The 72,089-nt window shown below is 46.8% G+C and overlaps 2 protein-coding genes across 2 annotated transcripts; both read left to right on the top strand.

The window, feature by feature from the left end:
* The first annotated feature begins 26,939 nt into the window (after positions 1–26,939).
* LOC144607914 (guanylin-like) lies at positions 26,940–45,656 on the top strand. Its single transcript, XM_078425042.1, has 4 exons — positions 26,940–27,005; positions 27,643–27,829; positions 31,758–31,842; positions 45,575–45,656. Exons 1-4 carry the CDS (start codon positions 26,940–26,942, stop codon positions 45,654–45,656), a joined length of 420 nt encoding a protein of 139 aa, XP_078281168.1.
* Positions 45,657–57,231: 11,575 nt separating this feature from the next.
* On the top strand, positions 57,232–70,070 carry fbxo2 (F-box protein 2). The gene is made up of 6 exons (XM_078425175.1): positions 57,232–57,278; positions 60,753–61,036; positions 66,369–66,495; positions 68,175–68,270; positions 68,791–68,926; positions 69,855–70,070. Exons 2-6 carry the CDS (start codon positions 60,787–60,789, stop codon positions 69,987–69,989), a joined length of 744 nt encoding a protein of 247 aa, XP_078281301.1. The 5' UTR covers positions 57,232–57,278; positions 60,753–60,786; the 3' UTR covers positions 69,990–70,070.
* The last annotated feature ends 2,019 nt before the right edge of the window (positions 70,071–72,089 follow it).

Genomic DNA, 72,089 nt, shown 5'->3' with positions numbered 1-72,089 from the left:
ACGAATGGCCATTCATCATAGCCGACGTCAGACAAGCGATCCTGGGCGCAGATTTTCTCTGGGCTTTTTCACTGGTCCCTGATGTCCGCGGTAACGACCTCCGACCCTCCGCCGGAGATGAGCACGTCGCTCCGACAATCGCCTCCCCGCCCAGCCCTACTGTCCAGGCCGTCGTCGCTGCCCCTGACTCGTATGCTGAGATCCTGGCGGAGTTTCCAGAGCTGCTCATTCAACGTTTTGACACGTCTTCGGCCAAGCACGGCGTGGTCCATCACATCCGCACCGAAGGCCCTCCCGTTTTCGCTCGGGCCAGGAGACTACCGGCAGACAAACTGGTGGTGGCACGGGCAGAGTTCAGGAAGATGGAGGAAATGGGAATTGTCCGTCAGTCTGACAGCCCGTGGGCCTCGCCGTTACATATGGTCTCCAAGGCATCTGGGGGGTGGAGACCATGTGGCGATTATCGGCGTCTCAATGCTGTCACCACGGCTGATCGCTACCCCATACCGCACCTACAGGACTTTTCGTCTGGGCTGGAAGGAGCGGTGGTGTTCTCCAAAATCGATTTGGTGCGAGGATACCACCAGATCCCGGTGCGACCGGAGGACATACAGAAAACTGCAACGATCACTCCGTTCGGGTTGTTTGAATGGTTGCGTATGCCTTTCGGTTTAAAGAACGCGGCACAGGCTTTCCAACGACTGATGGACCGCGTGGGCCGGGGTTTACCCTTTTTGTTTATTTATTTAGACGACATCCTGGTCGCCAGCCCCTCAGTGCAGGAACACCAGGCCCACTTGCGGACCGTGTTCCAGCGGCTCCAAGACCACGGGCTCATTATCCAACCCTCCAAGTGTCAATTCGGCCTCCCTTCTCTTGATTTTCTAGGGCACAGAATTACCCCTGCCGGCGCCTCCCCTTTGCCCGAGAAGGTGCAGGCTATCCGGGCATTTCCCAGGCCCACCACAGTAAAAGGGCTACAGGAGTTCGTAGGCATGGTTAATTTCTACCATAGGTTCGTTCCGGCAGCTGCGCGAGTCATGCGCCCGCTTTTCCAGTGCCTTGCGGGAAAACCGGTAGAGTTGATATGGTCCCCGGCCGCAGAGTCGGCTTTTACAGCAGCTAAGGCAGCCTTGGCAGACGCCACCATGTTGGTCCACCCGAGCCCCTCCGCCCCCACGGCCCTGACGGTTGACGCCTCTGACGTGGCGGTGGGCGGGGTTCTGGAGCAACAACTAAATTCGGCCGAGCTGAAGTATAGCGCATTTGACCGAGAGCTTCTGGCTCTCTATTTAGCTGTTCATCATTTCAGGTACTTCCTTGAGGGCCGCCCATTTGTGGCCTTTACGGACCACAAACCGTTAACATTTGCTTTTGTTAAATTGTCTGACCCATGGTCGGCCCGCCAGCAGCGGCACCTGACTGCTATCTCCGAATTCACCACCGATGTCCGTCATGTCGCGGGTAAGCTTAATGCCGTTGCTGACGCCCTGTCTAGACCTGCTTTTCCCCCTATTTCGGCGGTGGACTGCGAAGTGGATCCCCAGGAGCTTGCGGAGGCACAGCTTCTAGCAGATACCGTTTCGACATACCAGTCCACCACTTCGGGATTGAAGTTGGCCCAGGTAGCTTGTGGGTCAGAAGGCACAAAAGTCTGGTGCGATGTTTCTCTTCCCCGTCCCAGGCCGGTAGTACCGCCCTCCCTTCAGCGCCGGGTTTTCGATGCCATTCATGGGCTGGCGCACCCATCCATCCGCTCCACCTCTGCCTTGGTAGCAGCTCGGTTTGTCTGGCATGGCCTACGGAAACAGGTAGCGGGTTGGGCGCGTTCCTGCGTTCCCTGTCAGACCGCTAAAGTCCAGCGCCATGTCCAGCCCCCCGTACGGGATTTCGAGGTCCCAGCGGCTCGTTTTTTCCACATTCACGTGGATTTGGTCGGGCCTTTGCCTTCCTCCCGGGGCTACACCCACCTCCTCACGGTGGTGGATCGGTTCACCCGGTGGCCAGAGGCTTTCCCATTGTCTGATATTTCGTCAGCGTCTTGTGCTAGGACTTTGGCCCTTCATTGGGTAGCTCGTTTTGGGGTCCCGGCAGTTATTACCACTGACAGAGGGCCACAGTTCACTTCGTCCCTCTGGGCCGCGCTCGCAGAACTGTACGGTTTCAAGTTACAACCCACTACTGCATATCACCCCCAGGCAAATGGACTCGTAGAAAGGTTCCACCGTCAACTTAAGGCGTCCCTCAGTGCAAGGCTTGAAGGCCCGGACTGGGTAGACCAGCTCCCTTGGGTTCTTTTGGGCATCCGGACTGCTCCTAAGCTAGATCTCGGTGCGTCGTCCGCGGAGCTAGTATATGGCTCGACACTTCGAGTACCCGGAGATTTGTTTCCGGATCTTTCAGACCAGCTGCCCACAGCCCCATCAGTGTTAGCATCTCTCCGGGAACGGGTGGGCTCCCTGGCTCCAGTTCCGACTTCACGTCATGGGTGTCCCATGGTACATGAACCGCCTTCCCTGAAGGACTGCGAGTTTGTTTTTCTGCGAAAAGATTCCCATCGCGCCCCGTTGCAGAGGGTCTATCAAGGGCCGTTCCGGGTTTTGCGTAAAGGAACGGCTACCTTCACCTTAGACATGTGCGGCAAGAGTGAGCTCGTCTCGGTGTCCCGGCTCAAACCTGCACATTTGGATCCGGATCAACCAGTCCTGGTCGGTCAAACCCCTAGGAGAGGCCGACCTCCGTTAGTTCCGCTCAGTCCAGGACCCCCCGTTCCGACAGTTCCTCCAGGACCCCCCGTTCCGACAGTTCCTCCAGGACCCCCCGTTCCGACAGTTCCTCCAGGACCCCCCGTTCCGGTAGTTCCTCCAGGACCTCCCGTTCCGGCTGTTCCGCCAAGTCCGGAACCCCCGGCTCCTGTGGTTCAGGCTGTCCCTCTCCGTACTCGTTATGGTCGCGAAATCCGGCTCCCTGCTAGGTTCCGCACCTCGGGTTCTGGGGGGGGTCATGTAGCGACCATAGAGAATGGTCCAGGTCGTCGAACCCTCGGATTGGCCAGCGAGGTCACGTGTGAACGCGACCATGGGGATTGGTCCAGGGAGCGACATCGCTGATTGGCCAGCGTGGTCATGTGCGCTTTTGGCGCCCGAAATAAGCAGTTCGGTGAAGTCTTCGAAGAAGACAGTAAGTTTTTGATGGTTGTCCTTTACCTTGTTGTTTAACTCTGTATTCGAATATTGCGGCTGCAATAAACTTCTACAACCAACAAGTTTCCGGACTCGCCATATCACCATCTTTGTTCTCTCCATCCCTCCCCATTCCAGCAACTTAAAACATGTTTGTTTTCTCACTTTTCAGTTCTTGAATTGTCTCCGTCTCCGTCTCCATAGACACAAGCCGACCCACTGAGTATTTTCAACGCTCTTTTCATTTCAAGTTTCTCACATCTGTGTTTGTTATCGTTTTCAATCTCTAAAAACAAAATGAGGGCTTGAGGGTTTACTGAAGGGCACATTTAAAAGACACTTGGATAGTATCATATCATATCATATCATATATCTACAGCCGGAAATAGGCCTTTTCGGCCCTCCAAGTCCGTGCCGCCCAGTGATCCACGTACATTAACACTATCCTACACCCACTAGGGCAATTTTTACATTTACCCAGCCAATTAACCTACATACCTGTACGTCTTTGGAGTGTGGGAGGAAACCGAAGATCTCGGAGAAAACCCACGCAGGTCACGGGGAGAACGTACAAACTCCTTACAGTGCAGCACCCGTAGTCAGGATCGAACCTGTGTCTCCGGCGCTGCATTCGCTGTAAAGCAGCAACTCTACCGCTGCGCTACCGTGCCGCCCTTATGGAGAGGAAAGGTTTAGAGGAAAGGTTTAGAGGGACACGGGCCAAATGCATACTAATGGGACTAGCTGATGCTGTTGCATCATAACAAGAGGAGTTGAGTATAGGAGCAAAGAGGACCTTCTGCAGTTGTACAGGGCCCTAGTGAGACCGCACCTGGAGCACTGTGTGCAGTTTTGGTCTCCAAATTTGAGGAAGGATATTCTTGCTATTGAGGGCGTGCAGTGTAGGTTTACTAGGTTAACTCCCGGAATGGCAGGACTGTCATATGTTGAAAGACTGGAGCGACTAGGTTTGTATACACTGGAATTTAGAAGGATGAGAGGGGATCTTATCGAAACGTATAAGATTATTAAGGGGTTGGACACGTTAGAGGCAGGAAACATGTTCCCAATGTTGGGGGAGTCCAGTACCAGGGGCCACAGTTTAAGAATAAGGGGTAGGCCATTTAGAACAGAGATGAGGAAAAACTTTTTTAGTCAGAGAGTTGTGAATCTGTGGAATTCTCTGCCTCAGAGGGCAGTGGAGGCCAATTCTCTGAATGCATTCAAGAGAGAGCTAGATAGAGCTCTTAAGGATAGCGGAGTCAGGGGGTATGGGGAGAAGGCAGGAACGGGGTACTGAATGAGAATGATCAGCCATGATCACATTGAATGGCGGTGCTGGCTCGAAGGGCCGAATGGCCTACTCCTGCACCTATTGTCTATTGTCTATTGTCTATCTTGGTTGGCATGGATGAGTTGGGCTGAAGGGTCTGTTTTCGTGCTGCGTGACTCTATGACAGAGTGCACACACCCAGGGAGAGAATCTTGCGAGTTTTCTATCATAAAGAGGAGGCAGAGGGAACTCAAGCTCTGTATAAGTATCTCCGAGAGAGATTGGGGACAACTCCAGCCAATGTACAGATATTTCTTGCTGAAAGAAGAACTGGGATTTCAAAAAACGATGTGAAGGTTTTTCCCTTCATTCTATAATATTATCATCGTACGTGGATGAGAGGAGACAGGCTGAAGGTTAGAAAAAGTGAGAGGAAGGAGAGTCCACTGGTGTCTATAACCAGAGATAGCCACAAATTGCTGGAGTAACTCAGCGGGACAGGCAGCGTCTCTGGAGGGAAGGAATGGGTGACGTTTCGGGTCGACACCTTTCTTCAGACTTCCCAACCCGAAACGTCACCCATTCCTTCTCTCCAGAGATGCTGCCTGTCCCATTGAGTTACTCCAGCATTTTGTGTCTATCTCCGGTTTGAACCAGCATTTGGCGGACGCTTCCTGCACGGAGTCTATAACCGCTCCACTCAGAATCCTTACTGAGATATGTTTGACACTTACAGTTTAATGGGAGCAGGTTCACAAGGCCAAGAGTTGGTCAGGATAGGACTAACTTTAACAAGAGTTCTTTTGTCCAACAAGTTCTGTAAGCAGAGGAAAGGTCTATAAATGCTGCACTTGTTTTTAACTTGCAATGAAATCTGACCTCAGTGTAAATGGTAAGTGCCAGGGCCCGATCACAGGCGTTTCTGTTTGAAAGTCAACTAACTCTTTGAAAAGGGCTTCCGGGTGACTACTGGGTGGCAGGATTCCTTTACTCTATAAGCTGCAGGGCAAAGAGAGAGATTGTCCTATAGTCCTTCAGCCCATTAATAGGCTCTTACTTGAGGAAGCCAGACGCTACTGTGGACACAGCTTAGGCATTTCCAATCTATCTCCGCGCAGGTGATCTCGGGTGCTTGAGAAACGTGTAATGATGAATGGTACAGCATAGACACAGGCCCTGAGGATCACCATGTTGATAAGACCATCACATATCCATCCATACCAATCCCGTTTACCAGCACTTGGTTTGCGGCAATACCAGTGCTCATCTTAAACCTCGTGAGGGTATCTGCCTCCACCACACTCTTTGGCAGTGTGGGCCAGTTGTTGGCCATCATCTGGGTGAAAGAATTCTTGCTCAGATCTGCTCTAGACCTGGTTTGATAGTAGGATGCAGGGGTTGATTGGTGGGAGGTTGTTTCTTAGACTGGAGTTCAGTGGGCTGAGGAACGGCAAATTAAGTTTAATTTAGATAAAGGGAAGATTTTAGATTGTTTTTTAGATTTAGAGATACAGCGCGGAAACAGGCCCTTCGGCCACCGGGTCCGCGCCGCCCAGCGATCCCCGCACACTAACACTATCCTACACACACTAGGGACAATTTTTACATTTGCCCAGCCAATTAACCTACATACCTGTACGTCTTTGGAGTGTGGGAGGAAACCGAAGATCTCGGAGGAAACCCACGCAGGTCACGGGGAGAACGTACAATCTCCGTACAGACAGCGCCCGTAGTCAGGATCGAACCTGAGTGCTGCATTCGCTATAAGGCAGCAACTCTACCGCTGCGCACCGTGACGCCCATATGATGGTGCATATTGGGCAGTCAAACCAGGGTGGGATGTTCATAGTGAACAGTAGAGCCCGAGGGAGCATTGTTATACAGAGGGATATTGGAGTACAAGTAAGTAGGCCCCTGAAAGTAGAGTCACAGGTCGTGGTCTAGATGGTGAAGAAGGCTATTGGCATGCTGGTCTAAATCATTCAGGGCATTGAGTATAGAAGTTGGGATGTCATGTTACACCTATGCAAGACATTGATGCGGCCACACTTGGAGTACTGTGTGCAGTTTCGATTACCTGCTATAGGAAAGATGGCATTAAACTAGAAAGGGTGCAGAAAAAGATTTCCAAGGACGTTGCCAGGACTCAGGAGGCTGAGTTACGGGGAGATATTGGGCATGATTAGACTTTATTCCTTGGAGCCCAGGAGGCTGAGGAATGATGATTTAAAGGAATATAAAACCAGGTGGAGCATGGGTGGAATGCACAGAGCCTTTCTTCCAGCTTTGGGGAATCTAGAACGACAGGGCAGAGGTTTAAGGTGAGAGGAGAATGATTTAATACCTGAGGGGCAACTTTTTCACACAAGGGGTGATATATATGTGGAACGAACTGCCAGGAGATGTGGCTAAGGCTGATACAATAACAAGATTTAAAAGATGTTTAAACAGATATATGGATTGGAAAGGCTGAGAGAGATATGGGTCAAATGTCGGCAAATGGGATTAGCTTGGATGGGCATCTTATCAGCGTGAACAAACTGGGCAAAAGGGCCTATTTCCATGTTGTATGACAATGATTCTCAATGTCTTACTCCTAATCTAATACCTACGCCCTCTGGCCTTTGATACCTCTGCCACGGGGAACATTTACCCCCACCTGTGCCTCTCACAAATCTGTAAACCTCTTATCATCCCCCCTCAGCCACCTCCATCCAAGGCAAAGAAACCCAGACCATCCAGTCTGACCCTTCACTGAAGCAGTCCATCATGGGCAACATGCTGGTGAACCTTTCCCACACCATTTCCAGCGCAATCACACCCTTCCTACATTGTGGCGATCCAAACTTTAGGCGTACACACCAGCTTCCTTCTGTTCTGCAGCACTCATGGTACAGGCCCTACTCCCAGGCATCAAAACGCACACCTCACACTTATCAGGATTAGATTCCATCGACTCGACTTTCCAACTAATCATGGAACTTGGAAAAGTACAGCACAGGAACAGGCCCTTCGGCCCACGATGTTTGTGCCGAACATGATGCCAAGTTAAGTTGATCTCATCAGCCTGTACATGATCCATATCCCTCTACTCCCTCCACCTCCTTCTGCCTATCTGAAAACCTCTTAAATGCCACTATTGTATCTGCCTCCACCACCACCACCACTGGCAATACATTCCCAGTCCCTGCTACCCCCCTGCACATCTCCATTACACTTTCTCCCTCTCACCTATAGCTACGCCTTCTAGGCTATCTTTCTACGCCTCTCATAATTTTATATACTTCTATCAAGTCTCCCTTCAACCACTGCCATTCCAGAAAACAGCAATCCAAGTCCGTCCAACTTTGCCCTGTAGCTGAAACCGTGTAATCCAGGTAGCATTCTGGTAAACCTCCTCTGCACCATCTCCAAACCCTCCATATCTCTCCTGCAACGGAGCAACCCAGAACTGCCGCAATTCTCCACAAAATGCTGGAGTAACTCAGCAGGGCAGGCAGCATCTCGGGAGAGAAGGAATGGGTGGCGTTTCGGGTCGACCCGATACGTCACCCATTCCTTCTCTCCCGAGATGCTGCCTGACCTGCTGAGTTACTCCAGCATTTTGTGAATAAATACCTTCGATTTGTACCAGCATCTGCAGTTATCTTCTTATACTACTTGCAATACTCCAAATAATCCATAACATTATCGCAAGGCGGGTGAAAACCCAGGCTGCATTGCGCAGTGGAGTAGTCCTTTGCCCCGTTCCAATATACGTACACAATGGACAGTGAACTGATTTGAGCAAGTTGCAGAAATATAATAAGTGAAAGGGGGTCCTATAATCGAGGGGCACGGTGGCGCAGCGGTAGAGTTGCTGCTCGACAAAGGGGCAAACAAAAACACAGCAGAAGGCAAACAGAAAGAATTACAGGGTGTGATGCAGGCTTAAAAAAATGCAGTTTGGCTGCTTAGTGACTTATGAATTAGCAATTAAGGCTGAGAGTGTAAATTTACTTCGGCTCTCCTTCAAGCAGATGCGAGACTAATTATTCTTGCCGGAAGACAGCAGAGAGCACGTGAGGATCCATCAAAGTACATCAAAGACATTATTTAATTTGTCTCAGCGAGAATCACAACAGATTGACACGTATAAATTAGTCAAGCACATTATAATAATCATGTCAGCATCTCTTCGATCCATGATTATGTAGAATGCAGGTTGCCAGTATTCAACTCTATGTAGATAGACACAAAATGCTGGAGTAACTCAGCGGGACAGGCAGCATCTCTGGAGAGAAGGAATGGGTGATGCTTCAGGTCGAGACCCTTGTTGTCATGCTGCCAGTCCCACTGAATTACTGCAGCATTTTGTGTCTACCTTCGGTTTTATCCAGCATCTGCAGTTCCTTCCCACACATTTCAACTCCATGCAGAGCGGGTCTCCCAATCAAAGGCAGAAAGGTCGACACAAAATGCTGGAGTAACTCAGCGGGACTGGCAGCATCTCCAGAGGGAAGCAATGGGTGACGTTTCGGATCGAGACCCTTCTTCAGTCTGAATGAAGAAGGGTCTCGACCCGAAAAATCACCCATTCCTTCTATCCAGTGTAAGATTTGAGAAGTTTTCCCTCATTCTGCAAGCAACACCAAACCAAAGAGCTGCAGTTTGGACATTTTAAACAGGAGACTGGGGCTGGTAGCGGAGAAAGGCTGCGGTCAGTTTACCAGGGGATGTCACAATCTGTGGGTCCTAAAATGGCCGCAGGACCTCGTGACCAGCCACAAAAGCAAAAACCTTACAGCCCAGTCTCTAGGTTTCTGCAAAGCCACGGCCAGAACAATGGATGGGTATTGGCCATGCAGAAACCTGCGAAACCAGTTCAAAGTCCAGACACTGGGGCGCTGACATCAGCATACTCACAATGCCCCAAGCCGACCTACACAGTTAATCTCGTTAAGGGGGCACAATAGCCCATAGAAACCTACCTGGCAGGAGATGGGAAACCAGTTAAACCATCACCTCGCAACGAAATACCAATTAACACCGTCTGGCCATCCCTGGTACCCCCGGACATAAGCGCAGATCAAAGGGAAAACTCAATACATCTTTTAAACAGAGATCCCAAGATCTGGTGGGAGATAGGACGGGTCAGAATAGTATAACTGGCCACGACTTTTGGGTTTTAAACTCAAGTCAAACGGATGCAGGAGGAAGAAAAGACAGGCAAGAAGAAGCGAAGTGCAAGAGAGAGGAACCGGCACGCAACTCGAGAAGAAATACTGCAAGAAAACCTGCAAGGAACGCAAGAAACGGAAGGAAGAAACTCAGAGGACAAGCACGACCCTCACGGAAAGCAGCGGAGAAGCAGCACGAACAGCCAGTAACCCCAGTAAATAGCCCCATGGTGAGCATGTACCCCGATCCTGCATATCCTGGACATAGTTAGTGTAGAGGGGAGGGTGGTTTGAATAAACGTGGGTGTGTAAAGGAATATGTGTTGGTCAAGTTTGCGATGTGTCGTACGTTCCCCATCTTACAGTCGTGTATATGTCTTGTAGAACTGTGCGTTTTAGAATTCAGAGTAAAAGATATTCATGTATATGTCTTGTAGAACTGTGCGTTTTATGATTCATAGTCAAAAGTATTCATGTAATTCGGTATGTGTCTTATAGATATGTCTTATAGAACTGTATAAGTATTCATGGACAATAGTCCCCAGCGCTCAATAAAAGCCTTTTCCATTTAAACCCTGGTCTTCAAATCTGGTCTGGTTGAGTTTTTTTCTGCACTATCAACGCTCCTGCATCTAAGTCCAGTGTCTAGAACCGTAGGGGGTGAGTGGGTCGAACCACTCACGGGGAACCAATGTGCGCGGCCTGGTCAAGGGATCAGAGCAAGGCACAGGGACCTTCGAAAGCTCGGCGCAGAAACCCCTTACACCAGAGATGCTGCCTGGCCAACTGAGTTTACTCCAGCATTTTGTGGTCTATGTTCTGTGTAGACCAGCATCTGCAGTTCCTTCCTACACAAAGGCAGAAAGGTCATTGCCTTGAAGCACTAGTTCTGTTTCTCACCCGGCTCTGCTGATTCCTGCACTCCTTGAATTCTGCTTGCCACATCACTCCAGCACCAACAACCACACCTTCCGCTGTCTGGTCCCTAAAGTGTGGACTTCCCTCCCTGACCTTTTCCACCATCTTCCGCCGCCAGTCCTTGAAAACTGGAATTTGTGTACCGCTTCGCTTCTTGACGTCGGTCTCTACCTCCTTTGTCTTGATGACATTGTGTCGAAAGGCAGACACAAAATGCTGGAGTAACTCAGCAGGTCAGGCAGCATCTCAGGAGAGAAGGAATGGGTGACGTTTCGGGTCGAGACCCTTCTTCAGGCTGACATCAGGGGAGGGGGCGGGGCAAAGATAGGATGTAGTTGGAGACAGGAAGACAATGGGAGAACTGGGAAGGGGAGGGCAAAGAGAGGGACAGAGGAACTATCTGAAGATAGGTTGTTGTTTCGACGCCGGGACACGAGGTTCTCGATCTCCTTCCTGTGCTCCGTCTCATCATTATTTGATATCCGGCCCACCGTGGTGGTGTCGTCTGCGAATTTGAAAATGGTATTAGACTTGAACATGGTTGCACGGTCGTGGGTGTACAAGGAGTGAAGACGGGGGTTGAGAACGCATCCTTGCGCTAGCACCAGTGTCGAGGATTATCGCAGAGGATGATTTGTCCCCTATCCTCACTGATTGGGGTCTGTCCGCCAGAAAGCCTAGGATCCAGTTGCAGAGATAAATGCTGACTCCAAGTCCCTTGAGTATGGTGACGAGCTTGGATGGTATAATAGTGTTAAAGGCAGTGCTGTGGTCTATGAATGGGAGTCTGACGCACGGTGGGTGTCTCTCTTATCCAGGCGCTCCCGGAATGAGTGTCGGGCCGGGGCGATGGCATCATCCATGGGCACGTTATGGCGGTAGGTGAACTGCATTGGGTCAAGGCCGCTGGGTAGGCTGGATTTAACGTGTTCCATAACTAGCCTCTCAAAACATTTTGTGATGGTGGATGTCAAGGCCACTGGGCGGTAGTCGTCGAGGCATGAGATCACTTCTCTCCACAGATGCTGCCTGTCCGACTGAATGTGCCCAGCATTCTCTGCTTCAATAGACAATAGACAATAGACAATAGACAATAGGTGCAGGAGTAGGCCATTCAGCCCTTCGAGCCAGCACCGCCATTCAATGCGATCATGGCTGATCACTCTCAATCAGTACCCCGTTCCTGCCTTCTCCCCAAACCCCCTCACTCCGCTATCCTTAAGAGCTCTATCCAGCTCTCTCTTGAAAGCATCCAACGAACTGGCCTCCACTGCCTTCTGAGGCAGAGAATTCCACACCTTCACCACTCTCTGACTGAAAAAGTTCTTCCTCATCTCCGTTCTAAATGGCCTACCCCTTATTCTTAAACTGTGGCCCCTTGTTCTGGACTCCCCCAACATTGGGAACATGTTTCCTGCCTCTAATGTGTCCAATCCCCTAATTATCTTATATGTTTCAACTTCCTTTTACAACTTCCAACATGTGTGGTTTGTTGAATTTCACAGACCCAAGCCCACCCCACACCACAGGTTAATCATCTCTAGAACCTTTGACAACCCTAAGCCGACTCAAAGCAAAGATGAACGAGTGTCGTCACTGACAGAATGCATAAGACCCAGGGTCTACAGTGGCTTTCATCCGTCTGAAAAACTACATGAGTGATGATGATTGAGGGGCATCTCCAAATCTCCCTTGAAATGGTTCCACTGCCTCTACCTCTACCCCCAGCAGCATGCTCCCCCGTGTAAAAAACATCTCTCTTAACCATTGCCCCACTCACCTTAAAGCTATGCCCTCTAATGATATTTCCATTCTGGGAAAAATATTCTGACTGTCTACCCTATCTATGCCAGTCACAATCTTATATACTTTCATCAGGTCACCGCTCAATCTCCACAGTTCCAGAGAAAATAATCCAAATCTGTCCAACCTCATCCTATAGCTAATTAACTCCTAATCCAGGCATCATTCTGGTAAACCTTACCCTTTCCAAAGATAGACACAAAATGCTGAAGTAACTCACTGGATCTGGCAGAACCTCTGGAGAAAATTGATAGGTGATGTTGGGATGCGACTCTTCATCAGACCCTTGAGGAAATCTGGAAAAGAGTTCCGACTTGAAACGTCACCCATCCATTTTCTCCAGCGATGCTGCCCGACCCGCTGAGTTACTCCAGTACGTTGTATCTATCTGTAGGAGAGACCATGCTGATTAGTTCTTAGTTTTAGTTTAGTTTTAGAGAGATACAGCGCGGAAACAGGCCCTTCGGCCCACTGGGTCCGTGCCGACCAGCGATCCCCGCACATTAACACTATCCTACACCCACTAGGGACAATTTTTACGTTTACCAAGCCAATTAACCTACAAACCTGTACGTCTTTGGAGTGTGGGAGGAAACCGAAGATCTCAGAGAGAACCCACGCAGGTCACGGGGAGAACGTACAAACTCCGTACAGATAGCACCTGTAGTCAGGATCGAACCCGGGTCTCCGGCGCTGCATTCGCTGTAAGGCAGCAACTCTACCACTGCACCACCATGACTGCCCAATTCTGAATATTAGTGTGAAAAGTCCCAATACATTGAAATGAGAACACTCATGCCTTGTCAATTGCCTCTTCATCCCAGTCTGAACGATGCCAAAAATGCTCCACATGACAGGTTATGAAGACAAGTCTAGCAGACACTGTCAGATTCATGGTGCATGAATACACAGAGGGATGATGTTATAATTTCAGCTTCTCTGCTTGTTGCTCTACCCACACTTGCAACATGAATAGTTGTGGCGTACGCTTATTTTCGATGTCTGCCTGGAGAATGGTTCGACTAACATGGTTTATCCTCATGAGCAGACTTTTATATCTTACCTAGTTCTCAATTAGGCCAGGAACTTGAATAATAAAATAACCAGGCCTCTCCCATGGTCAACTTCGCCATGGGTTCGAATCTGGCACCAATATTGGCATTAGGCATCGAAGACTATTTAGCGTCTGAATGTGGGCATGAACGAAGGTCCTTGCCAGGTTTGGGCAACGTGACTTGGCTATCGCCACTTTTTGTGGACGAAGGAATTCATGTCTGCAGATGACCTTGAGTTCAAAGTGGACGCACATTGAGGCTGACCTGGACATCTGGATCTCAGACTGTGCTCAGGTCAAGGCTATCAGGTGGCATCTCTATCCTGGGGACAACTGCAATCTAGCCACGGACAAGCCACTGAAGAAGAGTAGTGCTAAAGAAACCATTGAGCCATCGAACCACTGAATGTAGGACTGTGGAAGGTTACAGGGCTGCCATTGAGGGAGCTGAGACGGGAAGACCTCACCCCGTAACACCTGCGCATCCAAGGAACCCAGGGCCATTTTCCATGGATATCTAGACCCAGGGTTTGTCGGCTCAATATTAGGGATAAGAGCAGAAAATACAATAAATATTCAGCAGGCCCGACATCATCAGTGGAGGGCGATTGCCTTTCCAGTCAATGACCCTTTCCCAAAAATCTTAAAAAGTTAAAGCAGGCGGAGTGGTTCTGCTGCCCCGCAGTTCCAGAGACTTGGGTTCGATCCTGACCCCTGGTGCTGACTTGTGTGGAGTTTGCACTCTCTCCCTGTTTACGTGACTAGGTGGATTTCGTCAGGCTGCTCCAGTTTCCTCCAACACCCCAAAGGCAGGCGAGTCAGGTGGATTAACTGCCTGCTGTAACGTCACGGGGTGACCAAGCAGCCTTCGTGGGGGAGGGGTGCGTCATTGACCAGAGTCGGACTGGGGCTGAAGGGAGGCAGGTCACAGATTCACTCTGCCCGATAGTCTTGGTTTGCTCGCAACGGCCACTCAACCTATCAGTTTGTCTTCCCTTAAAAACCACTGATTCCCCGTTATGTATTTGGTGTTTGGCACCCATTTATTTTGTCAACGCATGTACCCATAATGCACAGAGAGAGGAGCCATTCATCGCTGAAGTTATCTTCTGGTTGTACACACAGTGTGGACATCAATCACACTCAGTTATTTTCCAAACAATTTTCATTGGGAATGAGCTATTTAGCCTGGCCAGATTATCAGGTCACCGCACACACTGCACATGTTTACACCAAGGGAGGAAATGTATTTGGACAGTTTTCTGCTCAGAGGTCGATCTTGGATTTGGGGGGGGTATCACTCCTTCTGGAAGCTGAGTCTGCATCCCTCCACTGCACCTTCACTGCCCCCCCCCACCCCCCACCCCCATCCCCCACCCCCACCCCCCACCCTTTAGCTCTCCGCTGCCCCCTTCTGCCCCATTCCCACCCCATGTCTGGTCCCACCCTACCTGGTGGTCACCATGACTTGAGACTTCACTCCTCCATTAGAACGACCCCCAACTTTACTACTCTAACTGTGTGATTCTGATACTTCCATCACCTACATTAGCGCACAACGGTAACGCCACCCATCTGTGATTGTAACATTTCCACATTTCCTCCCCCACCCCCCCACCACCCACCGGCCTCCACCTACCTTCACCCCACTCATCCCTTGTCCCTTGATACTGATAGTTGGGCATGGGTAAGGAAAACCTTCCGAAGCTATGAAGACACAAGAGTAAAGCTGGAATGACACAAGTGGCTGCAGATGCTGGAATTTTGAGCAAAACACAAAGTGCTCGGAAGACCTCAACAGGTCAGGCAGCATCTGCGGAGGATGAGGACAGGCGACGTTTCGGGTTTGGGCCGGGAACCTTCTACAGACCAGCAGGTTGTGGCGATGGGGGAGTTCACCAGCATTGGGTATTGGGGATGGGGTGGTGGCGGGTGGTCACATTTGCAGGAGCTGGCAGAGTTTCCCGATCACTGAGGGGGCAGGGTAATGTTTCACTGCAGGGCTGCTGAATTTGAGGAGTAAGTCTCCGTTATGGAGAGAGAGGGTCACGATTGCAGGGTGAGATGGGGTTGTGGTAACAGGTGTCAGGGGTTGTGGGTAGAAGGCAAGAGAATGGGGTTGAGAGGGAGAGATAGATCAGCCATGAATGAACGGCAGAGTAGACATGATGGGCCGAATGGCCTCATCCTGCTCCTGAACTTGGTTGGGGACATGATGGGGAGATAATGGCCCAGCCCAATTCTGTGAGTCAAGGAACAGCCATCTTCTCTGCGACCCTTCGAATAATTTGCCTGTTAATCCAGTGGATGTGCACATGAGCTTGTGAATGGTTTTGACCCAGACGGGCAACTGGTGTGTTAATCCGCTGGATGATCGTGCTCTCTGTCGTGAGGTCCAAGACCCCGGGTCAGGTGGGCACCTGAAGACTTTCTCTGTCTAAGCAGCCAGTGGCTCTCCCTTGAGGCGAATGCCAGCAGAAAGAACAAGTGCAGCCCAAGCCCCCCCTTCCTTGCAATTTGTGTCCCGATCTCGGCCAAAGCAGTGGAGCTCGTTGGCTTGGGTTCACAGCCTTAAATATGCAATCAATGATTATCGTAACTCTTCATGTGGCTCAGCCACTCCCTCTTTTCCTGGATATCTTCGGCTGCAACTTAAGGTCACCCTGGTGGAAGAGCTGGCGTGCGGTTTCGAAATGAACCACAACTCCTTTAGTTTGGGCTTTCAGCTCACGGGCTATAAATGACACCCGTCCCCAGTTTCTAATCAGATGTTTGCTGTGCTCCTGTTTCTGCTGTTGGTTTTGTCACACCATCAGCCGTTGCCTTTTTTGAAAGTCAGGCACACCCAGGCAACTGTGAAAACAAACGAGTTCAATGTCCCGAGCCTTGCCCTGATTCGTGGTCTGCGGGACACGTCTGGGAGAAATTCTTCAGGCTTCTCCTTTGCGTTTACGTGAGGCGCAGGTCTTTCCACTCACAGGAACAGCTCAAAGCTTATTTCAAGGGGACTAGAATATAAAACAGGAATGTAATGCTGAGGCACTGGTCAGACCGCATTTGGAGTAATGTGAGCGGTTTTGGGCCCCATGTCTGAGGCGGATGTGCTGGCATTGGAGAGGGTCCAGAGGAAGGTTTATGAGAATGATCCCAGGAATGAGTGCGTTAACATATGATGAGCGTTTGACAGCACTGGGCCTGTGCTCGCTGGAGTTCAGAAGGATGAGGGGGGACCTGATTGAAACTTACCGGATAGCGAAAGGCTTGGACAGAGGGGATGTGGAGAGGATGTTTGCAGTAGTGGGAGAGTCTAGGACTAGAGGTCACAGCCTGAGAATTAAAGGACGTTCCTTTGCGGAAGGGGATGAGGAGGAATTTCTTTAGTCGGAGGGTGGTGAATCAGTGGAATTCTTTACCACGGAATGCTGCGGAAGCCAAGTCCGTGGATATATTTAAGGTGGAGGGAGATAGATTCTTGATTAGTACGGGTGTCAGAGGTTCTGGGGAGAAGGCAGGAGAATGGGGTTAGGAGGGAGAGATAGGTCAGCCATGATTGAATGGCGGAGCAGACTAGATGGGCCGGATGGCCTAATTCTGCTCCTATCACTGATGACCTTATGACTTCAGGAACCCATTGTACATCGATGCTCCTAAAGGTTCTGCTATTTACTGTATAATTTCCTCGGACATTTGACTTTCCAAAGTGCAACACCTGACACTTGTCCGGATTAAACTTTGTTCGACCCCAACTTTCATTTTTGCCTGTGTGTAGTTTGCACATTCTCTCTGGGTTTGCTTTGGGTACTCCAGTTTCTTTCCGCACTGTAAATTATTTCCAATGTACAGGTGATGCCAGAACTTGGGGGGTGGGTGGGGGGGAGAGTTGTGGGGAGAATAGATCGCAAGGAAAATTAGTGGGGAATGGGATCGCACTGTGAGTTGGAATAAACTCAAGGGTGCAAAAAGCCTCCTTTTATGTTGTCGAAATGGAAAACACTATAAAGTTTCATCCAACGTCTGTTAATCGCGCCGATCACTCTGTTTACAAACATATTTGTACAGGGCGTCTCCACTGTGTTGGCTTGGACTTGGTCAGAGGGAGAGAGCCCAGTCTAAGGATGGTATCGAAAGCCATGCAACATTGATTAAACTGAAGCCAACTGGGTCTGCCCTGAGAATGTGGTGATGATCCATTTCTGCTCGGTAGTTCCTGGCATCAAGCAGTACCAATTATTACCCGACAGCAGCAAGTTTCAAATAAGCTTCTCCCGAGACAGACAAACCGACGAAATCCAATGCCAATCAAGAACTGCCATATAAACAATAATTACTGTTAAAAATAACGGCAAACTTGTTTTTAAACAGGGAGGAGATGCAGGGAGAGTGCCCTGGACTGGCACCAGGATGATCCAGGAATGTGCTGGCTCGCACCTGTGGTTCTGAGAATCCCTTCAGACTTATCTTAGACATTCCTCGTTCAAGTGGGGAGTCACGGGTGGCGCAGCGGTAGAGTTGCTGCCATTACAGCGCTTACAGCTCCAGAGACCCGGGTTCGATCCTTGTGCTTGTCTGTACGTTCTCCCCGTGACCTGCGTGGGTTTACTCCGAGATCATCGGTCTCCTCCCACACTCCAAGGACGTACAGGGTTTGTAGGTTAATTGGCTTGGTATAAGTGTAAAATTGTCCCTCGTGAGTGCCGGATAGTGTTCGTGTGGGGATCGCTGGTGCCTAAGGGCCTGTTTCCACGCTGTATCTCTAAACTAAATTAAACTAAATAAGTAAAGCCCATCTCACCGAAGATGTTAACCCACCCAATAACCTACTCATCGAAGCTCAGTCAGCAACCATTTTGTGGAGTCTGGTTCCTTGCCGTGGGTTTTCCCATCACACCTTGGGCCAGGATTGTGCTGAACCTGTGTCCTTTCTGCATAATGACTCTTGTTTTTTTGTGTCTCTAGTTTGTGCAAGTATAAAGCAAAGAAAGTTATAAGGAGAAGCCGGATTGTTTTCTCTGCAGCGTCGGAAGCAGAGGGGAGACCTGACATACGTTTATAAAATCATGAGAGGTATAGATAGGGTAGACAATCAGAACCTTTTCCTCAGCATGGAAATGTCAAAGGCCAGTGGGCATTGCTTTAAGGTGTGAGGGGCAAAGTTTAAATGTGCGGGACAGGTTTTTGACACTGAGGGTGGTGGGTGCCTGGAACACACTGCCAGAGGTGGTGGTGGAGGAAGGTACGATCATGGCATTCACAGGCACATCAATATGCGTGGGAATAGAGGGATATGTATCACGTGCAGGCGGAGGAGATCGGTTTAATTGGACATGCTGTTCAGCGCTGCTGTTGTGGGTCGAACGGTCTGTTCCTGAGCTGTGTTGTTCTCGGTTCCATTGTTCTAAAGTTTAATGGACAATGGAAAAACAAAATGATCCAAAGACCTGACACAACCTCAACCATCTAGCATGGAGTGGTCTGGAGAAACATTGGCTACTAACTGGATAGCATACTCATGCAGGGATGAATACGAAGGGACACAGAGAGAGGGAAAATAAGCTTGTCCGCTAGGCCACAACGAGGTAGGTTGGAAGATCGGGAGGTTCACCACTAGCATGTGAGAAGTCCGATCATGGATAACATTTCCCCTGATGCTTTTGGATGATAAACGTTACCAACTGGCTCCCTATTCTCCCAGAAGCAAGCAGACAAACCTGAAGGATGGGCAGTCATTGTCCATCTCTGCTATTGATTTCGAGACAGAGAAACAGCCAGGCTCCCTGATCCAAAGATAGACACAAAAAGCTGGAGTAACTCAGTGGGACAGGCAGCATCTCTGGAGAGAAGGAATGGGCGACTTTTCTTTAGACTGATGTCAGGGGAGTGGGCGGTACAGAGATAAAATGTAGTCGGAGACAGTAAGACTGGTGGGAGAACTGGGAAGGAGGAGGATAGGGAAAGCAAGGGCTACTTGAAGTTAGAGAAGTCGATGTTCATACCGCCAGGGCCGTCTTAACGCATGGGCCTGATGGGCACTTGCCCGGGGCCCCACGAGCATAGGGGCCCCATGCTGATCTGTGTATGTTAAGTGACTTGCAATAAATAAATACTACTTTAAAAATGTAGGTTCAATAAGTGCTTTTTTCGCAACATTTTCCATCCCTAAGTGCTTCTCACAGCGATCTGTAAGTGGTTTTCGCAACAATGTAGCACCCTAAGTCCATCGCTAAGTGCTTTTCGGTAAGTGCTTTTCGCCGGCACGACAGGGGGGGGGGGGGGGGGGGGGGCTGGTAGGGAAAGAGGGGTGGGGGAGACCATTTACATTTTTATTCCTGTGAGTAGTTGTCGTAGGGGCCCCAGTACACTGCTTTGCCCGGGGCCCATAATGCTGTAAAGACGGCCCTGCATACCACTGGGGTGTAAACTACCCAAAAGAAATATGAGGAGCATGGATGAGGTGGAGGTCCATAGATCGCTGACAATGGGATAGGTGGTGGGACAAGGATGATAAAAGCACTTACCGAAAAGCACTTAGCGATGGACTTAGGGCGGCACGGTGGCGCAGCGGTAGAGTTGCTGCTTTACAGCGAATGCAGCGCCGGAGACTCAGGTTCGATCCTGACTACGGGTGCTGCACTGTAAGGAGTTTGTACGTTCTCCCCGTGACCTGCGTGGGTTTACTCCGAGAACTTCGGTTTCCTCCCACACTCCAAAGACGTACAGGTATGTAGGTTAATTGGCTGGGTAAATGTAAAAAAAAAATTGTCCCTAGTGGGTGTAGGATAGTGTTAATGTGCGGGGATCACTGGGCGGCACGGACTTGGAGGGCCGAAAAGGCCTGTTTCCGGCTGTATATATATGATATGATATGATATGATAAAGAAGGTGTGTACGACTTCTTCTTCAGTCTGGGTCGCTCCGAAACGTCACCCATTCCTTCCCTCCAGAGATGCTGCCTGTCCCCGCTGAGTTACTCCAGCTTTTTGTGTCTATGTTCGGTTTAAACCAGCATCTGCAGTTCCTCCCCACACAGGCTCGCTGCCCCACCTCTTCCAGCGACCCGTGCAATTGCTCGCGTCACAAACCCACCCCATTCAGACCCCCCTTCTCCCGGGGTAGCAAACGAACAGTTGAATAATGAATGGATAGCAATGTCATGTACGTTGAGTCTGAGCCAAGCCCCTAGAAGGGCAACCATGCAGTGTGGGAGTTGGATCTCATTGGTTTGAAACAGCCAACTTCATCAGCGATTGCCTTCCGCAGCCGGGCAATACAATCCGGGTTTGGGTGGTGTGGTTTAATACCAGAAACCCACAGAGCCAGCCAGTCTAGCGAAACGCTCTCAAACTACAGACGGAATTAAGGAGAGGCATTGTCGCGGAACCCAGCTGATGTTGGAACTGTTCCTCGCCAGAGTTCAGGAACCGGCCATTCTATGACCCAGGTCATGTTTTGATTTCTGGTAACAAATGGGAGCTTTAACTCCGGGATTTAGTCACTGAATTCTCACTCCTTATCTCAATTATGGCCTCTAGCTGCCCTCTACCTACTGCTCCTAGTTGTCCGTCCACACTTGGGACTCTGACCTGGGCAATGCCCACTGCCCACTGCCCACTGCCCACTGCCCGCCCCTCACCACCAATGGTTTTCCAATAATCTATCAATCTGAAACTGCTTTATATTTGCACAAACCCTCAGCATTACTCCCTTGACTGTCTCTTGCATTCATTTAAATCCTCCTCAAAATTTCCTTTCATACATTTAAATTCTCCCTCCTATCCCCATTCTCCTATCTTCTCCCCATAACCTCTGACACCTGTACTAATCAAGAATCTATCAATCTCTGCCTTAAATATATCCACTGACTTGCCCTTCACAGCCTTCTGTGGCAAAGAATTCCACAGATTCAAGGTTTCAAGGTTTCAATGTCAGTTTATTGTCACCACCCTCTGGCTAAAGAAGTTCCTCCTCATCTCCTTCCTAAAAGAACGTCCTTTAACTCCGATGCTGTGACCTCTAGTCCTAGACTCTCCCACTAGTGGAAACATCCTCTCCACATCCACTCTATCCAAGCCTTTCACTATTCTGTACGTTTCAATGAGGTCCCCCCTCGTTCTTCTAAACTCCAGCGAGTACAGGCCCAGTGCCGTCAAATGCTCATCGTATGTGAACCTACTCATTCCTGGGATCATTCTTGTAAACCTCCTCTCGACCAGCACGTCCTTCCTCAGGTATGGTGCCCAAAACACCTCACATTATTCCAAATGCGGCCTGACCAGCGCCTTTGGAATCTTATCTTATGATCTTATGACCACTGTCTAACTAAAGAAATTCCTCCTCGTCTAGCTTCGTGAAGGACCTTGTCATTGTCATTGTCATTGTTCATTGTTTAAGTAATTGCTGTAATTGTTTAAGTAATTTTTTACCCAATGGAAAAAGTTGAACGGGTTTTTGCTCTCCAGGCTCCGTAGTTCTGAGTGAAGAAAGCATTGAGCCCAGCCTTTTACACCTCATGTGTGGTTTAGGTGGCCATCTGCTGGATCTCTTGATACAGCGAGAGCATTAACCTCGGTCTCTTGAACACTCAAGAGTGGGTTAGACTGCCATCTGCTGGATCATTGTCGATCGTCTCGGCAAGACAGCAAAAAGGAAATTAAGATTATTTCTTTAGTGCAACTGAAATAATAAAGGTCAAATAATTCACAAAATCAAAAGATCAGTCGCACATTTGCTGCAACGCCTCCTTTAAATATTGTCCCCGTCGCATTAAGCTGTCATATCATATCATCATACCATATATATACAGCCGGAAACAGGCCTTTTCGGCCCACCAAGTCCGTGCCGCCCAGTGATCCCCGTACATTAACACTATCCTACACCCACTAGGGACAATTTTTACATTTACCCAGCCAATTAACCTACATACCTGTACGTCTTTGGAGTGTGGGAGGAAACCGAAGATCTCGGAGAAAACCCACGCAGGTCACGGGGAGAACGTACAAACTCCTTACAGTGCAGCACCCGTAGTCAGGATCGAACCTGAGTCTCCGGCGCTGCATTCGCTGTAAAGCAGCAACTCTACCGCTGTGCTACCGTACCGCTGTGATCTCTAGTCTTTGACATTTCTACCCACCAAGATACGAGATATCAGGGGAGATTAAAAAGGACAGCATCTCAGACAAAAAAAGAGAATTGCTAATCTAGCCCAATTTAATAAAGATGAATCTTCTGGAAAAAGATTCTGACTGTCCACTCTACCTGTGCCTCTCATAACTTTATACACTTCTATATTTAAATACATTTATAAATGGACACCCATTAAAAGGTAGCATTACCCCCTTTCAGTCTGAAGAAGGGTCTCGACCCATCAGTCTGAAGAAGGGTCTCGACCCGAAACGTCACCCATTCCTTCTCTCCTGAGATGCTGCCTGACCTGCTGAGTTACTCCAGCATTTTGTGAATAAATACCCATTAAAAGGTATGTATTTGTGCTCAACGCCAGTCCCTTATGAAGCTGAAAGGGAGACGGGTTTCTGTTTCTCACTTTGTCCTCTCTTGCGGTGACAACCAGCCCCCCTCAATGCTGGCTACTGTTTGTCAAGGTTTGTCAAAGCCCTGAGCAGCTTTGTTAGCCGATAGCCCCTTATATAAGTTGCTGGTTTAAATTTACTCCCAGGCTCTTGTGCAAATATAATTGAGGCTGCTGCTGTGCCAGTTTAGTTTAGTTTAGTTTAGTTTAGTTTAGTCTAGTTTCGTTTATTGTATTGTCACGTGTACTGAGGTGCAGTGAAAAGCTTTTTGTTGCGTGCTAACCAGTGCTGACCACTGCTAATCAGCAGAAAGACTGTACACGTTTATAATCGAGCCGTCCACAGCGTACAGATACAGGGTAAAGGGAATAATGCTTAGAGCAAGATAAAGGAAAGGAAGGTTGGAGACACAGAATCAGTTTGCTAGGACTGAGGTGGTCAAAAGTGGGGTTATAAGTTATCTTCATAATATTGGACATCCATAGACCTGCATCAACTACACTTTAGTTTTTAGTTTAAGATACAGTGTGGAAACAGGTACTACGGCCCACCAAGTCCACACTGACTAGTGATCCCTGTACACTAGCACTGTCCTACACACTAGGGAAAATTGTCCTCGCTTCCCATCAATTCAGCTTTTGAAAATGTTTCTTTCCACCAGCCAGCTTCTCCCACACAGGAGTGTTGGGTAGTGCAGCTCTCATTGACTCCAGGAGGAGGCAGCAGTGGACTTGGACAGGGAGGATGGGAGTGAGAGGGGGGTGGGAGTGCCAATGAGTTTTCCCATAACTCGCTTTTCCTTCCTGATCCACCAGGTGGAGCCAGACACACACGATCCACTGGAGTGTAAGAAAATAACTGCAGATGCTGGTACAAATCGATGGTATTTATTTCACAAAATGCTGGAGTAACTCAGCAGGTCAGGCAGCATCTCAGGAGAGAAGGAATGGGTGACGTTTCAAGTCGAGACCCTTCTTCAGACTGATGTCAGGGGGGCGGGACAAAGGAAGGATATAGGAGGAGACAGGTAGAGGGAGAACTGGGAAGGGGGAGGGGAAGAGAGGGACAGAGGAACTATCTAAAGTTGGAGAATTCAATGTTCATACCGCTGGGCTGCAAGCTGCCCAAGGGAAATATGAGGTGATGTTCCTCCAATTTCTGGTGGGCCTCACTATGGCACTGGAGGAGGCCCATGACAGAAAGGTCAAACTGGGAGTGGGAGGGGGAGTTAAAGTGCTCAGCCACCGGGAGATCAGGTTGGTTAAGGCGGACTGAGCAAAGGCGTTGAGCAAAACGATCGCCGAGCCTGCGTTTGGTTTCGCCGATGTAAAGAGGTTGACATCTAGAGCGGCGGATACAATAGATGAGGTTGGATGGAGGTGCAGGTGAACATCTGTCTCACCTGGAAAGACCACTGGAGTGGTCTCTTCACCAGAGAGACCCAGGGTTAGTGGGGGTGATATCCGAAAGGATAAAGAGGACAGAATAGCATCTCAGAAAGGAATTGCCAATCTATCCCAATTTAATAAGGATGAATCTCCTGGATGTGTGTCCACATTTATCAAAAGGAGGTGAAGTGAGGGAGAACTATGACATAAGATCACACGTGTGAAGGAGTTAGTGCCAGATGGTTGATGATGAGTCACAAACGTATACAGCACATAATCAGGCCCTTTGGCCCCACTTGATCATGCCGACCAAGATGTCTTCCTGAGCTGGTTCCATTTGCCTGAATTTATTCTATATCCCCCTAAACATCAGTCTGAAGAAGGGTCTCGACCCGAAACGTCCCCCATTCCTTCTCACCAAAGATGCTGCCGGTCCCGCTGAGTTACTCCAGCATTTTGTGTCTCCCTCCCAACTTTTACTATCCATGAACCTGAGCAACACTGATTTTAAATGTTGTAATTGTACCTCGCTTCCACTACGTCATATATGGCAGCTTGTTCTATACACCCACCACCCTCTGTGTGAAAACTTGCCCCTCATGACCCATTCAAATCTTTGCCCTCTCACCTTAAACCTATGCCCTCTAGTTTTATGCTTCCCCCACCCTGGGGAAAAAGACTGTGGCTACTCACCTCATCTATGTCTAGTTTTTGTTTTGTTTTAGTATTAGCGATACAGCTCGGAAACAGGCCCTTCGGCCCACCGAGTCCGTGCCGGCCAGCGATCCCCGCACACTAACGCCACCCTGCACACACTAGGCCAATTTACATTTATGCCAAGCCCATTAGCCTACAAACCTGTACGTCTTTGGAGTGTGGGAGGAAACCGGAGCTTCCTGGAGAAAACTCACGCAAGTCACAGTACAAACTCCGTACAGACAAGCACCCATAGTCAGGATCGAACCCAGGTCTCAGGCGCTGTAAGGCAGCAGCTCTACTGCTACGATACCGTGTTGCCCCACGCCACCATACCCCCCTATGTCCCTATCTACTTTTATAAAGTCATCTCTCAAGCTCCAGGGAATATTTCTTTATGGGAGTCATGGTTTTGGTTTAAAGACCCTTCATTCTGAACTCAGAGACAGACATAACAAGCCAGTTTTAAACTGGCTGGGTGTCAGAGGGGATACACTGTTCCCAATATTTTGTGCCTTCTCTCTAATTATCCTCTCCCACAGATATAAATGTCTTTGTTTGTGTTGTCTCTTCCTAATTTCCCTCGTGACCTATCAACCAAATTACAGCATCCCCAGCTACCTCTCTGCCAACACAGACCTCATTTTACCAGAGTTCATCCCTTTGTCCTATCATTCTCTCCGATACTTTAAACCAATTTCAAGTCAAGTCAAGTTTATTTGTCACATACACATACAAGATGAGCAGTGAAATGAAAGGTCATTTAGTACATTCATGCAAAGCACACAGAGAGACCTCCACTACTCTGTTATCCAACTATTCAGAAAACTCAGATAGACACAAAAAAAACTGGAGTAACTCGGTGGGTCAAAGAGCATCTCTGGAAAAAATGGAATAGGTGACATTTCGGGTCGAAGAATGTGTCTGAGAACGGGTCTCGACCCGAAACGTCGCCTATTCCTTTTCTCCAGAGATGCTGCCTGATCTGCTGAGTAACTCCAGCTTTTTGTGTCTATCTTCGGTTTAAACCAGCATCTGCATTTCCTTCTTACATATTCAGAAATCTCAGTGGTTTGGTATCTGGCTCCCCAGGCAAGGTTTGCTTCACTCCCTTACCCCTCACCTGACCTCTGGTTCCTGCTCTCTCAATTCACCTAAAAGTTATAGAGTCATTATAGCGATACAGCATGGAAACAGGCCCTTCGACCCAACTTGCCCACACCAGCCAACATGTCCCAGCTACACTAGTCCAACCTGCCCGCGTTTGGCCCATATCCCTCCAAACCTGTCCTTTCCAAGTACCTGTCTAACTGTTTTTTAAACGTTAAAAGTCCCTGCCTCAACTACTTCATCTGGCAGCTTGTTCCATACACCCACCACCCTTTGTGTGAAAAAGTTACCCCTCAGATCCCTATTAAATCTTTTCCCCTTCACCTTAAACCTATGTCTTCTGGTCCTCGATTCACCGACACTGGGCAAGAGACTCTGTGCATCTACCTTGAAAGTCAAGGCATTAATAGCAATTTGCCAGTCCAGCAACAGTAAAGTTCCAATTGCGTGAGTAAATGCCATTGTATTATTGCAACGTGCACATGTATATGTGCATATATTGTGAATGATTTCTGCACACATGCATGTTATTCTGCGTACATAATGCATATGTACGATGCACATTTTGCTGTACATTTGCCATCTTTATTCTGTGAAGCCCAGCTCCTTCATTGAAGGCAACTGGAGAAGCTCTGCTGCTCATGAGAGGGCGGCTGATAATTATAAACTCTTTTTGGATTTAATTCGTTCCGTGACACAGTTGGAACTGCCTCAGACTGATAAACATTAACCAAGACTTTAAAAGACCTTCAGAGCTCCTGGCAGTACAGAAGCCACTGCAACTCACCAACGACCAGTTAACGTTGAACTTCAGAGGTCAGCTAGCATGAGAATGCTTGTAGCTTTGGCACTGCTCCTTGCACCTCTGTGTGGTATCTCCACTGCCGTTATGATTCGGGTGAGTACAATTCTTACCTGACATTTGCAATGTGCTTCATTGTGCTTTATTTTACCACCATGTTGTAGGTTTGCACACGCAGTGTGAGACAATAAAGAAATCGAATAACATCAGACAGACACAAAGAGCAGCCCAAGTCAGGATTGAACCAGGGTCACAGGAGCAGTTGAGGCTGAGGCACCACCTGCTGCACCACAATGAAGGAAAAGGAGAAATGGAATTAAATGGAGGAAGATGTTGAAAAGTCCAAATGAACATAGGGCTACACGGTGGCGCAGCGGTGGAATTGGTGCATTACAGCGTCAGGCACCGGGGTTCGATCCTGACTATGGGTGCTGTCTGTACGGAGTTTGTACGTTCTCCCCGTGACAATGTGGGTTTTCTCCATCTGCTCCGGTCTCCTCCCACACTCTAAAGCCATACAGGTTTGTAAGCTAATTGGCTTGGGTAAAATTGTAGATTGTCGCTAGTGTGTTTAGGATAGTGTCAGTTCGGGGATCAATGGTCGGCACGGTTTCGATGGGCCGAAGGGCCTGTTTCCACGCTGTGTCTCGAAACTAATCTAAATGAAAATGTGGATTGCAAATTAACTTGCAGTTCTGTAGCTAAACTCTGTTGTTTTTTTTCCCCTACGAAGTTGGGAGATTACCAGTTCCAACTGAACGATGTTGCTCAACTGAAGGGGCTGATGGACAATGACGTGTATAAGAACTCCCGCTTCTCCTTCTCTGCCATCACTGATTTGTGCAACAATCCATCCCTACTCGACTCTTTCAGATCCATTTGTTCCAAGACCGATGCTCCTTATGTATTTCTCTTGCTGAGTAAGTAATCCCAGGATAAGTAGACAATTATATGTGGGTTATATACGGGGAGCGCTGTAGGGACATGAGACACATAAGGAGGCACCTCGTCGGCCAGCCATGTCTACGTTGACCATCAAGTACGCATCTAACCTCAGGCCATTTACTACCGGCACTTGGTCCATAGTCTTTCATGCATGATAGTCCAGATGCTTTATACAACTTGTGCAAGCACCTACCTTCTCAGGCAGTGCAAGTACATTCCGATTGTGCACTCAGTAGCCCTCTAACCCTGCTAGTCCTTACTGTACACTCATGCACTCTAGTCTTTGTTAAGGGGAGAAGATGCCTACTATCTACCCCATCCATGTGTCACCATTTAGTGCACCTCCTTCACATTCCCCCCTCACTCTTCTCCGCTCCAGGAACACGCACCTGGCCTATACAATCATTATATTGTAAATTAATATAACGCTATAAAATGACTCAGTTGTGGATCTGCCTCCATTTTGCACATTTGTTTGTTTTTTAAATCATGGTGCTTATGTTGTGAAGGGAATTTGGGTAGGACAGGTTCAGAGGGATATGGGTCAAATGCAGGCAGGTGGGACTAGTGTAGATGGGACATGTTGGTCAGTATGGGCATGCTGGGCGGAAGGGCCTGTTTCCACGCTGTATGACTATGACTCCATCAATGTTTTGTATTTTATTTTATGAAAGGTTAACGAGTATCAGCTGGAGAAAGAGAGAGAGAGATCTGTAGCTATTAGCTTGAAGACAAGAGGTATGAGATATTGTTCGGAGAGAGAGGTTTCTGAGCTTATTGATTGGGGAGAGAAGTACATAGCTATTGATGTAGCTAGTATGAAGTATGTAGCTATTGATAGGAGGCAGAGATTTCCATAGTTATTGATTAAAGGAGTTCTGTAGCTTTTGATTAGAGAGTGGGATTTCTCTAGCTATTGATTAGAGGGAGTTAGGCGCGTCGCTATTGATTGGGGGGAGAGGGGTTAGTGGCAAAGAAGATCCATGGTAAATCATCTGGGCTGCTTTTTGGGGAATGATCTCCAGGGATTTTCCTGTTTGTTTCGCTTCGCCGGAGCGTTGCAGGGTGGAGCAAGAGCTAAGTTTAGTATCTCAGGAAGAAAACAAATTGGGAAACGGGTTTGACCTTTCATTGAAAGAGTTCATGTTTGTTTTCGATTAGCTTCTAGTTTAGTTTAGTTTAGAGATGCAGCGCAGAAGCAGGCCCTTCGGCCCACCGAGTCCGCACCGACCAGCGATCCCCGCACATTAACACTACCCTACGCAACACTAGGGACAATTTTACATTTTATACCAAGCCAATTAACTTTACAGCCCTGTGCGTTTTTGGAGTGTGGGAGGAAACCGAAGATCTCGGAGAAAACACATGCAGGTCACGGGGGGGGAACGTACAGACTCTGTACAGACAGCACCCATGGTCAGGCTCAATCCTGGGACTCTGGCGCTGTAAGGCAGTAGATCTACTGCTATGCCACCTAAATACTTTAAAATTCCATGCTCCCTTTATCCAACAGAAGAGAGTATCATGCCTAATGGGACTGCGTTTGGCTTGGAACTCAATAGTTATACAACAAACATACACCATTGCCAAATAAAACAATGACTCAAAATGGTGCCCTTGCTATGGAGGAACCTCACTGCCATTCAGTTGGATTGGAGCTAGTGGTATCTATTTATCTACCTATGTTGCATATTCTTTGATGTCCTAACCCCCCTAACCAATGCCATCAACCAGCGTATTTAAAGCTGCATTTACATCAGGACCTCTGCCATTCGAGAAAAGGGAGACCAAACGAACTCCGCTGGCCTTTGTGTGAAGAGTTGCTCATTGATTTCCGCCTGCATGTCCTGTTCCCATATTAATTGTTCTGAAATCCCCTCTCCCCACCACATCGATTACTTTAATCATTTTAAATAATTCATCTGGCTCATCTCTAATTCTTCTGCATTGAGGAGAATGTCATCAGGCCAATGCTTCTTTATAACATTTAGCTTAAATATCATTCTGTGAATCAAAGCCACACGTTCTCTGGGATGTGGTTTGCAGAAATAAATGTGTTCATCATGAACATAGCAGCAAGGTAAGGATTTTTTTTGGAATAATAATGATTTATTATGAAAATGTTTTATATCCACGTGTGTGTGTGATGTTTATATTTGAGCTTTTGTTGCATTCTCCAAAATTTGTATAAATACATTTTTCTTTCATTCTGTATTAAATTGGAACAGAGAGAGGCCATTCTGTCCCTCTCTGTTGTTCTACAAATCAATTGTATTACAATGGTTTGTATCTTAGATCCATATACCCAGATGGTTCCATAATCTTGGATGCCATCGCCTGACAACATATTGATATTCCATTAGTACTTGTTATTAAGTACCCCCTGCTTCTCCAACTGCCCCACTCCAATTGTCTTAATAGTTTAAGAGGGGAGGGGGTGGAATGTAGAACATAGAAAAGTACGGCACATGCCGTGCTGAATATGATGCCAAGGAAATCTAATTTCATCAGCCTGCACATGACCCATATCCCTCCAGCCCCTGAACATCCATGTGCCTATGTAGAAGCCTCTAAGACAACAATATCATATCTGCCTCCATCACTACCCCTGGCAGCATGCTCGCGACACCCACCACTCTTTGCGCAGCCTTGTCCCTGAAAAGGTCATAATGCCATAAGGAACAGGAGTAGAATAACAAGTCTATTCCGCCATTCAATCATGGCTGATCTATTTCTCCTACCAGACCCCATTCTCCTGCCTTCTCCCCATAACCTCTGACACCTGTACTAATCAAGAATCTACCTTGATTCCTCATATCTACTTTAAGGAAAAGGGACCATTGGGGACTGTGATGAACACTTTGTAACTTTGTCGGTGTTCTGTACGTGGTGACTCTTTGCATACCTTGTGTATGGTATGCAACACAAAGATTTTCACTGTAACATGTCACATGTGATAATCAAGTATCAATCAATCAATCAATTGATCGATCGATCGATCGATCAATCAATCAAGGTTGCGGGAAGGGCACATTATTTTCACTGTCATTCATGGGAAAAAATTGGCTCCTGTCTTAATATCTAGCTGGTGCACTCTTTCCCCCAAAAGCACCACTGGGTGAAAGGTTTCGATCTACACTATCTTATCACGTTTAATGCTTGTAGATTTTGTCCAATTGCTCTTCTTGGATCTTTTTGACCGTGCAATTGTCCCCTGTGGTTCCCTGCGGTTTCTGGCGCTCGTCCAAAGGAATGAGATGAACATCAACAACCACCCGCAGATGCTGCAAATGTGAAATAAAAAACAGAAAAACGCTGGAAACAGAAGGCTAAGCAGCAGTCACGCAGAGCTAACACCACGTCAGATAGAAAATGTTTCACTAGAACCGAGAAGGAGAGAAAAATTCTCCTGAAAGGTCTCGAATGGGAAACATTGATTCAGCTTCCCTCTCCACAGATGCTGCATAACAAACGTTTCCACCATTTTCTTTGAGATATCTCATGAAATGTTAATAAGTCGATTTGAATGGAACTCAGTCGGTGTGGTTTGTAAAGCAATTTGGACTACTTTAGGGGCAGCACGGTGGCGCAGCGGTAGAGTTGCTGCCTTACAGCACCAGAGACCCGGGTTCGATCCTGACTACGGGCGCTATCTGTACGCTCTCCACGTGACCGTGTGGGTTTTCCCCGGGTGCTACGGTTTCCTCCCACACTCTAAAGATGTACAGGTCTGTCGGGGTTAATCGGCTTTGGTAAAGATTGTAAATTGTCCCGAGTGTGCGTAGGACAGTGCTAGTGTACGGGGATCGCTGGGCGGCGCGGACTTGGTGGGCCGAAGGGCTTGTTTCCGCGCTGTGTCTCTAAACTAAACTAAAACTAAACTTTACATTTTTTGCTTTCCAGAGCAGATTGCTGCAAACCCGTACTCTTGTGAGATCTGTGCATTTTCTTCTTGCGTTGGTTGCACCACACCTTCAGTCCAGAAAGTGTAAAGCAGCTTTAATATCTCCTCGTAACCAACTGGAAAAGCATCTTGTCTTAAATTCTTTAACGAGTCAGTTTTGTCACTAGATGTACCTAGAGCTGTGAATTGTCATCAGCAGTGTGTGAATGTTGCCTGGTCCACATTGACTAATAGACTAATAGACAATAGACAATAGACAATAGGTGCAGGAGTAGGCCATTCGGCCCTTCGAGCCAGCACCGCCATTCAATGTAATCATGGCTGATCATTCTCAATCAGTACCCCGTTCCCGCCTTCTCCCCATATCCCTTGACTCCACCATCTTTAAGAACTCTATCTAGCTCTCTCTCGAAAGCATCCAGAGAATTGGCCTCCACTGCCTTCTGAGGCAGAGAATTCCACAGATTTACAACTCTCTGACTGAAAAAGTTTTTCCTCATCTCCGTTCTAAATGGCCTACCCCTTATTCTTAAACTGTGGCCCCTGGTTCTGGACTCCCCCCAACATTGGAAACATGTTTCCTGCCTCCAACGTGTCCAATCCCTAAGACCAGATCAACATTGTGCAAGCAAAAGCATCCCTTTTAAGGACCCAGTAACAATAGAGCACCATGTGACAATAACCTCCTTCACGAACCCATGGAAGTTATTGCTGGAGGAATATAATCTTGTCCCTGTATATTTTCAAAAATCTAACGGGGGTAAATAGAGAACCACAGTTTGCAATTGTAGAGTCATGGAGTCATACAGCTCAGAGGCAGGTTAGAACATACAACGTTTAAATGCACAGCACAGAAGCACATCTTCCATTGAGTACCAATCTACATTAATCCCATTTACCTGCATATTCTCGGTGCCATTTACGAGCACATTGTCCAAGACCTTCTATGCCTTGGTGATTTCTAGAGCTCATCTAGATCTTTTTCAGATGTGATGAGAGTACCTGCCTCCTCCACTCACCCCAGCAGTGAATTTCAGAGTCCACCCAACGTCTGGAAGAAGAAGTTCTTTCTCGCATCCCTCTCCAAACCTCTTACCCTTACTCCAAATCATCTCTGATTTTACTGGTCAATTCACAATACAAAGAAATAATCATTGACATCCTCTGAATTTGAAGGAGGTATTTATTTGCCACCAGTAAATCTATGCAATTATTAATAATAAGTTATTTTCAAAGTATGGTATGGGGTATCCCACATCTTTCCCTCTGTCTCAATCTTGTTAATCAATGAGATTATCTGGATCTCTATTGTCAATACATTCTCTTTTTATATCATTACAATGGCTCAGTGAAAGTGCTCAGGACAACATAATAATTCTTCTTTCGTTCGTCAACCACAACAATCAAAAGTGGCCATTGGTGCTTCAGAGTACCGTAGTTGTCGCTTTGCTGCAAATTTTGCCAGTTCCGTGGAACTACCCAGGGTGGACAATGAGGACATAAAGCAGCTCCCACCCCAACCAATAATTCATTGAAATATCACCCACCTTTCTTATGACATAGTGGATTAGTGGACAGACTGGGGCCTGGATTGTTTCCAATGACCAGTTTACGAGGGCAAGCATCTCACACCTCTTGTCCCTTAATTGACAAGAACTGCTGCAAATTAAGAGTTTCAATAAAACACTCTGGACTCTTGACTCCTGACTCTAGTTCTCATCTTGCCCGATCGAACCCACTGACAATACTAAACGACAGCACAAAATCCTGTAGGTTTTCTTTCTCTAGTGGATGTATGGCTGATAAATACAATAAAAGAGAAAAGCTGCCCGATGGCATACTCTGGTGTATACTGTGTGTAAGTTGTATACTCTACAAGTATTTGGAGACTGTGCAAGTGATGGTATATAGAGGCAACAAAATAAAGAATGTTTAAGAAAGATGAAATGTCTTTGGTCTGTACCTTTCTCATGCACAAATTGCACCCACTGGATTTTATACTGGGTTTCCCATTGTGCTTCACTTTCAGTGCAGGTTACGATTGATACAATGAGTATAAAAATTAAACTGAATTTTGACTTGAATGTTAGTCTGTCTTTTCAAGGAAATTCCATGAGAGTATCTAGTTTGATGTAGTAATTACAAAACAGCATTGACAATAATTTTAAAAAAGTCTAAAATTTCAAAACAGGCAGAAAATGGTGCAACCTGATCTGATAAGGGGACTTGAGGTTAAAGAGCCATTAGGAGGCAGTGATCACAAAATGATAAGTTTTACTCTACAAATTGAGAGGGAGAAGGGAAAATCGGAAGTGTCAGTATTACAGTATAGCAAAGGGGATTACAGAGGCATGAGGCAGGAGCTGGCCAGATTTGACTGGAAGGAGGCCCTAGCAGGGAAGACGTTGGAACAACAATGGCAGGTATTCCTGGGAATAATGCAGGAGTTGCAGGATCAATTTATCCCAAAGAGGAGGAAAGATTCTAAGGGGAGTAAGAGGCAACCGTGGCTGACAAGGGCAGTCAAGGACAACATAAAAATAAAAGAGAAGTATATCATAGCAAAGAGGAGTGGGGAGCCAGAGGATTGGGAATCTTTTAAAGAGCAACAGAAGATAACTAAAAAGGCATTACGGGGAGAAAAGATGAGGTACGAGGGTAAGCTAGCCAATAATATAAAGGAGGATAGTAAAAGCTTTTTTAGGTATGTGAAGAGGAAAAAAATAGTCAAAGCAAATGTGGGTCCTTGAAGTCAGAAGCAGGGAAATTTATTATGGGGAACAAGGAAATGGCAGACGAGTTGAACCGGTACTTTGGATCTGTCTTCACTAAGGAAGATACAAACAATCTCCCAGATGTTCTAGTGGCCAGAGATCCCAGGGTGACGGAGGAACTGAAGGAGATTCACATTAGGCAGGAAATGGTGTTGGGTAGACTGATGGGACTGAAGGCTGATAAATCCCCAGGGCCTGATGGTCTGCATCCCAGAGTACTTAAGGAGGTGGCTCTAGAAATTGTGGACGCATTGGTGATCATTTTCCAATGTTCTATAGATTCAGGATCAGTTCCTGTGGATTGGAGGCTAGCTAATGTTATCCCACTTTTTAAGAAAGGAGGGAGAGAAAAAACGGGAAATTATAGACCAGTTAGTCTGACATCAGTGGTGGGGAAGATGCTGGAGTCAATTATAAAAGACGAAATTGTGGAGCATTTAGATAGCAGTAACAGGATCGTTCCGAGTCAGCATGGATTTACGAAGGGGAAATCATGCTTGACTAATCATCTGGAATTTTTTGAGGATGTTACTAGGAAAATTGACAAGGGAGAGCCAGTGGATGTGGTGTACCTCGACTTTCAGAAAGCCTTCGACAAGGTCCCACATAGGAGATTAGTGGGCAAAATTAGAGCACATGGTATTGGGGGTAGGGTACTGACATGGTTAGAAAATTGGTTGACAGACAGAAAGCAAAGAGTGGGGATAAATGGATCCCTTTCAGAATGGCAGGTAGTGACTAGTGGGGTACTGCAAGGCTCGGTGCTGGGACCGCAGCTATTTACAATATATATTAATGACTTGGATGAAGGGATTAAAAGTACCATTAGCAAATTTGCAGATGATACAAAGCTGGGTGGTAGTGTGAGCTGTGAGGAAGATGCTATGAGGTTGCAGGGTGACTTGGACAGGTTGTGTGAGTGGGCGGATGCATGGCAGATGCAATTTAATGTGGATATGTGTGAGGTTATCCACTTTGGTGGTAAGAATAAGAAGACAGATTATTATCTGAATGGTGTCAAGTTAGGAAAAGAGGGCGTACAACGAGATCTGGGTGCCCTAGTGCATTAGTCACTGAAAGGAAGCATACAGGTACAGCAGGCAATGAAGAAAGCCAATGGAATGTTGGCCTTCATAACAAGAGGAGTTGAGTGTAGAAGCAAAGAGGTCCTTCTGCAGTTGTATAGGGTCCTAGTGAGACCGCACCTGGAGTACTGTGTGCAGTTTTGGTCTCCAAATATGAGGAAGGATATTCTTGCTATTGAGGGCTTGCAGCGTAGGTTTACTAGGTCAATTCCCGGAATGGCGGGACTATCATATGTTGAAAGACTGGAGTGGCTAGGATTTTATACACTGGAATTTAGAAGGATGAGACGGGATCTTATCGAAACATATAAAATTATTAGGGGGTTGGACACGTTAGAGGCAGGAAACATGTTCCCAATGTTGGGGGAGTCCAGAACCAGGGGCCACAGTTTAAGAATAAAGGGTAGGGCATTTAGAACGGAGATGAGGAAAAACTTTTTCAGTCAGAGAGTTGTAAATCTGTGGAATTCACTGCCTCAGTGGAGGCCAATTCTCTGAATGCATTCAAGAGAGAGCTAGACAGAGCTCTTAAGAATAGCGGTCAGGGGGTATGGGGAGAAGGCAGGAACGGGGTACTGATTGAGAATGATCAGCCATGATCACATTGAATGGTGGTGCTGGCTCGAAGGGCTGAATGGCCTACTCCTGCACCTATCGTCTGTTGTCTATTGTCTAAAACTAGGGTTACCAATGTTTAAGCAGCATCTGTAGTGGGAGCAACTTTAATGCTTAAGATTAAAGATATCAGATCCGGTCATATCTTTTCTTATCCTCCTTGCCTCTTTAGACAGGAGAACAACCCAACTGCAGAATGTCAGGGAACTTCAGTCCAAAGTTTTCTAATGTAGAACATGTCCACCACCAATTTTCCAGCAACTGTTGGACCGGCACCTCCGTTTACCTGGACAAAATTACGTGCGCGCACTTGAAATTCCCCCGAAAATGAGTTGCCTCGGCCGGATGAGGTGGCTGATCTTGACCTCATCGGGACTTCCGCACCGATCGGCGGGTCAAATTTGCCCCCCTGTGGCAGGGGCTCTTGTACTCCAGCCCGGCCAGAGCAGGCAGATCCCTTCCCATAGCCGACGTCAGCAGCCGACTTTGTTGAACTAATCTTCTGGAATCTTTTGAGAATGTTACTAGGAAAATTGACAGGGGAGAGCCGGTGGATGTGGTATACCTTGACTTTCAGAAAGCCTTCGACAAGGTCCCACATAGGAGATTAGTGGGCAAAATTAGAGCACATGGTATTGGGGGTAGGGTACTGACATGGATAGAAAATTGGTTGACAGACAGAAAGGAAAGAGTGGGGATAAATAGGTCCCATTCAGAATGGCAGGCAGTAACTAGTGGGGTACCGCAGTGCTGGGACCACAGCTATTTACAATATACATTAATGACTTGGATGAAGGGATTAAAAGTACCATTAGCAAATTTGCAGATGATACAAAGCTGGGTGGTAGTGTGAACTGTGAGGAAGATTCTATGAGGTTGCAGGGTGACTTGGACAGGTTGTGTGAGTGGGCGGATGCATGGCAGATGCAGTTTAATGTGGATAAGTGTGAGGTTATCCACTTTGGTGGTAAGAATAAGAAGGCAGATTATTATCTGAATGTTTGCAGCCGACTTTGTGGGCTGGCATCTCAAAATTAAGAATACAGCAAGGCTCTGGAACTAAGGAGCAAAATCGTTGGTGGACCTGTATCGAAGGAATGCCATTGAACAGGGTGATGCAGTTTGTGATACTGATGCACAATTCCCATGACCATGACCTCAGGTGGTATCTGTGCAGTATTTGCTCATTCTCTTCCTTTACGATTTGGCTGCACGGATTGCACATGCTGGGCTCGGTTTGGTAGCTGTGAGAACACATAATTTGGGAATAGACTGAAACCAACAATACACCCTTACTCTGGGACACTGAGTTCTGTAAACTGCACAATTAAAGATATTTCTCTTTGTTCAACTTTTCCATTCAACATTAGGATAACCAATTCATCGCATAAACAAATATAAACAAATATCTCTAGGCTCAGGAATATTAAATATGTATCTTTAAGAAAATAACTGCAGATGCTAGTACAAATCGAAGGTATATATTTCACAAAATGCTGGAGTAACTCAGCAGGTCAGGCAGCATCTCAGGAGAGAAGGAATGGGTGACGTTTTGGGTCGAGACCCTTCTTCAGACTGATGTCAGGGGGGCAGGACAAAGGAAGGATATAGGTGGAGACAGGAAGATAGAGAGAGAACTGGGAAGGGGGAGAGGTAGAGAGGGAAGTTGGAGAAGTCAATGTTCATACCGCTGGGCTGCAAGCTGCCCAAGCGAAATATGAGGTGCTGTTCCTCCAATTTCTGGTGGGCCTCTTTATGGCCCTGGAGGAGGCCCAAGACAGAAAGGTCAGACTGGGAGTGGGAGGGGGAGTTGAAGTGCTCAACCACCGGGAGATCAGATTGGTTAAGGCAGACTGAGCGAAGGTGTTGAGCGAAACGATCGCCGAGTCTGCGTTTGGTTTCGCCGATGTAAAGAAGTTGACATCTAGAGCAGCGGATACAATAGATGAGGTTAGAGGAGGTGCAGGTGAACCTTTGTCTCACCTGGAAATACTGTTTGGGTCCTTGGATGGAATTGAGGGGGGAGGTAAAGGGATAGGTGTTGCATCTCCTGCGGTTGCAGGGGAAGGTGCCCGGGGATGGGGTGGTTTGGGTAGGAAGGGACGAGTGGACCAGGGAGTTATGGAGGGAACGGTCTCTGCGGAACGCAGAAAGGGGAGGAGATGGGAAGATGTGGCCAGTAGTGGGATCCCGTTGTAGGTGACGGAAATGTTGGAGGATGATTTGTTGGATACGCTGGCTGGTGGGGTGGAAGGTGAGAATGAGGGATATTCTGTCCTTGTTACGAATGGGGGGAGGGCGAGCAAGAGTGGAGCTGCGGGATGTAGAAGAGACCCTAGTGAGAGCCTCATCTATAGTGGAAGAGGGGAAGCCCCGTTTCCTGAAGAATGAGGACATCTCTGATGCCCTAGTGTGAAACACCTCATCCCGGGCGCAGATGCGGCGTAGACGGAGGAATTGGCAGTAGGGGATAGACATTTTGCAGGGGATCGGGTGGGAAGAAGTGTAGTTCAGATAGCTGTGCGAGTCAGTGGGTTTATAGTAAATGTCCGTCACTAGTCTGTCTCCTGTGAAGGAGATGGTGAGGTCCAGAAACGGGAGGGAGATGTCAGAGATAGTCCAAGTATATTTAAGGGCAGGATGGAAATTGGAAGTGAAGTGTATGAAGTCAGTGAGTTCTGCGTGGGTACAAGAGGTAGCACCAATGCAGTCGTCGATGTAGCGGAGGTAGAGTTTGGGGATGGGGCCAGTGTACGTCTGGAACAGGGATTGTTCGACGTACCCGACAAAGAGGCAGGCGTAGCTAGGGCCCATGCGAGTACCCATAGCTATGCCTCTGGTTTGGAGGAAGTGGGAGGAGTCAAAGGAGAAGTTGTTAAGGGTAAGAACCAGCTCTGCTAGGCGGAGGAGAGTGTTGGTAGATGGGGATTGGCTGGTTCTACGGTCGAGGAAGAAACGGAGAGCTTCAAGATCATCCTTGTGGGGGATGAAAGTGTAGAGTGACTGGACATCCATGGTAAAGATGAGGGAGTGGGGGCCTGGGAACCGGGAGTTATCGAGGAGATGGAGAGCATGTGATGTGTCTTGGACATAGGTGGGGAGAGATTTGACCAGGGGGGATAGGATGGGGTCGAGGTAGGTGGAAATAAGTTCGGTGGGACATGAACAGGCAGAAACAATGGGTCTGCCGGGACAGTTCTGTTTATGGATTTTAGGTAGGAGGTAGAATCGGGCCGTGCGGGGCTGGGGAACGATAAGTTTGGAGGCATTAGAGGGTAGATCGCCGGAAATGGTGAGGTCCGTGATGGTGCTGATGATTAAGGTCTGGTGCTCGTCGGTGGGGTCATGGTCCAAGGATAAGTAGGAGGAGGTGTCGGAGAGTTGTCGTCTGGCCTCGGTCCGGTAGAGGTCAGCATGCCAGACTACCACAGCACCTCCCTTGTCAGCGGGTTTGATGACTAAGTCAGGGTTGTTGCAGTGTGAGTGGAGGGCTGCACGTTCAGGAGGGGAGAGGTTAGAGTGAGTCAGGGGAGTGGAGAATTTGAGGCGGTTAATGTCACGCCGGCAGTTGGAGATGAAAAGTTCTAGTGAGGGTAGTTGGCCAACCGGGGGGGGGGGGGGTCCAAGAGGAGGGGGTCCATTGGAAACGGGAGAAGGGGTCATCACTGGGGGGTGAGGACTTCTTCCCATATATCATTCTTCACTATTAATGTCTCAATGATCTCAAAGATTGATGAATCTAAAGTGATAGAAACTGGACAAATACATTTTAGCATTGACAACAAGAAGCAAGGCTTTGAGACTTCCCAGGATAACCCAGTATTTCAGACAACATTCACAAAGAGGGAGCAGTGATTGCTCAGGAGAGCACTTTATTGTAAAAACAAATATTTACCTCCTGAAGGATAATGCATTTCTACTGAGTAGAGTCAGAAACCAGAGGTACATAAAATTAACAGAAGAACCAGAAGGGAGACGAAAGAATAAATGTTATGCAAGAGATGTTATGACATGAACTGAAAGGGCAGTGGAAGCAGGTTTATTAAAATTTCTATGAAGCTTGCAAGCGCGCACCACCAGACTTGGAAACAGCTTCTTCCCCTCTGTCATCAGCTTCTGAATCGTCCTACCACAAGCTAGCGTCTGTCCCATTCACCTCCATGTTATTGCGGACATTGGACTTTGTCTATGGAACTGATGCACCACTATGCATCTCCACTCCACTATGTGGTCCACTCTTTGCTCGTATTTACTTGTATGTGTCGGAAGGAATTGCAGATGCCGGGTTACATTGGAGATAGACACAAAGTGCTGGAGTATCTCAGCGGGATAGGCAGCATCTCTGGATAGAATATCCATGTGTACGTCTTGATTTTATTTATATAATTATCTGATCTTTAGTTTTAATTTTTAGTTTTAGTTTTAGAGATGCAGCGTGGAAACAGGCCCTTCAGCCCATCGTCCACACCAGCCAGCAAATCCCTGCACATTAACACAAGCCTACACACACTAGGGATAATTTACACTTATACCAAGCATACAAACCAAAGCCAATTAACCTACAAACCTGTACATCTTCGGAGTGTGGGAGGCAACCGAAGATCTAGGAGAAAACCCATGGGGTCACGGGGAGAGCGTACAAACTCCCTACAGACAGCAGCCATAGTCTGGCGCTGTAAGGCAACAACTCTACCGCAGCGCCACCGTGCCCAGGAGAAAACTTGTTTGGATACATGCAAAGCAAAGCTTTTCATTGTACCCTCGGTACACGTGACAATGATAACCCTAAAAGTAAGCTTAAACCTAAACATCTGTAAAATATACTTTGCAGGTTTTGGGAATGATCAGGGGAGTGGGACTAACCTACCCATGGTCTGTGCAGATCTTTGAAAGCGTGACAGAGCAGTCATTGCTGCTATCTCACAGCTCCAGCGATTCAAGCTCGAGTTCTCCCCACCCACACCCCAGAAATGTGCTGGCAGGTTAATTATTTACTGTAAATCACCATTTAATGCAGCTACAATAGGTGTTAAATGAACCAAAGAGGGCAAGTGTGAGGGAGAACAGGTTGCAGGGTACAGGAAAATAAGGAGAATGTGCATGGGATAGATGAGATGACTTGGCTGAGAATCAGTAAGGACTTGATGGACTTAAATAAATAAACAAACAAATACTGGCCAAGTCAGCGGGAGACACACTTGACCACAGAAACCCTAGAAGCCACAGAGGACCAGAATTGAAGGATACATGACTAGGAGGGTTTACATGGGACAGTCACGTTTTGATTTTCTGAAGTCACACTACTTGATTTTTTTCCAGAGTTGTGAAGTTACACTAATTTCTCAATTACACAATTTCAAAACTTCTCAAACTTAAACCTGCTCTTCCAGCGACTCCTGCATCAAAGATTACCAGTGCACAACCTCGCCCCCATGTTACCTTATGCTGTAACAAGGCTTGCAAAGGCCACCAGCGATCAGGCAGCCATTTCTGCACAGTACCCAAGGTGGTGGATGGGGGAGCAAAGGAGAGCGACCGCTGTGAATCTTTTAACTCTTTAGTTCACTTGTGCGATCAAAGTCGAATCTCATTATTTTTCATTGTTTTTTTAATCGCATGGCCTTGGAAGAACTTTCCGGAGTCCGGAGTCATTACTTTATTTGACCAACCTCCCAGTGTTTTGAACTGTCTGCTCAATCTCCTGTTTATTCACAAAATGCAGGAGTAACTCAGCAGGTCAGGCAGCATCTCAGGAGAGAAGGAATGGGTGACGTTTCAGGTCGAGACCCTTCTTCAGACTGATGGCTCAATCAGGCTCAATCTCCTGTGAAAGCGTGACAGAGCAGTCATTGCTGCTAGCTCACAGCTCCAGCGATTCAAGTTCGAGTTCTCCCCGCCCACATCCCAGAAATGTGCTGGCAGGTTAATTATTTACTGTAAATCATCATTTAATGCAGCTACAGTAGGTGTTAAATGAACCAAAGAGGGCAAGTGTGAGGGAGAACAGGTTGCAGGGTACAGGAAAATAAGGAGAATGTGCATGGGATAGATGAGATGACTTGGCTGAGAATCAGTAAGGACTTGATGGACAAATGACCTACTTTAAATAAATAAATAAACAAACAAATACTGGCCAAGTCAGCGGAAGACGCACTTGACCACAGAAACCCTAGAAGCCACAGAGGACCAGAATTGAAGGATACATGACTAGGAGGGTTTACATGGGACAGTCACGTTTTGATTTTCTGAAGTCACACTACTTGATTTTTTTCCAGAGTTGTGAAGTTACACTAATTTCTCAATTACGCAATTTCAAAACTTCTCAAACTTAAACCTGCTCCTGCATCAAGGATTACCAGTGTACAACCTCGCCCCCATGTTACCTTATGCTGTAACAAGGCTTGCAAAGGCCACCAGCGATCAGGCAGCCATTTCTGCACAGTACCCAAGGTGGTGGATGGGTCAGTGGCGTAGCTAATGGGGGAGCAAAGGAGAGCGACCGCTGTGAATCTTTTAACTCTTTAGTTCACTTGTGCGATCAAAGTCGAATCTCATTATTTTTTATTGTTTTTTTAATCGCATGGCCTTGGAAGAACTTTCCGGAGTCATTACTTTATTTGACCAACCTCCCAGTGTTTTGAACAGTCTGCTCAATCTCCTGTTTATTCACAAAATGCTGGAGTAACTCAGCAGGTCAGGCAGCATCTCAGGAGAGAAGGAATGGGTGACGTTTCGGGTCGAGACCCTTCTTCAGACTGATGGCTCAATCAGGCTCAATCTCCTGTGATGCGTTGGTGGCCCCTGGCACCTGGGGAACCAAAACAAACCGTGACGTCATAACCTCCTCTCTGACTGGCCGTTTACCTCGTCTTTCAGTACGAAAAGAAGAACAACGCAGTCAGATCAAATCTTTCGCACTGACTCTAAAGAAACCTTGTGATACTAGATGGGCGTCCAGAAAGTCAGCAGTAGAGGCAGTCTTGCAGAATGTATCAGCAATGGTTGTTGCTCTGCAAAGAATTCTGGATGGTGAGATTAAAAAACTGTGCTCCTCAGCAGCTCGCTGAGGCAAAGGGTATACTGGAAACACTCAGTACTTATGAATTCTTAGTTGTTCTTATATTCTGGAGTAGTGCTAGACAAGGCTTTCAATTTATCCACATATTTACAGAAAAGTAGTAGTCTAGATCTGGTAACGGCTTCTCATTTGGTTCAGCTTTTTGAAAATGATATGAAAACTATGGAGGCCAATTCTCTGAATGCATTCAAAAGAGAGCTAGATAGAGCTCTTAAGGATAGCAGAGTCAGGGGGTATGGGGAGAAGGCAGGAACGGGGTACTGATTGAGAGTGATCAGCCATGATCACATTGAATGGCGGTGCTGGCTCGAAGGGCCGAATGGCCTCCTCCTGCACCTATTGTCTGTTGTCTATTGTCTAAAAATATGCGAAATGAATATGAATCTCAATTCAAAACTTTTTTTATTGTGTTTTGATTTTAAATACAAAATAACAATTTATGTACTTCCTTTAAAACTGTATCTTCCTTGTGTTTTTGATTTTAAACACAAAATATAAATGTATAATGAGTTTTAAATTGTTTGGTATGTGTCATGGCACCTTTTTTGATGTGCTCGCTCCCCCTAACTCTAGAACCTGGCTACGCCCCTGGTACAGGTACTCTGTTCCAGGTGTACAACTGCACCAATGACCCACACATTGTGCTGTTGGGAGGGAGAGTGTCCAGTTTTAGTCTTCATTTTAGAGAAACGGAATGGAAACAGGCTCTTTGGCCCCCCAAGTACATGCTGACCGTCAATCGCCTGTTCACACTAGTCATGGAGTCATATAGCATGGAAACAGGCCCTTCAGCCCAAGCTGCCCACACCGACCAACATGACCCACCTGCACTACTCCCACATGCCTGCGTATGGCCCATATCCCATGTACCTGTCGAAATGTTTCTTAAACGTTGCAATAGTACTTGCGCACATAGAACTAGTTCTATGTTATTCCAATTTCTCATCCACTTCCGACACACGAGGGGAAACTTACAGAGGAAAAAATTAACCTACAAACCGTGCATGATGGTTTGGGATGTGGGAGGAAACCAGAGCACCTGGAGGAAACCAGCTCAATCACAGCAAGAATGTGAGAAAACAGCACCTGAGGTCAGGATCAGACCCGGATCTCTGGCACTGTGAGTCGGCGGCTCGACCAGCCTTGCCACTGTGCCACCCCCAGTGTGTAGCTGAGTGGTGGAACCTGGGCAGAGTTGATGGGATGAGTGTAGGATCAGTGTGAGTCGGTGTTTGATGCTCAGCAGCCCTGAACTAACTCAACGGGTCAGGCAGCGTCTGTGGAGGAAACGGACGGACGGTCGTTTTGATCGGGACCCTTCTTCAGATTGATTGCAGAAGGGGGGAGAAAGCTGGAAAAGTGGTGGGGGCAGAATACAGACCGGCAAGTGATAGATGAATGCAGGTGAGAGGGGCTGAGATTGACTGATGGGTGGACAAAGCCTAGAGATGAAAAAGAGACAAAATGGTGCCTGATAAGGATAGATGAGGAGTTAATTGTAAATCCAGAGGGAGTGATATGGGTGGAATAGGACAGGGGGAGAGGAAAAGAGGGGTGGAGTAGTGGGACAAATGGGTGCACACTGAGGTGGCGAGGGTGGGGGGGGGGGGGAGCAAACAAAGAGAGAGGGTGAAGGGAGGTTAAAGTCAAAGAGTCAAACAGCATGGAAATAGGCCCTTCGGCTCAAGTTGCCTACACCAACCAACATGTCCCATCTACACATCCCACCTGCCTGTGTGTGGCCCATATCCCTCCAAACCTGTCCTATCCATGTACCTAACTGTTTCTTAAACGTTGCAACATCCCCTGCCACAACTACCTCCTCTGGCAGCTCGTTGCATGCACCCATCACCCTTTGAGTGAAAAGGTTTCCCCTCAGATTCCTACTATATTTTTCCGCCTTCACCTTAAACCTATAACCTCTGGGACTTGATTCCCCTGCTCTGGGCAAGAGACTCTGTCCGACTCTGTCCGATCTATTCCACTCATGATTGTCCTTAACTTTTGTAACTTCAGATTGGAGAATTCGATATTCATACCGTTGGGCTGTAAGCTGCCCAAGCAGAATATGAGCAGGGATAAAAACCAAGTCACCAAGGACTTGCTGTTTCTCTCTATGACTCCACTAGAAAATTGGAGGCGATTAATTAATACAGTCCCACATCAATATAGATAGAGATTCCAATAAAGGAAGAAAGAGAATGGTCAATGTGAATGAGAGAGAGCTTTTGTTTATTTACATTCCTGGTTACACTTCCAAATAGCTGGTCTGCTGACCAAGATAATGGAAGTTCAGAACAGATCGACCTGGTCATTGTGAAGGTGCCCTTTGATGCAAGCCTGTGACCGCGTGGGTTTTCCCCGGGTCCTCTGGTTAAAGTATTTAATTCAATTTAATTCAATTATATGTCACTTTATGTAACTACTGTCTACGTCATTGGTGACCCTCAGGCTGTCCTTGATCGGACGTTGTTGGCTTTACCTTGTGCAAAACTTTATTATAAACATAGAAACATAGAAACATAGAAAATAGGTGCAGGAGGAGGCCATTTGGCCCTTCAAGCTAGAACTCACCATTCATTGTGATCGCAGCTGATCATCCACAATCAATAACCTCTCCCCATATCCCTTGATTCCACTAGCCCCTAGAGCTCTATCTAACTCTCTCTTAAATCCATCCAGTGATTTGGCTTCCACTGCCCTCTGTGGCAGAGAATACCACAAATTCACAACTCTCTGGGTGAAAAGGTTCCTTCTCACCTCAGTTTTAAATGGCCTCCCCTTTATTCTAAGACTGTGGCCCCTGGTTCTGGACTCTCCCAACATTGGGGAACATTTGTCCTGCATCTAGCTTGTCCAGTGCTTTTATAGTTTTATGTGTTTCTATAAGATCCCCTCTCATCCTTCTAAACTCCAGTGAATACAAGCCTAGTTTTTTCAATCTTTCCTCATATGACAGTCCCGCCATCCCAGGGATCGATCTCGTGAACCTACGCTGCACTGCCTCAATTACAAGGATGTCCTTCCTCAAATTAGGAGACCAAAACTGAACACAATATTCCCTTATCATGCAACTGTACACTGTGAATGGCTCGATTGTTGTGCCTTTCCGATGACTGGTTAGCACGCTACGAAAGCTTTTCACTGTACCTCGGTACACGCGACAATAAGCTAAACAAAACTTATTTTTACATGTTACACGGCATTGCTATAAATTTTCCACTGAACTTAAGGGGAGCGAGAAAGAAACAAGCAACTCCGGGTGTCAGTCCGGGTTGTAATCATGCCCGTGTTCCTGATCCCGAGAAGTGTGGACCTCTTGCCAGGCACCAGCCACACACCGTGACATCAGTGTGAGCCCTGGCTCCAGCTACACTCCAGAACTCCAGTGCTGGCCACACACACATTGCTTTTAAAAATATATTTTATGTCTATTTACATTTTTTGTTTAATTTATAGACATTTTACGTCTGTTTAGACATTCCGTGTCGATTTACAGCCGATGAGGTTCTTTTGAAGTGCAGTCATTGCAGTAACGTAGAAGGTCATAGAATCATAGAGTCATCCAGTGTGGAACTAGGCCCTTCGGCCCAACCCGCCCGCACCGGCCAACAATGTCCCAGCTACCCTAGTCGCACTTGCCTGCGCTTGGTCCATAACCCTCCAGGTGTGGCAGTCAGTATCTGGAGAGCAAGATTTCAGAGGTGGCGCAGTGGTGGAGTTACTGCCTAAACAGCCCTTGCAGCACTGCAGATCCGGGTTCGATCCCGATTACGGTGCTGTCTGTACGGAGTTTGTACGTTCTCCCCGCGTGACCGCGTGGGTATTCTCCGAGATCTTCGGTTTCTTCCCACACTCCAAAGGCGTACTGGTATGTAGGTAAATTGGCTTTGTTATAAATGCAAAAAGTGTCCCTAGCGTGCGTAGGATAGCGTTAATATGCGGGGAATCGTTTGGTCGGTGCGGACTCGGTGGGCCGAAGGGCCTGTTTCTGCAGTGTATCTCTAAACTAAAAAAACTAAGGCAATGTGAGTATCACCAGCCAACCTAGTTCAACGGGTGGGCAGATGGTTGACCAGGACATTAGGGAGACTTCACCTGTTCTACAAACCAGTGCCACTCGATCTTTCGATATGTAGGTGATCATTCTAAATAGGAACATTGTGGTGCATTGCAGAGAATTGAGGACGCAGCCCAGACCATCACTCAAACCAACCTCCCTTCTATTGACTACATCAAAGATACTTTTACATATCAGATATAATTAATTTAATTAATATAGAAAAATAATATTTACAACAAAAAAAAAGTGGTAACAAAACCACCACCATAATACAAAATTACCAAATTATCGCATCACTAATTTTCCAAATAACTATAACACCATCCTTGTCAAGGACGCATTCCGCCTCCCACAGTGCCCAGCGGTCCCGGAAATCCCCCAGGGTGCCCCTGGACAGCGCGTATTCCTTCTCAAGTGCCAGCCGGGTGCGGACGTAACCCCGGAAAAGGGGCAGGCAGCCGGCTCGGGCAGAGTCCTCTTCCGCCTGGCGCCATGACTCTTGGACGCCCAGCTTGGCCAGGCCCAGGAGCAACCCAACCAGGGCATCTTCGGCCCTACCCTCTCCCCTGCGCAACAGGGTGTCTAAAGATGAGGATGGTGGGTGTGAAGTGGAGCCAGAAGGCAAGGAGCTGCCCCTTTAGATATTTGAACAGAGGCTGCAGCCTCACACACTCCGTATGGCCACACACACTGCTGGCACTCTGCAAGCCCCGAGCTGTGAGCCTGATTCTAAAGCACCTGGGTGGAGTTGCTGCCTTAAAGCTCCAGAGACCCGGTTTCGATCCTAACTATGGGCACTGCCTGCACGGCGTTTATACGTTCTCCCCGTGACCGTGCGGGCTTCCTTGGGCTTTAACTCCAACATTACATCGAACTTTCCCAACTCTGAGCAGTTTGTTGTTCCACGACCGACTGTCGTATTGATTTCTTCGGAAAACACGCATCCCTTCTTCCTCTTGCGGGAAACAAACTCTGTCAGGTATTGCCCTGATAATATCGCAGGGGGCACCAGCTCCTCTCCACTCTCAGCCTGGTACACGGCGTACAGTTCAAGCTAAGCGAGGGTTAGTATTGTCCAAATGGGAACACTGTGCTTGCTTACACTGCGAGACGTTTAATACTCCAGTCGTTAAACTCGCCCAGGCACAGCGACACTCACCGTACAAGTAGGCGATAATTGAGCATTTCGTGCGTTGTGAAGTGGCAAGGGTGTTTAGCAAAGACATTTCACCCCATGATAGCAGATGAAGGCTGAAAAAGGATCTGCAGATGAAGACTGAAAAAGGATCTGCAGATGAAGACTGAAAAAGGATCTGCAGATGAAGACTGAAAAAGGATCTGCAGATGAAGACTGAGAAAGGATCCCGACCCAAAACATCACCTGAACCTGCTCCTCCAGAGATGCTGCCCGACCCGCTGAGTTACTCCAGCACCTGTGTGTCTATCTCAAGTGATAGGTTGGATACAGGTGAGGGGCTGGTTAGATTGGCAGATGGGGGGAGTAAGTGACAAGGGTTAGAGTTGAAAAGGGGACAGAAAGGTTTCAGAGGAAGAGAGATGAGGAGGGAAATGTAAAACCCAGAGGGAGGGATATAGGCATAAGGGGACCATGGGGAGGCTGTGGAGGGGTGGGATGTTGGGGGGGGGGGGGGGGGGGGCTGTACAGGAAAGAGAGAGGGAGCAGGGCGGTTATTACATAAACTTGAAGAGTGCAATGTTCATGCCATTGGATTGTAAGCTACCCGAGTGGGATAGACTCACACCTGCAAGGGCCATAAGCCCTGTTTAAGATGGCCACAGTGAATGCTTGGTGGAGTGATTGCAGCTCTCCCTTCGTTAGAAGGAGCAGTGTTTTTGAAGCCACGTGGCACGATGCACACCGACATCAGCCTGCTCCTTCCCCCACCTCACCTTAGAGCGTAAACACAGAGTGGACGAGGAGCAACTCTACCTGCTAGAGGGAGGACATGTCAGCAGCAGAGATGCCTCGAAAGAAACTGGCAAATTCCAACCGGACGAGAGTCAAATTTTGTAACGCAGGGAGATGTTACAGAGTCATGGATCAGTACAGCGTGGAAACGGGTGCTTCAACCCACCTTGCCTGTGGTAACCATCAACGCACCATTTACACTGATCTTACACTGATTCCTGTGTTTTAATTCTCCCCACATTCACATCATTCTCCTCCAGATTCTACCAGTCACCTCTGCATTTTCCAATAGTCGATTAACCTACTGACCCGCATGCCTTTCAGATCTGAGGAGGAAACCGGAGCACAGGGATGTGGGGCGTGTGTGATCACAGAGAGAGCGTGCAAACTTCACACGGACAGCTCCAGAGATCAGGATCGAACCCGGGTCACCGGCGCTGTGAGGCAGCATCACTACCATCTGTGCCACGCTGCACCTGACATCATCACCTGAAAGCGGTGGAAATGGGTTTAATTTAAAAGATCATTGGAACTATAGACAATAGGCAATAGGTGCAGGAGTAGGCCATTTGCCCCTTCGAGCCAGCACCACCATTGTCTGAAGAAGGGTCTCGACCCGAAACATCACCCATTCCTTCTCTCCCGAGATGCTGCCTGACCTGCTGAGTTACTCCAGCATTTTGTGAATAAACACCTTCGATTTGTACCAGCATCTGCAGTTATTTTCTTATACTACTCTTTGATCACCGATGATAGACACAAAGTGTCTGGAGTAATTCAGCAGGTCAGGCAGCATCTCTGGAGAAAAAGGATGGGTGATGTTTTAGGGTCGGGATCATTCTTCAGACTGGACTGGTATCCAAGAAGGGTTCTGTCCCGAAACACAATCAGTACCCCGTTCCTGCCCTCTCCCCATACCCCCTGACTCCGCTATCAATTAAGAGCTCTATCTAACTATCCCTAAAGGAATTTTTTTTCAGGGAATTGTGAGAAGGGGGCAGGGTAATAGGACAAGGGTAGTATTCTCAGCCTGAAGAAGGATCCCAAATGTCATTTTGTGCAAAGCTGAATTTGGAGTCCCTTGTGCCTCTGGTGTTCTCAGAGTTGGCACAGGCCAGCAGTGGGCTGCAACCTATCTCCTTCATTGCCCACACTTCACCAGTCCTCTCCTACATCCTTGTTCTTGCTGGTAAAATTAGTTTCTTTTTTTAAAATGTAATGTTTATTTCCCTGTTCTTTGATGTCCCAAACTTGGCACGGTTTCACCCACTAGAATCATTGGTGTAGAAATGTAAAGTATACATCAAGCTGTTCCAGGAAAGACACTCCTAGATCAAAGAGCACATTGAAAATCATGTACAGAGAAAACATTCCGTTACTTGAAACTTAGTAGTGACACTCTGTTACTCGTTAATGGCATTATAAGGTTTTTGAACAAGTTATTTTGGGTTATTGTATAAAGGCCAAGTGCACCTTATGTAGTTGAAGCTGTACCAAACGGCTAAAAAAACATACACAAACCAGGGCCTTAAAAAGACATTTCAAGTTGTTTGGTTGCTCTGGTTTGGCTTATCTCAGGATCGTATCAACAACCATGGGAACCACCTCGGCCACCATTCTGCTCAGTAACTGCTTGCTAACTTTTTGGTTTAGTTTAGTTGAGAAACACAGCGCGGAAACAGGCCCTTCCGACCTCCGAGTACGCGCCGACCAGCGATCCCCGCACACTAACATTATCCGACACACACTCGGGACAATTTATCATTTTCCCCACGCCAATCAGGCTACAACCTGTCCGTCTTTGGAGTGTGGGAGGAAACCGAAGATCCCGGATAAAACCATGCAGGTCACGGGGAGAACGTACAAACTCCATATGGTGAGGATCAAACCGGGGTCTCTGGCGCTGCAAGGCAGCAACTCTACCGCTGCACCACCGTGCCACCCTCTCTTGGGAGTTACTGTAGTTCAGGTAAGATTGAGGCTCAGAACATCCCTATATCTGACTCTGATCTAATGGACACTTGCTTTTGCACCCTGCCACTCACCATGTTGTGTCTATAGATCGATCAGATTAAGAGGTAACTCCAATGGCTGGGTGATAGATATGGATCACTTTCCAAGAATGAATGGGGCAATATTCCAAACCTGATATGGAATAAGCTATTTATTTTATATAACATTTGGTTCGATGAATATTTTGATGTACCTATTAAAACATAGAAACATAGAAAATAGATGCAGGAGTAGGCCATTTGGCCCTTCGAGCCAGCACCGTCATTCAATATGATCATGGCTGACATTCCAAGATCAGTACCCCGTTCCCGCTTTCTCCCCATACCCCTAGATTCCGTTAGCCCTAAGAGCTATATTTAACTCTCTCTTGAAAACATCCAATGAATTGGCCTCCACTGCCATCTGTGGCAGAGAATCCCATAGATTCCCAACTCTCTGGGTGAAAAAGTATTGTCTCTAGTAACCAGTGTATGAGATTTTGAAAGGAATAGATAGGGCAAACGCACAGTCTTTTACCCAGAGCAAGGAATCGAGAACCAGAGGGCATAGGTTTAAGGTGATGGGGGAAAGATTTCACAGGAACCCTATGGAGCAGCTTGTTTACACAAAGGATGGTACAACTTGTTTACACAAAGGATGGTACAACTTGTTTACACAAAGGATGGTAGGTGTATGGAACAATCTGCTGAAGGGGATAGTTGAGGCAAATACTATCACACTGCTCAAGTAACATTTAGACAGGTACATGGATAGGATAGGTTTAGAGGGATACTAGACCAAGTGGACCCGTTAGGCCCAAACCTCTCCTGCATTGGTGCAGCACCCTGTCCTCCCCCCTCCCCTCTCTCCTCAACCCCCCCTCCCCTCTCCCTTCTCCCCCACTCCCCCCCCCTCCCTCCCTCCTCCCTCCTCCCCTCCCCCTCCCCTCCTTTTAAACTTTAGAATGTGAATAACTTAAAAAATATAACACCAATTTCAATAAAACTAATTGCATTATCACTAAAGTGACAATGGTGAGTAAGGTGGGCCTAAAATTGTCGCGCTATCATGTACCGTTTTGGCAGACGTTCAGTCACAAACAAGATAACAAACGAGAGTTTTAGTATATAGATGGAGCATGGGGCAAAAGCAGGCAGGTGGCACTCATGTTGATGGGGCATGTTGGTTAGTGTGGGCAAGTTGGGTCAAAGGGTCTGTTTCCGCGCTGCATGACTCTATGAGTCTAGCCAATGGTTCATGTTGTGTGTAGGAAGGAACTGTAGATGCTGGTTTAAATCGAAGATAGACACAAAATGCTGGAGTAACTCAGCGGGACGGGCGGCATCTCTGGAGAGAAGGAATGGGTGACATTTCATGTCAAGACCCTTCTTCAGACAGTGATGTGGAGAGATGTAGAACAAATGAATGAAAGATATGCAAAAAAGTAATAATGATAAAGGAAAGTCATTTTGAGCTGTAGCTAGTTGAGAACAAAAGACCTGGGTGGGGAGGGATGGAGAGAGAGGGAACGCAGTGGTCATTTGAAGTTAGAGAAATCAATATTCATACCCTAGGGTTGTAAGCTGCCCAAGCGAAATATGAGATGCTGTTCCACCAATTTGCGTTTAACCTCTCTCTGCTTTCTACACCCCATTCCTACTCTCCAGAGATGCTGCCTGTCCCGCTGAGTTACTCCAGCATTTTGTGTCTCTCTTCGATTTAAACCAGCATCTGCAGTTCCTTCCTGCCCACTCTGGACACGCTCTCATTTCACTCATGCCATTGGGAAGGAGAACTGTGACTTCCAGGTTCAAGATCAGCTTCTTCCCAACAACCATCAGGCTTTTGAACACTACAAATACCAATTAAACAATAAACTATGACCCTTCTTGTTTGCACTGAGGACTTGCGGCATTTTGCACGAACAGTGGGGTTTTCAATTTATTGATTTTCTTTGTTTATTATGTTATCTATGAGTCCTGCGTTTACGGACTTGTTATGCTGCTGCAGGTAAGAATTTCATTGTTCCATTGTCGGCATATTGGACCATTAAGCACTCTTGACTTTTGAAGTGTATAAAACGCCCATACTACTTTTGACCTTGTTAATGTTTATTATCGCGCTGGAATTCAAGGAAATAAGAGCAGGAGTAGGCCACTCGGCCCCTCAAACCTGTCCCACCATTCAATGCCAATAGACAGACACTAGGTGCAGGAGTAGGTCATTCGGCCCTTCGAGCCAGCACCACCATTCAATGTGATCATGGCTGATCATTCTCAATCAGTACCCCGTTCCTGCCTTCTCCCCATATCCCCTGACTCCGCTATCCTTAAGAGCTCTATCTAGCTGTCTCTTGAATGCATTCAGAGAATTGGCCTCCACTGCCTTCTGAGGCAGTGAATTCCACAGATTTACAACTCTCTGACTGAAAAGGTTTTTCCTCATCTCCGTTCTAAATGGCCTACCCCTTATTCTTAAACTGTGGCCCTTGGTTCTGGACTCCCCCAACATTGGGAACATGTTTCCTGCCTCTAACATGTCCAACCCCTTAATAATCTTATATGTTTCGATAAGATCCCCTCTCATCCTTCTAAATTCCGAGTGTATGCAAGCCTAGCCGCTCCAGTCTTTCAACATATGATAGTCCCGCCATTCCGGGAATTAACCTAGTAAACCTACGCTGCACGCCCTCAATAGCAAGAATATCCTTCTTCAAATTTGGAGACCAAAACTGCACACAGTACTCCAGGTGCCGTCTCACTAGGGCCCTGTACAACTGTAGAAGGACCTCTTTGCTCCTATACTCAACTCCTCTTGTTATGAAGGCCAACATTCCATTGGCTTTTCTTCACTGCCTGCTGTACCTGCATGCTTCCTTTCAGTGACTGATGCACTATCCTGACTCATCTGCCCCAGGCCTCAGCTCTCTTCCATGCCAGTCCCACAGAGCACTCAGAAGAAAATCTATTACCTGGTTAGACATAAAAAGCTGGAGTAACTCAGCGGGACAGGCAGCATCTCTGGAGAGAAGGGATGGGTGACGTTTTGGGTCGAGACCCTTCTTCAGACTCTGGTCTTCTAGTCTGAAGAAGGGTCTCGACTTGAAACGTCACCCATTCCTTCTCTCCAGAGATGCTGCCTGTCCCGCTGAGTTACTCCAGCTTTTTATGTCTATCTTCGGTTTAAACCAGCATCTGCAGTTCCTTCCTCCACAATCCATTGCCCGGTTTCTTGGTTGGCACCGCCATCTACTGGGAAGATCTGTTACTGCAGCTGAGAAAATGAAACCTTTAACTTTAGACTGAGTTATGCTTCTGGTGCATTTGCAGTGGCCGCTGCTTCTGCAAATGCATCACTCAGTGTTTTATTTGAGTACATGCATTGTAGGAAAGTTATAATTTAATCCCATAAATGGTGTGTGTGCTCGTAAGTATATGCACCTGTAAACATGCATGCATGCATGCAACACGTCATGCAAGCAGCTATGTGTCATTTATGTGTGTCTCCTTGCCCCCTCCCCTCCTGTAATCTGCAGAGTGAATGAATCATTCATGGGGGGGGGTTCCTAGGTTGGGAGATCCCAGACTTTGAATAGTTCCCACTGAGAATGGTGTGGGAATCTTTTTTGGGTGTAGGGGGTCTCTTTTAGTTTAGTTTAGTTTAGAGATACAGCACAGGCCCTTTTGGCTGACCGTGTCCACGCCGACCAGAGATCCCTGTACAACAGCACAATCTTGCACGCTGGGGACAATTTACAATTTTTACCAATTAAGCTACAAACTTGTAGGTCTGTTGGAGTGTCAGCTGAACGGAGATGTTCCCGGTTACTGTGTACAGTGTCATCACCACAGGTTTGGTGTGATCCAGCTTTGCTCCATATGTAAATAAAATACTACCGATTATGGAAATGTGAGCTCTGAGCAGCAACGGCTGGGAAAACAAGGGAGAAAAGCAAGGTTAAAGTTTCACATACATGACCTTCTATCAGAAAAGGTCCTCAGCATTAAACATTTACCATCTTCTCTCTCCACAGACTCTGCCTGACCTGCTGAGAATTTCCAACATTCCCTGTCGACTTTGATTCACGCCAATTCTCTGGATTTAGTGTGAACACTCATAAGAACTCGAAGCTATCACAAAAATCTGGAGTATCTGAGCAGGTCAGGCAGCATCTCAGGAGAGAAGGAATGGGTGACGTTTCGGGTCGAGACTCTTCTTCAGTCTGTAAGAAGGGTCTCGACCCGAAACGTCACCCATTCCTTCTCTCCGGAGATGCTGCCTGACTCGCTGAGTTACTCCATTTTTTTGTGATACCTTCGATTTGTACCAACATCTGCAATTACTTTCCTACACAGCTCATCAGCTGCCACTATATGTTTCTTTTTTTTCGTAGTCAGATGTACAGCACTTTGGTCAACGTGGGTTGTTTTTAAATGTGCTATACAAATAAATTGACTTGACTTGACTTGACTTGATCTTCAAACATCATAGCATGAGCACACGGAGAATTATTGCCCCCCACACACGGGATACAAAGAATCTCAACACAACATCCAACTGCATTTCCCTCTTTCTTTCTTATTCTTATATAACCTTTCCATGCTCACCTACCCTTGACTGCGCCCCCTTGTGATTCTGCCTGGAAGTGCAGTTGCACTCCTCCCAAATTGTGATCAAAGCCAATGCCAAAAGTTAGAAGCAATTTTCTGAGGCACCACAAAATGAGCAAATCCTCCAATTCCATCCTCCACCTACCATGTACAGAGAGGATTGATCAATAGCCCCCCCAAAAAATGAAGAAAGTAAATTCTCAAAAAAGCAATGTCAACATTAAATACTGAATCTGTGAATGTAGACACAAAAAGCTGGAGTAACTCAGCGGGACAGGCAGCATCTCCGGAGAGAAGGAATCGGTGACGTTTCGCGTCGAGAAAGAAGGGTCTGGACCCGAAAGGTCACCCAGAGATGCTGCCTGCCCCGCTGAGTTACTCCAGCTTTTGTGTCTACCTTCGGTTTAAACCAGCAGTTCCTCCCCAATCTGTGAAGATACAAAGGTAGGAATAACACGAGTGTGCAGCTTAATTTGATTGAATTGATCAATTGAAAGATACAGCGTGGAAATTAGGCCTTCGGCCAACCGAGTCGACAGCGACCGTCCATGTTATCACACGTTCCCTACACACGGGCAGCCAATTTACAGTGGCCAATTAACCTTAACAACCCACACGTCTTTGGGATGTGGGAGGAAGCCGGAGCAGTCGGAGGAAACCCACGCGGTCACAGTGAGATTATGCAAACTCCATACAGACAGCACCTGAATTCAGGATCGAACCTGCCGCTACGAGGCAGCAACTCTACCAGCTGCGTCCCTGTGCAGCTGAAAGTTGCAAAGCGAAGTAATAAGCATAAAAAGCTGGAGCAACTCTGCGGGTAGTCCTGTCTGTATAACTCGTGATCACCTACCCACAGCCATCAATAGACCATTGTGGGCTCCACCTATCCTTGATCATCTTTGCTTTTTGCATATCTTTCATTCATTTGTTCTATGTACTTCCTATATCTCTCGTTTCCCTTTCCCCTGACTCTCAGTCTGAAGAAGAGTCTCGGCCCGAAACATCGCCTGTTCCTTTTCTCCAGAGATGCTGCCTGCCCCGCTGAGTTACTCCAGCTTCCGTGTCTGTCTTCGGAGCCTATCATCCTTCCTACACTGTGCAATAAGCATGTGCAAATGTTTTTGTCCTGTGATAAAAACATTTAAAACAGATAGAAAGTATGTGCAATGGAAGCTAAAATAAATGTGTTCACACATCATGTCGCTTATAGTTGAATGGGGTTTTTTTTGTACTGTACATTAAGGCTGCTGACTGTGCAGATGTGCTGGATATTGATGTTGCAAAGAGCATGTGCAGATTAGTGCTGCTGCTCACTGCACCGACTGTGTGGCAGCCGAGAGACCAGGGGTGGATCTACACACCAGGAAACTGTAAGTAACTGAGCGTGAGATGTGGAGTAATCTCCCACACAAGCAGAGTTAACAGAGTTAATCTTCCTTTAAACCAGGTAGGAGGAGGAGGAGATGATGGTCAAGGTTGTGATACGTGTGTTACTGAGTTGGAAATTAACACAGGAGGGGAAGGGAGGGCGAGGGTGAGGGTGAGGATGGGGAGATTAGCCACTGAAAGGCTGGTGTTTTATATCCCCGAGACGAGGGAAAAATAGAAAGCAAATCTCAGAAGCATGCTTAGCACAGGACAGGCTTGAGGAGACGGATATGATATATTTCTCTCTGCCCAGCTGGAAATAAAAAGCTGAGGATTTGCAACACATGAGATTATAGTGCTTTCATAAATAAATCGCATTGTAATCAGGCTGAGAGATGTTTTTTTGTATCTGGACTATCTTTAAACACTGCAATGCAGGTTGGTCTGGAGTCTTGCCAGTGGGAATGCACTTCAGATGCAGTAACAGGCCTCGGCTTTTCCTGCACACCAGTTTAATTACTACAGTTCTTCAAACGTGATGTGACATTTTCTTTCACATTCTTACTGTCGTCATATTTCAAACGCTCAGAGTAATTTCACAGTACCTCAGTTATTTAGCAGACGAGTGATGCTAAGTGGCTTCTGTGGAACACAAACTCCGGTTTAGATCTGATGGGTTCTACGTTGTGGCCTCTCAATCCCATCGTTAGGAAGAGCAGTATTTAGAGATTCACAAAATAAGGCCAAAATACTCAGCATCCCTGGAGAGAGAGGCAGACAGAATTTAACCTCAGCCTTAAAGATTGTTCACCTGAGCTCCGTAAAACTTTGGTTAGGCCGCATTGGGAGTATTGTGTGCAGTACTCCATGGAAGGAAATGGAGGCTTCGGAGAGGGGTGCAGAAGTGGCTTGCGTGAATTTTTCCTAGGTTAAAAAATATTATCTATGAGGAGAGGCTGGACAAATCTGGCATGTTTTCTCTGGAGCTTCAGAAGTTCAGAGGCTGAGGGGAGACCCGCGAGAAGTATATACAATTATAAGAGTCCTGGACAGAGTAGACTGTAGCACCCTTTTACCAAGGTGGAAATGTCATATAACAGAGCGCATAGCTTTGAGTTCTGAGGGAGAATGTTTAATGGAGATATGTGGAACAGGTTTATTGCCGAGGGTGGGGATTGCCTGAAAGGGTCAGGGTGGTGGTGGAAATAGATACAATGATTGCATTAAAGAGACTTTCACAACAGCACATGAGAGGAGAGATCTGTTTCAATGCAAGTAGAAGGGATTTATTTTATTTGTCATCATGTTCGAAATGGAAATTGTGGGCCAAAAATCCAGTTCCTGTCCTGCACTTTTCTGCTCTATCTATGATATTTTGCTTTTAGGAAATTTTTCTTTGATGAAGTTGCAACTATGCATTTAGGGCCTAGCGTGTGTGATCTTTTAGAATGATGGTGCTGTATCAAACTGCAATATATCAAAAATAACATGGCCCCTCAAATATCCTTTAGTCCTCCATCGTTCCATTTTCATAGTTTATTAAATATTCCGATCTACATTCCAGAGGTCCAAAAATAGGTGATCTCACATTTGCTTAAATTGACATCCATCTCCCACGTTTATTTAATCTATTGATCCGGTTTTGCAGTCATAATGATAGAGGCGTTTCCAGCCATTTCACTGTGTAACCAGCAGCATTTTCTGCAGCCCACACATGGAGAATTGAGATGACAACAATTAAACCTATTTCCCCCACACAGTGTGCTACAGACCAAATTCACTTAAAGTCACGATGAAGCTGGTAACATCACATGCTAAAGATTACCTTAAAACCCTTTGAGACAGGATACATTTGTGAATAACGTTTCCAACGATGCTCGATTGTAATCATTTATTGTCTTCCTGCTGACTTACCATTAGCTCGCAACAAAAGCTTTTCACACCTGACAATAAACTAAACGGCAAATTAGGCCAAAATTACTTCAAATACTCTTTTTTCAAATTGACCAAAGGTTATGCTGGCAGACAGGAGGCGGGGGTTAATTTCGAGATGTGGCTTCCCAGGTAGAGGGAATAGAGTCATAGAGCATGAAAACGGGCCCTGTTCATGTTGACCAAGATGTCCCAACTAAGCTAGTCCCATTTGCCTGTATTTGGCCCATATCCCTCTAAACCTCTCCTGTCCATGTGCCCGGCCAAATGTCCTTTAAAGGCTGTTATAGAACATGCCTCAACTACCTCCCCTGGCAGCTTGCTCCATATACCCACCACCCTCTGAGAAAAAGCAGCGGTGCAGGAAATGGTCCATGTTTTCCAGGGTCCTGCAGACAACCCCTATTATCAAAGGGCAGCGTGGTGCAGTTTTGTTCTAGAGGACTATGGGTAGGCCATTTAGAACGGAGATGAGGAAGAACTTTTTTAGTCAGAGAGTGGTGAAGGTGTGGAATTCTCTGCCTCAGAAGGCAGTGGAGGCCAGTTTGTTGGATGCTTTCAAGAGAGAGCTGGATAGAGCTCTTAAGGATAACGGAGTGTGGGGGTATGGGGAGAAGGCAGGAACGGGGTACTGATTGAGAGTGATCAGCCATGATCGCATTGAATGGCGGTGCTGGCTCGAAGGGCTGAATGGCCTACTCCTGCACCTATTGTCTATTGTCCATTGTCTATTGACCCTTGTTCTCCAGGTTGCCTTGTACGATTCCCTCATCCGATTCAGTGATTGAGTCAGTGATGTTAGAATGCAGCAGTCGAGTGTGAGCACGTAGGTCTTATCTGCCTACGGCAGCTCAGCTACTGAGGTTCAGCTGACTTGATTCCAAAGTGTAAATGCTGCAGATTGAACAGTTTGCTATTAGTTCTGAAGTTCAGGTGGCAGAATGGCACCGGAGCGGCCCGGTGGTGCAGAGATGGAGTTGCTGCCTTCCAGCGCAGCAAACCGGGTTCGATCCTGACTACCGGTACTGTCTGTATGGCGTTTGCACGTTCTCCCTGTGACTGCGTGGGTTTTCTCCGGGTGCTCCGGTTTCCTCCCACATTCCAAAGACGTGCAGGTATGTAGGTTAATTGGCTTCTGTAAGTTGTCCTTATTGTGCAGGTTAGAGCTAGTGGGAGGAGTTTTGTGTTCTGCATAAGTACCAACATGAACTAGATAGGCTGAATGGCCTGTTCTGTGCTTTTTGTTCTATGCTCTGTATATACTGGTTTAACCCAATAGGTGGGTTAAACCTATAGGGGTGGGGGAGAAGAAAGGAGGACTTAGCGCGGGATTCTTCGTAACTTTCTAAGCGTCTTTTACGTGGCGACTATTTGCATACCTTGGGTGTGCAAACAAAGAATTTCACTGTGACTTGCCACATGTGACAATGAAGTATTCAATTCAATTCAGATTAAGCCAGCGTAGTTCCTCTGATGTTCCATGTCACAAAGCCAACATTTTTAACAAAATCTAAATCCGTCTCTCTTACCAAACTTCCTTGCAGCTGTGGTGTATTGGGACGGAAGCCATTTTGAAACATGGCTGCCATAGATGCCTTACCTGAACAGCTGCTGCTCAAAATCCTGTCCTACGTCCCTCCGAAAGAGTTGGTTTACATCTGTAGACTCGTCTGCCCGCAGTGGAAGGAACTTGTGGATGCACTAAACCCGCAGTCTTGCGATGAAGGTTTGCCGAAGGACACTCAAACTATAAGAGCAGAAGACTGGGATGCATTTTATTTTTGCACGTCTGAGAAAAACAACCTAATCAAGAATCCATGTGGTGAAGGTTTGTACCAGTGCTTTTTTGGTTGTGACTAAAATGAGCTTGATTTCTCCTTTCAAGCTTTTGTTCGTTTAACCCTATGATTTTTGGCTTTGATTTCTCCAGTCACTCTGGGCTGTGTGTCATAACTGGACTGCAGACGGACATAAAAAGCTGGAGTAACTTAGTGGGACAGGCAGCATCTCTGGAGAGAAAGAATGGGTGACGTTTTGGGTCGAAACCCTTCTTCAGACTGGTTAGGGATAAGAAAAACGAGAGATATAGACGATGATGTAGAGAGATAAAGAACAATGAATGAAGGTATGCTAGCTTCTCGTTTTCACCCAGCAAGCAGCTGACAATGGCCTGTTTCCTTTATCATCGTTACCATTTTTGCATATCTTTTATTCGTTGATCTTTATCTCTCCACATACAATACAATACAATACAATACAATATATCTTTATTGTCATTGTACCCAGGGGTACAACGAGATTGGGAATGCGCCTCCCATACGATGCAATAATTTAAGTAATTAACAGCAACCCAACGAAACGAAACAATTGTAACAGTTTTTAGACAGGGTAAAGTGCAAGTTGATCTATGCGTTGTGGCCATCCGGCTCAGCAGGACCGGTTCTTAGCAGCTATGGCCCTGGGGATGAAGCTGTTCCTGAGTCTGGAGGTGCGGGCGTAGAAGGCCTTGTATCGTCTGCCCGATGGAAGGAGTTCGAACAGACTGTTGCAGGGGTGTGAAGAGACTTTGTGGATGCTGGTGGCTTTTCTGAGGCATCGTGTGTTGTAGATGCCCTCCAAGTCTGGTAGCTGTGTTCCGATGGCCCTCTGAGCTCTATGGACTACCCGCCTGTATCATCGCCTGTATCTCTCGTTTCCCTTATCCCTAACCAGTCTGAAGAAGGGTCTTGACCCGAAACTTCTCTCCAGAGATGCTGCCTGATCCGCTGAGTTACTCCAGCATTTTGTGTCTATCTTCGGTTTAAACCAGCATCTGCAGTTCCTTCCTCCACATTACTGGACTACAGGTTGGGTTCCTTACTTTTCTTTAATCACAGGAGCAGGTAACTCAACGTGCAGTCTCCCACCTGTCCACCAGGGGACCTTCCGCGCGTCACCAAAATAAGTCCCCAAAACAACAATTGCCAGTCGAAAACAAACTTTAAAAGCTGGGCAAGGCTGACTCACAAAAATCTTGTACAACAACACCAATAATACAATTAGCAGTTACATAACAATAACTATGCCAACAATAATACTGTACATGAAACAACAAAAATGCAATGCAATACACTAGGATGTGGAGAGGATGTTTCCACTAGTAGGAGAGTCTAGGACTAGAGGTCACAGCCTCAGAATTAAAGGACGTTCTTTTACGAAGGAGATGAGGAGGAATTTTGTTAGTCAGAAGGTGGTGAATCTGTGGAATTCTTTGCCACAGAAGGCTGTGGAGGCAAAGTCAGTGGATATATTTAAGGCAGAGATAGATAGATTCTTGATTAGTACGGGTGTCAGAGGTAATGGGGAGAAGGCAGGAGAATGGGGATTGGAGGGAGAGGTAGGTCAGCCATGATTGAATGGTGGAGTAGACTTGATGGGCCGAATGGCCTAATTCTACTCCTATCTCTTATGATCTTATGCAGATTACATTAGTGTAGGAAGGAACTGCAGATGCACGTTTACACCGAAGATAGACTCAGATTTGCTGTAGTTTCTCAGCAGGCCAGGCAGTATTATCATATCATATATATACAGCCGGAAACAGGCCTTTTTTTTCGGCCCACCAAGTCCGTGCCGCCCAGCGATCCCCGTGCATTAACACTATCCTACACCCACTAGGGACAATTTTTACATTTTACCCAGCCAATTAACCTACATACCTGTACGTCTTTGGAGTGAAGGCATGGGTGATGTTTTGGGGCGAGACTTTTACATTAGTTTCGCTTGATATGGCATTGATATGTAGAGGAACCTAATGTTAATCTTACAGCTCTTTATGGCTGTAGAAAGGAACTGCAGATGCTATTATGTACCGAAGATAGACACTAAGTGTTGGAGTAACTTATCAGATCAGGCAGCATCTCTGCAGAAAAAGGATGGGTTACATTTCGGGTCGGGACCTTTCTTCAATCCTTTATATCTATTCCACGCATTGACATCACCGTAGCACCATTTACCTCCTTAATTAATTACCTTTTGGTTAATTTCCACCGGGGCATATTTCGCCTGGGCAGCTTGCAGCCCAGCGGTATCAATATTGACTTCTCCAACTTTAGATAGTTCCTCTGTCCCTCTCTTCCCCTCCCCCTTCCCAGATCTCCCTCTATCTTCCTGTCTCCACCTATATCCTTCCTTTGTCCCGCCCCCCTGACATCAGTCTGAAGAAGGGCCTCGACCCGAAATGTCACCCATTCCTTCTCTCCTGAGATGCTGCCTGACCCATTGAGTTAGTCCAGTATTTTGTGAATAAATACCTTCGATTTTGTACCGGCATCTGCAGTTATTTTCTTATACTTTTGGTACACAAAGATCCATTGATTTCTTTATTGAAAGCCCCAGTAAAATTAGCTTTTGGTCCACGTTCATTCCTAATCTCTCTACAAAAAAAAAGGACTTCTTAATTCCCTCGGTAAATGTTCTGGCTGTAACGTTACGAGCCCCTCACCAGGGGAATCTGTTTCTGCGCACCAGCACCGTGAAACCCTTGGATCAATTTAAACTCGTCCATCTCGTTATGTCCCACAATTTGTTTAATGCTACATCGTCTGATTTTGCATGATAGAAAATTGTTCTTGGCAACAACAGAAATGCAATTGTAATGAAGATGGAACACTTGCTTTCCAACCTCAGGTTTAGTTTAGTTTAGTTTACAGACACAGCATGGGAACAGGCCCTTCGGCCCACCGATACTACACCGACCAGAGATCCCCGCACATTAACACTATCCGACACACGAGGAACAATTTTTACATTTACCAAGCCAATTAACCCTCATACTTGTAGGTCTTTGGAATGTGGTAGGAAACCGAAAATCTCGGAGAAAACCCACGCGGTCATGGGGAGAGCATACAAACTCCACAGACAGCGCCCGTGGTTGGGATCGAACCCGGGTCTCCGGCGCTGCAAGAGCTGTAAGGCAGCAACTCTACCGCAGCGCCACCACGCCACACCGTGTTTTTCAGGCAGTTAAATGCAATCACTGTTGTGAAAGGAGCAGTCAAATAGCATGACTAGGCGTGATATAAAGAGTAATTAGACACATGGCCGGCAATCTGGTGTAGTGATGGAGGTAAATATGAGGTATCACAAAATGTTGGAGTAACTCAGCAGGTCAGGCAGCAACTAGGAGAGAGGGAATGGGTGACGTTTCGGGTCGAGACCCTTCTTCTGACTGATCTTAAATATGAGGTAAATATGAGGCAGCGCACCTGAGAACCTTCCTCCTCCACCACCTTTCCTCTTTGAAATGAAGCCAAGACATCTCTCCTCTCCCCCTGAGAACAGACAGGGCCTCACTTTAATAACCTTCGCCAAAACAAAACAGCACCTCCACTGGGACAGAACTCCCTCGCACTGGAATGTCTGCAGTATCGATTTATTTTAAGACGGAGATTGACAAATACTTGATTGGTAAGGGTGTCAGGGGTTATTAGGAGAAAGCAGGAGAACGGGGTTGAGAGGGAAAGATAGCCCTGCAGAGGTCCCTCCTTTTGCTGTGGAGTCATTCGGTTTGATTCGTCCAGTTCTGTGGGTTTATCTTTGCCTTACCTTACGGTCTGCGTAGCTTGCACATTTGCAGCAATGGACTCTACTGTCGGTCGCTCAAAGAGGGAGGCAGGTGGATCAGTGAGAAGTCCTGACACTGACCCTTTCTGATTGAATGGCGGAGTAGACTCAATATCCTAATGGCCTACCTCTTGCTATGGCTTATGAACCTACGGATTTATTAGATTATGGTACCAAATCTTTGATGTGGGACTTGAACCCTTGACTTTGTGGCACGTGAGTGAGGAAGCTGTCCACTGATTTGCAGGATTCCTGCTCCTGCCCTCTATCCATTGCAAGATCTGCCAATTGTGGACGTCATTTGTAAGGTGGTCTGGATTTTGATGCATCCTCTGACCTATTGTCCACTGTATGCCTCTATCTTTAATCGCAGGATGGCCACAGAGGGAGGCAAAGGATAAGAATTGCACTGGAAACAATTTCTCAGGTGGGAGGGTGGGCTACATTTAAAAACATTGAAGGGGGTGTAAAAACGAAAAGGAAAAGATATGAAAATGAATGCAATAAATTCTACTTTAAGTCACTCAGTGACAAGGTAGGGGGAATCAGAGAGATCCTGACACTCGCACTTCCTGTCCGTCAAACTCAGAATCAATTAAATGTTCTGTGTTGGAAGGAACTGCAGATGCTGGTTTAAACCGAAGACAGACACAAAAAGCTGGAGTAACTCAGCGGGACAGGCAGCATCTCTGGAGAGAAGGAATGGGTGACGTTTCGGGTCGAGACCCTTCTTCAGACTGGTTAGGGATAAGGGAAACGGGAGATATGGACGATGATGTAGAGAGATAGAGAACAATGAATGAATGATATGCAGAAAAGTAACGATGATAAAGGAAACGGGCCAGTCTTAGCTGTTTGTTGGGTGAAAACAAGAAGCTAGCGCGATTGGGTGGGGGAGGGATAGAGAGAGAGAGGGAATGCCGGGGCTACTTGAAGTTAGAGAAGTCAATACTCATACCACTGGGCTGTAAGCTGCTCAAGCGAAATATGTGCAGTGTAGGTTTACTAAGTTAATTCCCGGAATGGCGGGACTGTCATATGTTGAAAGACTGGAGCGACTAGGCTTGTATATACTGGAATTTAGAAGGATGAGAGGAGATCTTATCGAAACGTATAAGATTATTAAGGGGTTGGACACGTTAGAGGCAGGAAACATGTTCCCAATGTTGGGGGAGTCCTGAACAAGGGGCCACAGTTTAAGAATAAGGGGTAGGCCATTTAGAACTGAGATGAGGAAAAACTTTTTCAGTCAGAGAGTTGTGAATCTGTGGAATTCTCTGCCTCAGAAGGCAGTGGAGGCCAATTCTCTGAATGCATTCAAGAGAGAGCTAGATAGAGCTCTTAAGGATAGCGGAGTCAGGGGGTATGGGTAGAAGGCAGGAACGGGGTACTGATTGAGAATGATCAGCCATGATCACATTGAATGGTGGTGCTAGCTCGAAGGGCCGAATGGTCTCCTCCTGCACCTATTGTTTATTGTCTATTGTCTATTGAGATGCTGTTCCTCCAATTGAATGATCTTTGGATTAACAAATTGTCTCTTTCAACCTTCACAGAGGAATTCAACTTCTGGGAACTTACAGATAATGATGGGAATGGCTGGAATGTGGAGGATCTTCCTGGAGACAGTGGAAAGCCCTTCCCTGATCAACGCATCCAAAAATATTTTGTTACATCTTTTGAGTAAGAATTCCAGGAATGTTCGACAGAGGTCCCTCCTTTTGCCGCGGAGTCACTTGGTTTGATTTGTCCAGTTCCGTGCGTTTATCTTTGCCTTACTTTATGATCTGTGCAGCCTGCACATTGGCAGCAATGGATCCTATTGTAGGTCACTCAAAGACAGAGCCAGGGGGGATTAGAGAGAAGTCCTAGCACTCACACTTTCTGTCTGTTAAACCCAGAACGTGCCTCAATATCCACTACTTGGAACCAACCTATAATTGAATCAGGGACCATTTCGCATTTAGAGTCATAGAATTATACAGCGTGAAACAGGCCCTTTGGCCCAAATTGCCCACACCAGCTAACATGTCCCATCTACACTTGTCCCACCTGCCTACATTTGGCCCATATCCCTCTAAGCCTGTCCTATTCATGTATCTGTCTAAATGCTTCTTAAATGTTGCAACATTCCCTGGCTCAACTAGCTCCTCTGGCAGCTCGTTCCACACAACCACCACCCTTTGTGTGAACAAAGTTACCCCTCAGGTTCCTATTAAATCTCGTGTTGATTGAGATTACCAATCAATATTGAAAACGGTTCCAGTTTTGACTAACAGGTAGGGGAGAAAATGTTTCCATTGGTAGAGGGCCAGGTTACGAGTGAAAACAAATTGAAGGATCTGAGCCTGCGAAGAAGAGGGGAAATGAGAATTATTTTTGCATGCGCTGTGAACCGGAGCCGTGCCCACGAGGGGGAATGGAACCACACACAATCGTAGCTTTTGAAAGCAAAGCCGGGCAAAGGAGAGCGAGCGGGAGATTGGGCCTCCAAGAGTGGAAACTCTTTCAAAAAGCCAGAACAGGCACCTTTTGGAGTTATGGCCTGCTTCTGTTACCTTCATAGCCAGCTGGCCGCAAAGATGCGGGCATACCATGCCAGAGGTGTGAACTAATTGTGGGCCAACTCTGCATGTCCTGGTCCGAGCTGAGAGGATTTGGATTGAACTGCATGAAGTTCTTGTTTGAACCGACCACATGTCAATACAGAACCGTTCATTGGACCGTATAACAGCACAGGAACAGGCCCTTCAGCCCTCGATGTCTGTGCTGGACATGATGCCTAGTTAGACTAATCTCCTCTGCCTGCACATTATCTATATCCCCCGCATTCCCCTGAAAGCCTCCTAAACGCCACAATTGTATCTGCCTCCACCACCACCACTGGCAGTGCATTCCAGGCACCTACCAGTCTCTACGTCTGAAATGTGCCCCATACATCTTCTTTAAACTTTGCCCCCTTCACCTTAAAGTTATGCCCTCTAATCTTTGATATTGCCAACCTTGGAAAAAAGCTTCTCTCCACCCTATCTATGCCTCTCATAATTTTATATATTTCTACTAGATCTCCCCTTGGCCTCCAGTAAAAACAATCCAATTTTTTCCAAATTTATTAAAGCTAATACCTTCTAATCCAGGCGACACTCTGGTAAACCTTTCAGTTATTGTGGCGCAGAAGCACTTTTTTAACAGCAGTGTTCCGCTACACCCAATCAGCCATATGATCATTCCTTTGTCGTGTTACACCAAAATCCCATTAATAGACCTGCACAGACCAGGTGCAATAAGCCGTCCTGATACTAACTGTGTGCAACAGTTCCCTAAAGAATTGAACTCAATTATTGCGTATTTATGTTTGTTAGATGGTGTCGAAAAACTCAACTAATCAATCTGGTCTCAGAAGGATTTGACGCTGAGGAACTGGACAGCCTTCAGCCTGCCATCAGTGTTAAGGACTGGTAAGCAAGTTGAAAAGCTGCCTATAGTACAACCTTTACAATCAGCTCACTAACTGGTTCAATCTGGGGGGAGTGAATTGGGAATGTGGGAGGATAAAATGGATTGGAGTAATATTGGCATTGGGTGTTCGATGATTGACTGAAGGGCCTGTTTCCGTGTTGTATTTCTGTTGGGCGCAATGGTGTTTCTAATGTCACTTGATACATTGAATATGGTGCTAAAAAACTTGTGGAGGAACTCAGCGGGTCAGGTAGCATCTGTGGAGGGAAATGGACAGTAGGGTCCTGAACCTAAACGCCGTCTGTCCATCGGGCAGGAGTCTGAAGAAGCATCTTGACCGAAACGCCAACTGTCCATGTTCTCCAGAGATACTGCCTGACCCGCTGAGTTACTCCAGCACTTTGCTGTTTTACTCATGATTCCAGCACCTGCAGTCTCCTGCGTCTACATTGAATATGCTACTTGATGTCCACATCGCTCCCTGAAAGGTAACTTCACTGGTTTGCTCTTCATCCACAGGTATGCAGGGAGGCACGACTCCGGGTTTTTCTATGACCTGCATGTCGAGCTTCTGTCTGAAGACATGAGTGTGATCCAAGAATACAAGTCTGATGAGATTCAGGTCCCACAGTGGAGTGACGCAGAATGGAAAGAGGTATGATTCAGGCAGTGACTGAAAACTGTTGGGCAAAGATAGAACAACGAGATCTGGGTGTCCTAGTGCATCAGTCACTGAAAGGAAGCATGCAGGTACAGCAAGCAGTGAAGAAAGCCAATGGAATGTTGGCCTTCATATCAAGAGGAGTCGAGTATAGGAGCAAAGAGATCCTTCTGCAGTTGTACAGAGCCCTAGTGAGACCGCACCTGGAGTACTGTGTGCAGTTTTGGTCTCCAAATTTGAGGAAGGATATTCTTGCTATTGAGGACATGCAGCGTAGGTTTACTAGGTTAATTCCCGGAATGGCGGGCCTGTCATATGTTGAAAGACTGGAGCGACTAGGCTTGTATACACTAGAATTTAGAAGGATGAGAGGAGATCTTATCGAAACGTATAAGATTATTAAGGGATTGGACACGTTAGAGGCAGGAAACATGTTCCCAATGTTGGGGGAGTCCAGAACAAGGGGAAACAGTTTAAAAATAAGGGGTAGGCCATTTAGAACTGAGATGGGGAAACACTTTTTCAGTCAGAGAGTTGTGAATCTGTGGAATTCTCTGCCTCAGAAGGTAGTGGAGGCCAATTCTCTGAATGCATTCAAGAGAGAGCTAGATAGAGCTCTTAAGGATAGCGGAGTCAGGGGGTATGGGGAGAAGGCAGGAACGGGGTATTGATTGAGAATAATCAGCCATGATCACATTGAATGGCGGTGCTGGCTCGAAGGGCCAAATGGCCTCCTCCTGCACCTATTGTCTATTGTCTATTGTCTAATCTAATGAACGGATTGGAAACCTGTGCTTAAAATGGAAGTTAGAACAAGGGACTTCATGCTGCCCGAATGCTGACTTTAATGTCCAGGATTTGCCAGAGTGTGGCCACTCTCAATGGGACCACTCAGTAATGATCCGCTTTGCTTAATTTGCAGATATCCACCACTTTCACCAGCTATGGGCCCGGTGTACGCTACGTGAAGTTTACACACGGAGGAAAGGACTCTCAGTTCTGGGGAGGGTGGTACGGAGCCAGAATCACCAACAGCACCGTCGCAGTGGAGCAATAACACGGCTCCAGGCCGCTCACCCGATGCTTTTGCTGCCAACTTCCACGCCATTTTTATTTCTACTGACGCACCTGCATTTCCCCAGCAGATCTCAGCAGTTTGTGTCACTGAACACAGACAAATGTGAGGTGGGGGGGGGGGGGGGGGGGGGGTGAGAAACGGTTTATTTTATTGATGCCGGTCATGCCAAAAGTGATGGGCACTTACTCGAGGAATTATGATGTCAGGATCTAAGTTGGAGACTGCGCCCTGTGCCTTCCGGCTTCACTAACACAAGAGAGCGTAGTGTCCTGTCTCATGCCAATTGGAAAATGGATTTTGTGGCTAATTTCATCTTAACCTGACCAAAGATTTCACATCCACCACACCACGATCTTGCTGTATCGATATTCAGAGTACTGAACGTACTGACAAATCAGGGAGATATTATTCAGCAGCTTTAAGTGTGAACCAATCCTTCCTTCTCACAAACGGTTATGTACATCTGGGCTATTTTATTTGAGCAGATTGCTGGACGTTTAAGATTGACCAACGCCAGTCCATCAGAGTTGACCAGTGTAGCGGTGCTTCCAAAGTCCATCACAATGTTTCGTTAATTTGGTTTGAGCTAAGATACATACAGATTATAACACTCATACTTGATTTTACAATTAATCTCATTTGATACCTGAACAATTTTGATAATTGCTTTTTTTTTTGGGAAGTGGGGGGGGGTGGGGGGGGGGGGAATTTGAACTAACAAAGACCTAAAAGAATAATCACCCCTGAAGCCTTATGTGCAATATGACTTTTATCTTTATCGCTCCTGTTATTGCTCTGCAGTGACACCAAACATAAGCAATGCAGTGTTTACATTTTTATTCGTTTTGCTTTACGGGTGTCTCCCTTGACATTGGCTGTGGCCGTGTGTATTTCTGAGCATTCCCCATGTGTCCATGGAATGCACGGCTCAATGGCGTGACTCTGGTGAAAGAGCACCCTGGGTAAAAGCACGGGGGAAAGAAACAAAAATGTACTTGAAAGGAAATGGAGACCTGGTGGAAGAAATAATCAAGGCAAGCCTGAAACAATCTGGCTATGCTTTACAGAGAAAGCTGATGTGCCTCAAGTGATTATTTTGTAAATAACTAAAAATGCCTGATTTTGCCAAATACTGTACTGTACTATTAATGACTGAATATGACTCAGAACCGATGAAAATAAACATCATAAGATACACACGCTGACGTGCTTTAAATCGCTAATGTTTACTTCACTGATCATTTTGCTCCACACAAGGTGTGCAAAGATCATTCTCCAAGGTATCACATTCCTTACCCTAGCAGAATTCATCACATAGCGCCTATCTGTGCCATTGTACTGACCTTTGCTGTTTCAGCTATTTATGATCTATATTTATGACCAGATGACAGGCCAAAGTGTTATATATCCAAGCAAACCTATGATACAAAATTACATACAAAGGTAAGCTATAAAGAGGTCACAAGGTCTCGGTGAACCGATGCAGACAGTTTACATAGAAACATTGCAAATAGGTGTAGGCCATTGGGCCCTTCGAGCCAGCATCGCCATTCAATATGATCTTGGCTGATCATCCTAAATCAGTTCCCCGTTCCTGCTCTCTCCCCATATCCCTTGATTCCGTTAGCCCCAAGAGCTATACCTAACTCTCTCTTGAAAACATCCAGTGAATTGGCCTCCACTGCCTTCTGTGGCAGAGAATTCCACAGATTCACAAATCTCTGGGTGAAAAGGTTTTTCCTCACTTCAGACCTAAATGGCCTACCCCTTATTATTAAACTGTGACCCCAGGTTCTGGACTCCCCCAACATCTGGAACATTTTTCCTCCACCTCGGTTAATGGAATTGAGAAATGTTTGGTAAATAGGGGGCATTGAGCAGGCTATTCACTGGTAACTTTGTACAAGAGGAATCTTGGGGTTCACATCCATAGCTCCCTGAAAATGGCAACACATATACAGAGTGGGTAAAGGTGGTGTATGATATGCTTATCCTCATTGGTCACGAGATTCAGTATAAGAGTCAGGAAGTCATTTCACAGCTTCACACCATTTTGGCAAGGCCTCTTTTGGAGTATTG

This window comes from Rhinoraja longicauda, chromosome 30, assembly GCF_053455715.1.
Source record: "Rhinoraja longicauda isolate Sanriku21f chromosome 30, sRhiLon1.1, whole genome shotgun sequence".
NCBI lineage: Eukaryota > Metazoa > Chordata > Chondrichthyes > Rajiformes > Arhynchobatidae > Rhinoraja > Rhinoraja longicauda.
The sequence above is the reverse complement of the archived record's forward strand: the minus strand, read 5'-3'. Positions and strand labels throughout refer to the sequence as shown.

Coding starts and splice junctions, on each gene's coding strand:
- LOC144607914 (XM_078425042.1), top strand. CDS start 26,940: ATGCTTGTAGCTTTGGCACTGCTCCTTGCACCTCTGTGTGGTATCTCC. Junction 27,006..27,642: donor CCACTGCCGTTATGATTCGG/GTGAGTACAATT, acceptor TCCCCTACGAAG/TTGGGAGATTACCAGTTCCA. Junction 27,830..31,757: donor TTATGTATTTCTCTTGCTGA/GTAAGTAATCCC, acceptor TTTGCTTTCCAG/AGCAGATTGCTGCAAACCCG.
- fbxo2 (XM_078425175.1), top strand. CDS start 60,787: ATGGCTGCCATAGATGCCTTACCTGAACAGCTGCTGCTCAAAATCCTG. Junction 61,037..66,368: donor CAAGAATCCATGTGGTGAAG/GTTTGTACCAGT, acceptor CAACCTTCACAG/AGGAATTCAACTTCTGGGAA. Junction 66,496..68,174: donor TATTTTGTTACATCTTTTGA/GTAAGAATTCCA, acceptor TATGTTTGTTAG/ATGGTGTCGAAAAACTCAAC.